Consider the following 72,089-nt stretch of genomic DNA (forward strand, 5'->3'; position numbering starts at 1 on the left):
ATTCTTCACTTGAGAAGCAACTCTGTGAACCCTGCTGCTTTCATTCCCACTCCTGGCCATCTCTGGCTTTCTCCTGATATGCAGTGCTGTAACGCACACACTGTTACACAGTGCCCTGCTTTCTTGCTGTCTGACTGAGGAACCAACTCATATGCAAAGGATTTTGAAGAATACGAGTGAAAAAATTTCTTTAAATAACCATGGCTTAGATCAGGAGCGGCAAACAAATGAGATTCGGGCTTTCCTGAGAGCTCAGTGGTGATGGGCTTACACTTTCTGTCCTGCATTCCCTTAGTTTCCAGTCATAAGTCTTCCAGCCACTGGAAAGCGACCAACTGTCTTCCCACTTCGCTATGGCCATAAGCAATGACAGACTTGGCTTGTCTGGCACCGCTCTGCTGAGCCTTATCTGGATGCCACTGCAGCTCCTGATGGAGAAAGCACCATCCCACCTAATTCTTTGTACGTGGGCTGTAAATACTTGATGTGTTTTGTATGAGTGAAGTGTCATGGAGGCTGTGACTTCCCTACTATTGCTTCTGGCAGTCTCACACCAATTGTTCATAACTCACTTTGGCAAGCTGGCAGCTTCTAGCACCTGAAAGCTGAAAATAGGAAAGGGCATTTGCAGGGTGGTGATACGATGTGTGCTTGGCTTTAAAAAGGATCACAAACTTAAAGCAGTGGAGAGCAAAAAGGCATACCAATATCACCATGGATATGTGACATTAAACAAACCACTTGTCATGATACACAGCTGACTACTTGCCAAATGGAACAGGATCTTCTTATTATTCACTGTTTTGTCCTGCTAAACCTGCACACCAACGTGAAGAAAAAACTCCAGAAAGATACTGTCACTTTTCTGACCAATCCTGGCTGTATTGGAGATCCTTGTTCAGAGACAATTCCCACATCCATCTACTCACGTGCATTTGAAGGCCAAAAGGTGAAATCATGGTGGGCACCGTACATAACTGCTGCAAGAATGGGAGCTCCAGGATAAGGTAAATTCCTTGAAGTAACTCACACTTTTAAAGCTTCCTGTCCTCCCGGCACTCTGATTTCACCCCTTTTGTCCATCACAGCTGGGATGTCAGCCAGGTATTTTCCTGGTATCCCATGTGTGTCCAACCACTGCCACCTGCCCACATGGCTTTGCCAAAGGATTGCACAGAGACACTCAGCCATCACAGCTCAGTGCATCCAGGAGCCCAGCTCTGCCTCCATCTCAAGGAGTTACAAGGCAGAGATAACTAACCATCCTTTAGGTTTCATAAGCCTAAGCCACTGCAGTCAAATAAGAACCTGGCCCACTCAAAAGGGGACAAGACGCTGCCACATGGAGAGCCTCTCGAGCATCTCATTTGCCTACCTGTGCCTCCCCCGGGAGACCCTCTTGCGCTGTGGTGTATCCTTGCAAAGCACGTGGAGGTACAGAAACCACATCTCAGCCTACATGATGGCCGTTTTGACCTCATATTCACAATTCCCTGTGCCAGGGAGAGTGTCCTGCCCATCACTGTCCTCTCTGTGTGCCCGTAGACGGCTCCAAGAAGAAAAACAAACACGGAAGCAGAAAGCCAGGCAAAGGCACTGAAGGAAAGTGGGCCACCATCCAGCACTTCCCTGTGGCATGCCTTCCCCAGCCCCTCAGCTCTTCCCTGCTACTTCAGCATGGCTGCCCTTCAGAGAGGAGCTGGTGGATCTGGAGCAGAAGGCAGGAGCGCCGGCCTCGGGGGTGGAGGGGCGGCTTGGATACGCGTGGCCCTCGCCGGGGCTGTGCAGCAGGCAGGGCTCTGCCGGGCAAAGGGAGCGACAGGGGACGTGCCCGGCCAGGGCTATAGCCCGTGCAAAGCATGTGCCCACCCGCAGCCCGCATATTCTGTTTCTCTTTGCCATTCCAATGAAAACAATCGTAAATAACTGTAATAAACCCCACCACACCGGCCAAGGGCAAGAGTGGGTGGGCACTCGCCCTGCACAGCCCGGATGGCAGCGGGGAAAAAACCCAGGAGATTAGAGGGACGTGGGAAGTGGGGAGCGTGCCGGTATCCCCACATCCACCTCCCGCACGGCGCCCGTGTTTGTGGAAAAAGGTGGATTTCGGATCTCGCCTCCGGGAGAGGGGCCGGCCCCAAGGACGCCCACGCGGGTTCTGGGGCCTCACGCCGGCGGATGCGGGCACCTGCACCGCGGCGGCGCCGGAGGGACGGACCTCGCCCTGCCCGGGCAGCGCTGCCGGAGCGCTCAGCCCCACGCGTGTCGGCGGCCGCCGCGCTGCAGCGACACGAGCGGACGGGGCGCGAAGGGGCAGCGGCGATGCCCGGGAGCGGGGCCGGACGGGGCCGCGGGCGGCGGGAGAGCGGCGGCGGGGTGCGCGGGGTGCCGCTCCTGGCGCCCCGCCGCGGAGCCCCGCTTTGTTCCCGGGGGAGGCGCTGAGCGCGGGGTGCGCGGGTGCCTTCCCGAGCCGCCTGTCCCCTTCCCGCGTGTCTCCGAACACGCGTGTGCCCCGCTGCCTGCGCGCGCGCGCAGGGTGCTGGGGGTTTTAGGGTTTTTTTTCCCTTTTCTTCCCCCCCTTTTCCCTCCTCCCCCACCCCCCCCCCCGCCCCGCTTGCTCCAGGTTTTACTTCTGGTTGCCTGTAAGGGTTTTGCTCCTCCCTTCTGAAATCCTATATTAGCCGCGGCCAAAGCCGTGTAAGGAACACAGCTCATTGTTGGCAAGTGCCGATGCGCCTCGCGGTGGGGCGAGAACCAGCTCCGGGGCTGCGGCAGCGATCGCGGCGCCGGTCACGTCAGCGCCGGGGAGAGGGAGCCGGAGAAGCCCTCTCTATGCTGGGTGACTCTCGCTGACTGATTCCACCGCCACCTTTGAAGGAGAAGAAGAAAGAAGCCGGGAGGTGAGTGCGGCGGTTCTCGTGGCTGGTGCCGGGTGTCCCTTTTGTGTGCAACAGGAAAAACGTGACTGTATAAACACGCGAGGAAAGGTGTTTCTCAGCTGCCTGGCTTCACGTCCTTATCTGTGCATTACCGTATTTTCACCAAAATAATTGGGACTTAATTCCAAAAGTTGCTGACAGCGGCTAGGTAGGACTTGCCAATTCTTTGCCTGTTCCTCGCAAGTTAGCGAGAGTGCCGTGGGAATCCGCTGCTTTCGCGGGCGAAGCCGGGGGGCTTGGGCGGCTCCGGAGCGTGCAGGGAGGCGGCGGCGGTGGCCGAATGCGACGCTCCCCGCCGATAGGTATGCGCGATTTGGAGTGGGAAGGCGTGCTGCCCGCCGGATTAGCGAAGGGGAACGGGATTTTTCTTCAGCGGGCTCCCCTTTTTATTTTCCCTTTTGTACTCCATGGTGGAGCCACTGTAGATTTTGGGGAGATTTGTTTTTTAATTCTCTCCACCGGGAAGGAGAGAGAACTGCAGGACCAGCGAAGTAATTTCTGCCATGGCCAGGCATATGCAGCTGGTCCGGGAGAGGGCGGCTGGATGTCCGAGGAGGGTGTATTTTCCTAATGTATTCACACGCTAACTTTCCAGGTGAGCCATGGCAGACCACATGATGGCCATGAACCACGGGCGATTCCCCGACGGATCCGGCGGGCTCCACCACCACCCTGCGCATCGGATGGGCATGGGGCAGTTTCCCACCCCCCATCACCACCACCAGCAGCAGCAGCCGCCGCAGCAGCACGCCTTCAGCGCCCTGATGGGCGATCATATACATTACGGAGCTGGGAGTATGAACGCGAGCAGCGGGGTGAGGCACGCCATGGGGCCGGGCAGCGTGAGCGGAGGGCACCCGGCCGGCAGCATGCCGCCCCCCGCCCGCTTCAGCGGCTCCCAGTTCATGGCCCCCCCCGTCGCCAGCCCCGGAGGGCAGCTGAGCGCCAGCATGCAGCTCCAGAAGCTGAACAACCAGTACTTCAGCCACCACCCCTACCCCCACAGCCACTACATGCCGGACTTGCACCCCGGTAGCCACCAGCTGAACGGCGGCAGCCAGCAGCATTTCAGGGACTGCAACCCCAAGCACGGCGGCGGCGGCAGCGGCTTGCCGCCCGCCGTCCCCCACGTCCCCGCGGCAATGCTGCCGCCCAATGTCATAGACACGGACTTCATCGACGAGGAGGTCCTCATGTCCTTAGTCATCGAAATGGGGCTGGATCGCATCAAGGAGCTTCCCGAGCTGTGGTTGGGACAGAACGAGTTTGACTTCATGACAGACTTCGTTTGCAAACAGCAGCCCAGCAGGGTGAGCTGCTGATTCATTTAAAACAAACAAAGGACTTCTATCGGTGCGAATGAAAACATTCCCCTAGACACGGTGTCTCACTTTTCAGGGCTTGAAAAGGTGAGAATCTGGAAAGCAGAGTCAACTATGCGCTTGTATAATTTTTTTTTTTTTTTAATCGCTGCCACTTTTTTTTTTTTTTTTTTTTTTTTGTAGCTTTGTCACTCACCTCCCTTCCTGTAGTAATAATATCTAGCGAACTCTGCCTTTTTAAGTTGGTTGCCCCCCCTCCCGACCTCCCTCTCTTAATTTCCACGCAGTAACGTGCCCATAATTCCCACAGTACCGGACTGTTAGATATTAATCTTGGCAAATTGCTTAATCTTGTGGATTTTGTAAACTATGATTTCCAGTGACTTGAACTGCATTCAAATTCTGAGTGAACAGGGAAAAAAAATTGCATTAGTTGGTTGCATGAACTTTGAAGGGCAGATACTACTGCACAAAAGCTGCCATCTTGCTTAATTTTTAACTATGCATTGCAGTGCAGACTAATTTTGGTTTTTTTCTAAATACGCTAAACTGGAAGCTTAACAGATGTGGGCCAAACCTTTCCAGATCAGGAAAAGTAATACTGTTACTTAAAAAGTCTGCTACCCATTCCCCCTCCCCCATATGTACAGACAATAATATGGTGTGGATGGAATGTTGACTAGTGGCAAACATTTCACAGATTTTTTTTTTTTTTTTAATTTTGTTTCTGTCTTCAGCGTTTTGACACTGTGCTAATATAGTTTATTCAGTACATGAAAAGATACTACTGTGTTGAAAGCTTTTCAGGAAATTTTGACAGTATTTTTGTACAAAACATTTTTTTGAGAAAATATTGTTAATTTATTCTATTTTAATTTGCCAATGTCAATAAAAAGTTAAGAAATGCTTTAGTTTTTCTAGAAGTCATTTACCAGTATTTTTCTTCAAAATTCTTCCCCACTGTCCCTGGTAAGTAGAACATAACATCTATCTGTACAACCGTGTTGGTGTGCAAAAAGACATTCCAAGGTAGAAAGTACACTACACCTATATATATGTCATGGTGAACTCTGTAGGTGAGCGGGATTTGAACATACTTACAGCATAAAGCCTCATGCATTACATTGTAATATGCCTGTCAGTGTGGTTTTCTGAGAAATAAAGTTGCCAAGGGTGCAACTTTTTTTGTGACTTGCCAACATACTTGCTTTAAATGTAGTTGTCCAGAGTTATGATGCATAAAGTATTTATTATATTTATCTATTAAACTTGTAATTTTATAAATCTGCTTTCATTTATATAGTAGACTTTGTTCTTTTGTATATTCATTATCTCACCTGGAAGAGCTGTGTAAAAAAGTGGGAAGGGAGGGGTGGTGGGTGTCACCCTCTGCCTCTCTCTCACCTCCCAGGGTGACACAGGAGATTGCTGCATCAGTCCAGATCTGCGTGATGCTGGAACCAGTTTCATTGCATTTCCAGTGACTTAGGAGAAGGGGAATATATCACTGAAGTATTCCACAGTGGGACATCTCTGACGCCTCTCTCCCAGAAACTGCTGCCAACTGAAGCCACTGACACAAATCCATACAGGTCTACTTCAAATATTTTGGAGAAAAATGCCCATTATTTAAAGGCAGCTGTTGCTGCCTTCTGCCCTGACTTGGCCTTTGGCAAAGCTCCTGCACAAGTTATTAGTTTGGTGAGGGTTGTGGGATCAGGACCCTAATAATACATGTAATCCTGTTTAGCCATGCCTCCCAAGTTTGACAGAGGGGCAGTACCACTGAGCTTTCTTTTTGCTTGCTTCTTAATCCATGTCTCCTGAATTAGGAAGAAAAACAGCATGGTGGATGTAGTTAAATTTTAAACCTGGTCACGTAAACAGGAGGATATCACCACACAATGGGAGTGTAAATAGCAGTGTTTTGAATCAAGCTGGGAAATTAAACTGATTACTATTTCTAAGATTGCCCCAGCTGGTGAGAAAAGTGATACTTGTCCTTCTTTGCCTTACAGACATGAAGCAACTAACACAGTTATGAATGTAAAAAAAAAAAAAAAAAAAAAAAAAAGTATTAGCAAAGGTACAAAGAAGAAAGTGTATGCTTCTGGGAAAAACTGAGATGACAAAATGCACTCTGCAGGCAGTGACAGTCCATTCCTAGAAAACTCAATACCAAGAATTTAAAAAAAGCAGCCTTCTCTTTTCAGCCAGTGATTGCTAACGTTTTGTGACAGTAAATTTTACATCAAATGACAGTAAATCACAACTTACCAACTCACCAATAACGTAAAAGAGCGTTTAGAAGAATACAGCTGTAGTTTTAAGAGCCATTGCCCAATTTGCTACTATATAAATCCTTTTTCCATTTTAAGGCTGTTTGATCTGCGCACGTTTCATTGCCCTCTTCTGCGGGAATTAGGGAGGGTGATTTTTCTGATTCTAATCAACTTCTTGTAAAACAGACTATCAAATTATGTGCATACCAAATTGCATAGATGTTTAAAGCCTCGATGATCTTCTAAAACCAAAGGGAATACTCTCACTTTAATGATAGGCACTTTTGCTTCATAAAGTTGGTTAAACAACAGATTCTTCACAGTTGAGACATCACTACTTAAGTCTGTCAACATTAAATCCTTCCATGCAAGCTTTTCCAAGAGTAGGCAGTTCCATGGGCACACTGGCAGAGTCTATTTGCGTACAACTTCATGTAAAACTAAGAGCTGCTGCCTCTGAGGAACAGCAGCTACTGAAAGCACTGGCTTCGGGCAAGGCATCGCCAAGGGGTTTTATGAGTTCTTAAAAGTAGACCCTGGGGAAATTTGCCAAACAATCATATTGTCTGCCTTGTCCCTTAATTCCTAATGAAGAGCCAGATCCCAGTGGATAGCGCAAGTGTGTATTTTTTTTATTCATTATATCATCTACTGAGCAATATTGGGGGCCTGACCCTCATCTTGCCGACATGAACCCCTTGGCAATGGGCCCACTGGCTCCCATGGCTGAGGCAGTAACAGGCTTTCAAGTAAGATTCTCTCTGTCCTCCACACTGCTTCGAAATAGACTGAAGTGATTTATTATTGGAACCCAGCGATTAGCGAAGGCTGCACAGTGACCCAGTTCTCCAGCTCCTCACGAAGGACACTGCCGTCTCGCGTCCCACTAAGTTGCTGTCAGTACAGGAAACTTGACCTCTGTACTTTGGCTGTTTTTCAAGAACTTCCAACATGGTACATGAGATCTGCTCCTCTTTAAGCCACGGCCATAAATAGACGCGCCGCTTTACTTGGAAGGGAGATCAGCCCTAAGCCGGCCCGCCACGCAACGCGCGCTCGGTGGGAAATCAGGCACCGACTAACGCCGTCCTCGTCCTTGTTCCCCGGGAGCCAGGAATTCCCGGGTGGGCGCTGGGCTGGAGGCCGCCGGAGGGGCACCTCTCCGCCCGCCGAGGGGCTGGGGCCGTGCCCGCCGAGGGGCTGGGGCCGTGCCCGCCGAGGGGCCGGGGCCGTGCCCGCCGAGGGGCTCGGGCTGTGCCCGCCGAGGGGCTCGGGCTGTGCCGAGGGGCTGTGCCCGCCGAGGCTGGGGCTGTGCCCGCCGGGCCCGCGGCAGCCCCGGCCCGGCCCCTCAGCCACCTGCGCGGGGCGGCCGCGGCGCCAGCGCGCCCCCCGGCGGCGGCCGCGCGCTCTGCCGGCGGCCCGCTGAGGGGGCTGTGCGGGGCCGGGAGCCTCCGTGCTCGCCGCGCCAGGGGCTGTGCGGGCCGGGGGACCGCAGCCAGGCGTGCCGGGCCACAACAGGGGCACGGCTCTCAGCCAGGGCAGCCGGCCCAGTGCTCGTCACTGCCTTGCCCCAGGGACCCCCGGGAGAGCCGTGGAGGGAGAGCCGTGCCCGCCGACGGCGACCCTCCCCAGCGCCCGGCCCGAGGAGGGTGCGGGCCCTCCCGACATTTCTCGGCACGGGTTTAGAAAAGAAGCACACAAACCTGGTGAAAACACGCCTGTTGGTCTCAGGTTTTATTACTATTAAAAAAAAAAAAAAAAAAAAAAAAAAAGTAAAAAGAAAAGTTATATAAACAAGGATTATCCCCTGCTTATCTCGTCTTGCTAGGGGGATTGGAAAATTCCAACATCTGGATTTGCGGAGTTCCTTTCATTTGTTTCATTTTTTAGTCACTCCTCTTTTTTTTTTTTTTTTTTCCCCCCAGGGAGATGTTTTCCACACTCGGTTGGATATAAAGCCCTGTGGATTGCTGGTGTTCAGCCAAAGACTTGTGTTTGTGGAGCCCCAAAGAAGTAGTTCATCAGGGCATAGGTGACTTCTGCATCATCTGGTTATAGGAGTCAGCCTATTCCTACCTTGTTCCTGCCCTCTTCCTCCTGTGCTCTGTCTCCCACTTCCTCCTGACTGTGTGGCACCAGGGCTTAACGTGTGAGCTGGTACCCAAGGGGGCAATATACCCTTGTATCAGAAACCCCAGCAAATCATGGGTCACAAGCATTGAGCAGAGGGAAATTAAATCATAAAAGTCAGTTCTTTTCCCTGACCCTACAGCTGTCCTTTTTGAAGCTTTCATTTCTTAAAAAATACTTAGGTTTACTGCAGACAGGAATAAGACGTGCTAATGCAGTGGATCTGGGCTACACACACCGACCTTAACCTGATCTATTTCTGTATCATCACTCATAGGGATAGCAGTGTGAACAAGGACTAGGTAACATTGACAGGAGCTGTTTAAATGATAAGACAAAGTATTTTTTAAATAGTCTGGCAGATATATTTGTCAGATAACAGTGCATGTGCAATAAGACTCAGATGAGGAATCAGAGGAATTTGGAACCCAAGGCAGCAGCATTTTCTCAGGATTTCATGTATTCTCAGTGCATCATTTTGTCAGTAAAGAGGAGGTGTTTTACATAGTTTATGAAAATTTATTTACACATTTCAATATGGTGTCACTATTGTGCTCACGCGCAAGATAAAGCTGAGTCTCAGTAACTGCAACAATAAAGAGATACATCAAATGACTGAACAGATGAGCTGCTGTTACGGTAGGTTCTCTGTTATTCTCTTTGCTTCATTTTAGAAAAAAATTTGCAACACCCGGGTTTTAATAGAGTTGGTTCAGTCCCTTTCCATCTGCTGTGCCTTTCCCCTTCTTAAAAAATTACAGAGGATCAATCTGATCACAGGCCTGAAACAGATTTTGAAAGACTTATTTACCATATTAAAACCAAGCAAAACATTTTCCACCTTATTGGGTTTCATGAAATGCTAACCACTTTTCACACCTTTTTCTTCCACTGGGCCATTTTGTTATCTCTATTGGAGTGTTCATTTGGCAGCATTTGACCTATTTTATAAGCAATAGAGTAAAATAAAAGAAACTTTCAGAATTGTCAAGTTCCTAAAACTGTGGCTGAAGTTATTAGTGTGAGTACAAATAGCAGTGTATTTTTTGAGCTCAAAAGCTAATTATTCAGCAGATGCTCATTGCAATAAGATGCTGAGAGCAGTTTTGACTAAGAGCTTCCTAAGAATTGCCCTGTGAGTTTTCTGCTGCAGCCTGCTTTGCTAGCACTAGTGCACTGTGCTGGAGAGGGAGACATTTCTGAAAGTGTATAAAATGTCTTATCTGCTGCTATTCAAACACAGGTGACACAGAGTATTTCAGATTTCACTCTCTCTCTCTCTGTCAGGATACGTATTTAAAGACTCAATACTCAAAATCTTTTCTATTTACTTCAAGTTACATTATTTGGTCTAATAAGTGATATTATCTCTGTCTACAAACCTCATACAGTTATATGCCCTCCATCAACTTTATATGAAGTAGAGTGTGTATTTGACAGCAGAAATGAATTCTTAGAATTTCCCAATGCTGGGGAAAGACACCAAGCTTCTGTACACATCTGCTTTGTACAGAAACTATATAGTTATATTTTAAGTTCCTAAAGGATTATAAGAGTTATATAGTTATATTTTGGGATGCTTATCAGCAGGCTGCACTAAGACTAGTGTGTGATGCAACAAGGAGATGAAGGGCAAGGTTCAAATACGGGTGTGGGGATGAATACGAAGTTTTTCTTAGTAGCAGGCAGAAAAAAAATAGTGACCATCACAGAGAAAGTTTTAGGGGAAAGGTCTGAAGTTCAGTAAATTCTTAACCTGATAGGCACTACAAATGGGTGCCTGTCAGTGGAGTGGTCAGGACAGGTTGGTTTTGCTCATCATGTCTGATATGGCACAACACAGTATGCTAGGGAAGTGGAGAATTCAAGAAAACATGAGGTGCTGAGGTTTTGAGGTGTTAACCTTCTTCACAGACCATTATTTTTATTCAGAAAAATCTGAATTTTCTTAGGTGAATGTGAGCAAAGCTGCTGCTGGATGGAGCCAGCAAAGCCTGCAGTTTTGAGCACCAGCTTCTCTGCTCTTGAGGATGGACACAGGATGTATGTCCCTGCTCCTGGACTGCAAGAAGGGAGCAGTCCCATTTCCATTAGTTGTCACACTGGAAGCCACTGTAGCCAAAACATGGGCTTGAAGCCTGTGCTCAGTGCTGCTTCTGAAAACCACCTACTCTCTTCTTAAATCCCTTGTGATATGCTGTCTCAGCTTTATCTGGTGGGACTCTTTCAGTGGCCAGGAAGCACCACAGGCCTTGTGCTTCCTCATGTCCTCACTCCGGTTTAACCAGGGCAAATGTAACCATTGGAAGTATTGGGGCAGCAGTGTGTTTGCTTTGGGATGCGCGGTCAGCCAGTGCGGTGCATTACTGCAGCTGTGCCCTGGGATGGTAGGGGAGGGTGACAACTGGTGTGTCACAAGTCACCTTGTGACTTTGCCCTATAAGGAGAAGAGCAGCCTCTGACAGGCATCTTGCCCTGCTCCTGCCTCCACAGAGAGGGACCTACTGCAGGGCAGCCCCATCCCATCACCCCACTTCTCGGTCTCCGTCTGAGCTGTTATCTTTTGAGACCTAGCCTGACATTTTAATTAAGCACTTTACATGAAAGATGCCAATGCACAGATAATCACACAGATTTTTACGAGGAGCTGTTTAAATTGTTGATACTTACTTGGAGGTGCTTAGTTTCAATTCAGTTGCTGTATTGAAGCAGAGCAGTAGTTTTTTAGCACGACAGACAAAGCCTCGCTGTCAGAGTGCTGCGGAGAGGCTGCAGTACTGGGAGCTTGTAGCTAGGTGTAGCTGAAGCCCTGCCTTTCTTATTGATTAAGGTATTTAAAAGAGCAGCCTTTTAATTTGATTTATTGTATACATTTTAACTGAATGAACGTAGTCAGAATGAATAGTGATGGATGCTTATGGAGTAGAGCCTTTACCTGATGCAGGAATTGCTTCTTGGCAGTTCCACAATGCCTTCACAAAAATTAGATTAATACACACAGCAACTCTACTAGACTGATTCCTTTGGCCTAAACCTCTTATTCCAGGGGTCTTTTTGATATTGTTTGTTTCACACGTAAATTTTACAACAATGAAGTCCTTTATTAGAGGACTGCGTTGTTTTCTCCCAAGCTCTCATACCAAGATCTGTGTTTAAAGGGCAGGATTGGCTCCACAGGAATCAGTGAAGCAGAGCACATCTAAATTGCAAAGCTGAGCTCTCAGTATTTTGGCCTAAGAAAGGAAAGGAGACTACTTTTTTTCCTTGCCTATCTTTCAGATCTCTCTAGCTCTTACTGTACATAACAGCTTTGCCCTGACTGGCATTCTCATAACTGTGATTGAAGATAAGGCAAAGTTCAAGGAGGTACATTCTGTTCTCCCTCTTTTGGTTGGTTTGTTTAGGGGTTTTTTTGGTGCGTTTTTTTTTGTTTGTTTGTGGCTAATTTTGGTTTTGGGCTTTTTGGTTTTTATGGTTAGCTTTCAAAAGACAGTGGTCTTGAAGTGTAAAGATTGACAGGACTTAACTTTATTATTCACCTATGATTTTTTTTTTTTTTCCAGATATGCTTTATAACCAAAATCTAGATCAGTGATCTTTGGGTCTGGTTCTGACCTAGGTAACTGCTTGGTCAGTGAAGTCCAAGTCAAAAATCAAGGCTGACTGATGGCTTATCCAGTATAGCCATAGCTGTGAGATCTTTTTGGGAGTGCAGGCAGTACTCTGTGCCAAAACTGCATAACATATTCTGAGTCTAATGTGGTTACTTGAGCTCCCCTGAAGCCACCCCACCAGAATCACTGGGCCTAAATAATGTTCAGAACACGTTATTCCTTTTAGGAGGACTATACATTATATATATATATATATATATATATATATATATATATATATATATATAGCTTGGTTATGTTGTATCACAGTGGCGTAAGTTAGTCTTGGGTCTTTTAAGTTCTTCTTGAGAGTCTAGAGTGATGTTGCTGGAGACGCTACTGGATCAAGTTAAAGTATTGCATGAGCACAGCACTGCAGATGCAGACATGAACCATCCTCTCTAACTCCAACACCTCCTGTAACAGTGGTAATTTCAGATTGGATTACACCAGACTTCACAATCAATATGATGACTGAGAGTCTATCTGATGTTGTCATTAACTTAATTCAAATATAGTGTCACACATTTGAGTATAAGCTTACAGTGGTGTTGGGTCAAGAAGGGGTTAGGGTGTGTTCTGATCAATATTTTGCTTTGGCATTGACTTATTGGGGCTTATTACTGTTAAAATCATTCTGATAAAGAGTGATTGTGACCTTCTGATTACCTTTTTTCCTTAGCCTAAAGTGAAATAATTTGAAAATGTCTTCTTTCTTAGTTTTGTGGGGTTTGTATCATCCTAGTAGCAGGTGGCCTTTAACTACTGAGAGGGAAAGGAAAGTAGATGAAAATAGTATTGACTAACATTTTCCTAATTTTTTTTCCTCTCCCACAAAAATGAGTAGCTCCAAAGTGCTTGTAAGTGGCTTTGGTCAGCCTCTTTCATTGTGAGAAAATTGCATGCTGCTTTTTAAGGAAGCTTAAATACATTCATGCATTGCTTTCATGTATGTCACATCTTCAGGATATAGACATACTTGTTTTCTGGTTGTTCTGCTAAAATAGTAAAGACATAGCTGTATATAATATTTAACATTCAAATAAATTCGCACTGCCAGTAAAGCATCCATTGTTATCAGGGACATTTTGTATTTTCCTTTAGAAAGGCAAGTTGCCAGCTTACACCTGCTTGTGCCAAGAGTTACCGGATTCATGACTCCTCAGGGTTTGTTGCCTGAGATGGGTGATCATGCTGAAATGCTGAATGACTTTCTTCTTCCACTTTGTTGATAAAGGTTAGATGGAGGATTGATGAACTGTGGGTATCCTTGCCATCTGACAGTCTATGAAGGAACTGGGTCTTGGAACAGGACTTTGAAACTGATAGAGTCTTACAAGGACTAGCCAGTCAAACATTAATTGGTGACATTAAAGGAAAGAAAATACAGAGAAAACCAGACTTAAAAGAACTGTATTTTCTCCTTGCTTGCTGTTGGCTGGCACACAGGAGGTTTCTGGGGGCCTTACTGACTGGTGTGCCCTCCAAAAGCTTTTCCTCTTTGTGACTGGCAAGTAAGTGAGAAACTATAGGACTAAAGACTGGTTGGTTTGGGGTTTTTTTCCTATTTTGTGGCTCCTAAAGTAGTCCACAGTGTTATGAATTGTGACTGTCCTTCTTGCCTGCTCTGCTAGCTGATCTCCTAGAGAGAAAAGATTATGGCACAGAAGCCAGCACAGAGAAGCCTGGAGGTGCAACTAGACAATAGGAGCCTGCTACACCAGGAAAGCACAATCATGTAAGAGAATGGTGGCTCTGAGTGACTTCTTGTCTGTCTTACAAAACAGGGAAGACAGATTAGAGACCAAATGATGGGGGATGGGGGGGGGGAGGAAAACAAACTAAGAAAAGGTAATATTTATTGGTTATTAGACTAATGATAGAATAATGATATTACAGTACTGTGATTTTATTTGCATTTTCCTGTGTGGGTTGTCATAGTCACAACCTCTGAAATTTCCCTGAGATCTCACAGGTTTTCTGAATTTAATGAAAATCAGAATTACATATTTCCTTGGTAATGTGGACTATAGATCCTTTGTACAGGAATGGATTAGATTGGTTAACATTTAGACCCTCCAGTCCTATATTTACTTAACTTAGCCCTCCTTTGTTAAAAGCACTGTGGGTTTTAGCCCACGTTTGCTCAAGCTGACTGGACAGGTCACATGAATTGGTCAACCCATGTAAACCCTTTGCAGAAAGTGAAGGCACATAAAGCACACAAAGACACAGAACATTTTTGTGAGGTGGACTTCCCTTTCACTTTTAAGTATGCAACTCTGGTACTCCTGTGTTAAGCAAGCATGCCACAATTAAAGTAGGAAAGAATCTGAGCACATCTTGTTCCCATCTGCATGACCTTGGGCAGGTCCTTATTTATTGTGCATTAACAGGTAACACTTTATGTCTCAGTTTACTCTTTCAAATAATGAGTACAGTGTGCTTTTTGCAGTTCACTGCTGCTTGATGTTGAAGTTACTTAATAGGTTATATTATGATCTTGCATACAAGCTACTTACTACACAACTGGAAAACACCGGAAGCCGCAGAAGCAAACAGTAACTAGTGATGTATCTTGCAATGCAATAGGAACACAGATAGTATTACAGATTGCCTGATGATGAGTTTCCAAGTGAACTGGAATTGTTCTCTCTGATTCTGAAGTGGAGGGGATAAATAGTTAATTTTCTTCCCTTAGTTCAGCATTTCCTCATACTCTAAATAGTTTGAGAGTCTCAAATTACATAACTGCTCTGAGGCTATTGAAAAGCAATGAGATCTGACCCATCCTGTCCTTTAGAATGCTGTTAGAGGAAAACATTCTTTAAATTCATAATGATAGAGTTTTGGAGCACATCTGAAGATACCTAAAACTAAATATTATGTATGTATCTGTCTGAAGACTCCTATTCAAGTCCAGGATTTAAATTAGAGACCAAATTGCCTTTCTCAATAAATGTGACTTGCATAGGCTTTTTATGTACACAGAATGAAGATTTGCTATATTTTAACAAGTTGGGGACATTGATGCCACTTCTTGTATTTGTCTTTCAGCTTAGTAAAACATGATGCTCACTCTCACCTGATCTTTTCTTTATTCATCTTTTCATCTCTTGGGTTGTCTTTTCATCTTTATTAATTTGATCCCACAAATGTTATGTTTAAGAAGGTGCTTCTGCATAGCTAGAAAACCCTGATAAAAAGTCCAGTTGATAACCATTTCCCAGTTCTGTTCTGCCAATGCCAATAAGCCTCTTGCATCCTTTTGTGTTTTCCACATAGTGATTGTCCTTCCATGCATGCCTTAAAATAGGTCATTGGTGTTTACATCAGCAGCAGTTTTAGACATCACAGAGTAGTGCTGCCAGTTCTGCTGATCACAGGATCATTCCATTTGAACTAACAGTTCATTGTCCACCCTGTCATTATCTATAAAATAAGACCCTCCTTAGGACTTATTTCACCATCACCATCTCTTATTTTTCCACTTCTTTCTACAGATCTTTATCTTTCACCACAAATGTTTCCCTGATTTCCAAGCGTCATTTATCTCAATCTGTGTAATTTTCATTGTGTCAGCCCCTAATCTTTCTCCAGTATTCCTAGACAGGTTAGTCATAATCTCAGTGTTGTTCAGCTCCCTGCCCCCCTCAGCTTCCTTATGATTATCAGCAGAATTTGGACCTTTCCAGAGAAAGATGCTTGGCTCTAATTATGAGATGCTTTCCTGCCCATGTACAGCCCATACAGCTGAGAGATTCAAGCCTTCAATTTCTAATTTGCTTTATTCTCTCTGCTGCTCACAAGCAGGTGCTGCTTGGGAAATCAATGACAGCTCCACACACAAAGCAGCTGCAGGACTGAGCCTTTAATGAGTCTTTTCCATTTCTAATTTTTATAAGCCAGTTCTAGCAGCAATCTAAAATAAATGATACATATTGATAATGAAATTGATGCAAGTGAACACTGCTGGCAAATGGAAGGATTTAGAAAAGAAAAGACAAGTACCTTTTACAAAGTAATTCAGTCTGCATTATCATGACAGAATAGATAATTTCTTCTCTATAACTCACCCTTGACCGACATAGCACTGGCATTTAAAAGACTTCCCAATTATATTTGATATGTGATTTACGGCATGATCACATCTGAATTGGGCTCAGAGATTTCCCCTGGCAGGTTCAGAAAATGTCTGGTGTTGATGGTTGGTCTTGGCCCAACTCTGTTACCACCATGTGTTGATAGAAGATCATTTCAAGCTATAGGAGTATCATTTTAAAATGAAATTATGTGACAAAAAAATAGATTGTTTCAGCATTCAGTACCTTTATGAAATTTCATGCTAGATTTGTTTTGCTTATAATGGTGTAAATCAGCAGTAACTTCACTGCAGTACCAGAATAACTAGAAACAGCTAATACTGCTCTTTCCTTCCCAATAAATTACCTTTATATATTGGAGAAGAGTTATTTTCAAACTGCTGATATGCATTCAGGTGTGACTGCATGCCTCACCTGAGGGTTTTCTTTACCTTTTGTGTGATTTTTCAAGTGGAGCTATTCTCAACTCTGCCAAATTCTCCAAGTAGCACATAGCATAATGTATTTATGTAGAGTCTGTCTCTTGGGCAAGCTGAAGCGGTGGAAATTGCCCGAAGAAAATTGAAACCCTGATAATTGATTTTGCTAGCTCTTAAAGTTTCAAAAGACTTGAATCTTGCCAAGAATAAATCAAAAACTGTTCAGTAGCAGACCATGGGGATTCCCTCCAGATTCTTAGAGTGGTTTCCTCGCTACAATGCAGAAATTATATTCTTAGTGATGTAGATTAAGAATTAAATTATTTGCTTAAAATAGTTAAGTCTGTTGCCAACTGGGGTTTTCTGTGTCAGCTAATTTGGCTGCATTATTAAATGCCATTGGTAGCCAGGATCTTTGAGCTCTGAAGAAAAAACGTGCAAACATTAGGTATATGACAAACCCTTCAGGCCATAAAATCTTATTAGAAGGCAAATCACAACCTTCCAACCCTTTTGAGATTGATGTGGAGCTAGGAAATCTGTAGAAAATTGATACAGTGTGGAATGCAAATATATTACTCCCCCTCCCCTCCTTTTTTCCCATCAACACATGACTAAACAGGAGAGAAATGATTCCCAAGACACCACCATGGAAAATGCCCTATTGGTCCTGATGTTTACAAAGTTTATATCAAAGTAAATTAAACCCAGTGGAGATTTGTGTTGACAAACTTTTCATTGGAAAATCATAGGACTCTCCCGACACTGGTTTAGTTGTAGGTGCCAATGGCAGAAGAAGACTGCCAGATTCAGCAGCTTTCTGACTACTAGACCACTCTTCGTGTCACTATTCTTCTGTGCCTCAAGACCCATTATGAGGGCTCTTTCTAAATTCAAACTATATGTTTTAAGTTTATAGGCATTTCTAAATTCTTCACCAACACTATACTTTCATTATATATTTTACATATCTGCTTATTACTGTATATTGTCATGTTATATGTGTATTTATATTATTATGTAATGACATAAGTATATTATGGTCATATTTAAGCAGATTAGATCAATGTTATTTCATAGGATCACAGAATCACAGAATCATAGAATGGATCAGGTCAGAAGGGACCATCTAGTTCCAACCTCCCTGCCACAGGCAGGGACACCTTACACTAGACTAGATTGCTGAAAACCTCATCTAGACTAGCCTTGAACACTTCCAGGAGTGGGACATTTACAACTTCTCTGGGCAGCCTGTCCCAGTGCCTCACCAACCTCACAGTGAAGAATTTCTTCCTCATACCTTATCTAAATCTACCATCTCTGAGTTTGAAGCGATTTGCCCTTATCCTATCACTATCTGTCCATGTAAAAAGACACTCTTTCTCATTTTTATAAGCTCCCTTTATGTACTGGAAGGTTGCTGTAAGGTTTCCTTAGATGTTCCCTTCTCCAAGCAAAACAACCCCAACTCTCTCAGTATTTTTTCATAAGAGAGGTCCTCGCACATTTTTGTGGCTCTGCTCTAGATTGCTCCAACAGGCCCACACCTTTTTTGTGCTGACCTGGGCAAGTGGGGTCTTTTGATGGCAGAATAGAGGAGGAGAATCACCTTCCTTGACCTGCTGGCCATGCTACTTTTGATGCAGCCCCAGATGTGTTTGGCCTTCCAATGATGTTTATTATATAATTGACTGAAACAGTTGTATTTCAGCAAGTGGTTCTGTCCCTGCAAACTAATCTGAAAAACCTGTATCTGTCAAAGAAGAAACCAAAAACTGTTCAGGAGGAAAGCCATGAAAAATTCATTCAGATTCTCAGAGAAAATCCTGCACAAAAATAAAAAAAATATACTCTCTGATATATATGATACATATCTGGCACTGAATAAGAGACCATGGCAGTCCACTGAAGTCTGCATCTGTGTATGTGACAGGACTGGAAATGTTAGTCTCCAATTTTTCTTCTGCTGCTGGCAAGCAGCGTCTCATGGAGCAGAGCAGCTACAAGTTGCAGAGGGGTGTAGACAACCCTTTCCTTGCCAGTACAGAGGGCAAGAGCACCTCTGCAGCCTCTTTGCCTTCTGTCAGAAGACTGGCCTAAAAGACAAATCAGTCTGTATGGTGTCCAGGGGATATTAGGGCTTCTGCAGAAACTATGTGTTCATTTAGGTGGAAGAAGAACTAAGGCTTGTCATTGCTTGTGGTGAAAAAAGAAACTCTTAAAACCTTTTCAAGTGGTTTTAACCAACACAGTGTTGCCTTCAGAGTTGGCATTTTTAAAGTCCTTGAGCATTTGAGAGAGAGAGTCTAAACAGGAACCATCAGTCTTTCACCTAAACTATCCCATGGGACACAGAAAGAACCCACAAAAGTCCCAAAAGCAACATTAGTGCTGGAGGGAGGGAGGAGAGCAGGGAGCATCAGCAGGTGAGGGCTGAATGTTGCAGGTGTGGAAAATGGCCCAGGCAAAGAAGGGAAAAGGTATGTCAGAGGAAGATAGGAAGGAAACCCAAAAGCTTCAATAGCACTGACTTAATGATGAATTTGTCCTTCCATTTGGTAAGAATGAACACAATTAATATTATATAGAGCAAATGACAAATACAGTTAGAAATTTTTTTCCTCCCCTGGGAAGTCTATCCTTCAATAGATTTATGCTGATGATGATTATGTTTAATCCAGAAATAGATAGTTTGTTTGTGATATTCCTATGACCTCTGTGGAAATGCCATTGTGCAAGAAAAGAGAGCGTAGGGTTATTGATATGCAATCCAGCTCATAGCTGAACACACCTGTAAAATAAACTCAGCTTTGTTCCTGCAAATTCTCAAGGAGTCATCTAGCTTTAATGTGAGAAAGGTACATTTCTCCTCTTTCTCGTGTATTAGGGAATGATTTCTTTCTCTTCCCCAAAACAGGGACATGAAATGCCTAAGACATTGCAAGAGTTGAAACCTCAGACACTGTGCAGGCTTCTCAGAAAGCATTTTCAGTCCACTCTCTCCTGAGCTGGCCAGATGTAACCATCCCAGCATGCAGAGTCCAAGTGCCAGTCAGTTGGTTGTCCTCAGCATGTAAATTTCCTGCATGGCAGTTTCAGCACACTTCTTTAAATTCCTCTGAGTTTCCCTTTCAGTTCCTAAGACAGTTATTTCAATTGACAGCCCAAAATCCAGCAGATCCCTTTTACTCTTCTGAAACTACACCCACATACTCCCCACAAACTTAGTGATACTGATTTTATCTGTGCCTTTCTATTTCCCGACTCTACCACAGACTATTTTATTTACTTACATGTTTAGGAACAACTCAGAATATGTAGCTTTGTACTGCTTGTAGCTGATTTTTATGATGACCCCGACTAATTTCCTGTTATCTGTACACTCTGATGTCTCAGGGACATGACCAAGTTCCCAGTGCCCAGTGAATCCCGTCGTGTCATTTGAGCTGTGATAAGGGTTCCCGTGCATGCAGTCAGACTGTTGCAAAAATGAGCTTTAACCCTAGTGAAAGAGAGCAAAGCTGAGCCTGTCTTGCCTTGTGTTTGCCAAGGAGTGAGAATATGCCAGAATAAGTTTCTGCAGCTCAGCTGTTACTTAGCTCCTTGGTAGCTCAGTTGTGCATTTTGATCTCAAAGCTGATTTTATTTCAAAAGAAAAATGAACGGGGACTGGAACAGGAGAATTCTTCAGTCAAATCAGAAGGAGCACAAAGAGCCCATACAAACACTCTTATCTTTACTGGTATTCTGATCTCTTACACTGTCCTGTCACAAACATCCCCAGAGTTTTATCTTCTCTCAAAACACATCCAGCCAGTTTCCAACCCTCTCCAAAAGATTTTCTACAGAAGCACCTGACCTTGCAAGCTCATTCTTTTTCATTACCCCTAAATCAGTAACTTCTGTAGGAATACTATCAAGCCATCTCACCAGTGTCTGAAGAGAATTGAAAGAACTGATTTTCCCTGAGACCACAATGCCCATGAATCCCCTGATTACAGGAGCTGCCTTTTCCAGGTAGAGAAATAAAACTAATGAGAAACCACCTCAAGTGTGAAGTTTTTGCCCCACCATCTCCACAAATATAGCAAGACCTCTCCAGTCCTCTTTAATCCTCTCCAGTAAAAGTCTGAGATGCTAACACATAGCTATTTCTGAGATGGTACTTCTTGATACTGAGCTGCCCAGTACCGCTTTCTCTGACATCCCTTGTAAAAGAGGCACAAAGCATTTTTGGTTCTTCTGTTGCCATGGATCAGATTGAAGGCTTACTCCAAATCATTATAGTATACATTTGTTTTGCCACCTTTTGTTCTGAGCCTCTTTGTTTTTCGCTGGAGACCAAGTCCTGTTTCTCTTCTCATAGCCCTGGCTGCCACTTCCAGTACCAGCCTATAATTTCTCCATTGTTTGCATATCTGTGCATTAAACTGACCTACATCTCCTTCTAGGGAGTGGGTAGCAGATGGTACTTAGGCGATATGGCATCTCAAGATGGTGCTTGAGTGGCTTGTGGGTCACAGAAGTGGGAAATGCTGGTTGCTGCATAAGCAGCCTGCAGATGAGCTCCCTGGGGAGTGCTGTGCTTGTTTGTATCAACAACTTTGGGCCAACATGAGCCAGCATGGTCATATGCAGAAAGTAGGTCAGGCAGGTTATCTTGGCTGCAATATTTGTTTGGGAGCTGCTGGGATCAGGGGGGCAGCTACGCCACTCACCTCTTAGCATTGGTGTCTTAATGGAAAAGTTGGTTAATTCAACAGAGGAGCACCTTGGCTGCTGGCCCTGGGGCACTTGTCCTGTGAGGAGAGGTTGGATGTTCAGCCTGGAACAGGGACAGCTTTGGAGGAGATGATCAAGAAGATAGAGACCGGGTCTTTATAGGAGTGTAAAGCGGAAAGACAAGGGGCAATAGGCACAAGCTGGAACAAGGGAAGTTAAGGCTAGGTAGAAAGAGAAACTTTTTCAGTGCCATGATAGTCAAGCCAGATAACAGGCTTCCCAGGGATGTCATGCAGTCTCTATCCATGGAGGTTTTAAAGACTAATTTAAAGCCCTGAGAGACCTAGTCTGAGTTCACAGCTGAGCTTCCTTCAAGCAGGAGTTTGAATTAAAGACATCCTGTGGTCTCTTCCAGCCAGTGAGACTATGATTAAGAATCAGTCTGTTTTTAACAAATGCCAGGCTACAAAGGGCAGTCACAGCTGGGAGTTCACATTATGGAAATCCATCCCAGTCTTTGTGGTAGACACAGAAAATTTCAACCACGTTCGACCAATCCATAGTCAATAGAGACAAATTTCACACAGCACAACGCCTCAAGTCATTGAGGGAGTAAGACTTAAATTCGAAGGGTAGCAGCTGTGTAAGTATCCTTCCTTTATTTTCTCTTTCTGAGGGCCCAAGTCTCTAATCTCTCGTGCTATCTCTGTCAGAGTAGGGAATAGCCAACATAGCTGGCTCATGCTGCCAGCCAGCAGGCAGCTTCCCCTGCGCCTATCAGAGACGCTCCCTGCACAGTGCGCACTCAGTCCCTGCACTGTTTGCTCCTCCTGTGTCATTCTGTCCTTCCCTCCTCACTTGGTCTTCCCGTCCCTCTTCCCTCAGAGGCAGGATTACAGAACCAGTGGCCTGTTGCTGGCGTGCCCTTGTCTGAGCTTTCTGCCCAACTTTTTTTTCCTCTGCTCAGCTCTTCTCTTTGCTCGGGTAAGTCTGATGAATAGCTTTGTTGCTGTGACTGCTTGGTGACATGGCACAAGGGCTTTATGTAAGCACTTCCCTTTGGGAGTGTCAACCCGCATTTTCTAGGAACAGCCCTAGGAAAGTCTGGGCACCATGTGACATCTGAGGAAGACAGGGAGGTATCCAAGGTTGTTGGTGGAAGTGGAAGTAAGAAATTCTTCTCTTAAGAGTGATCAGAGAAATTTAAGATTACTTCAGTAGCGCTTGTGTTGAATTGAGACTGGGGGCCATGGGTGGTCTGCTATAACAGTCAGTAGTCAAGATTCAGGTGCCACATGAGAGGTGAGGCAGGAGGCTTCAGAAAGCCTCCAAGTCTGGTTCTGAGGGTGCCTGTATGGAAAACTGCCACGAAACCTCCGAAGTTTTGTTCAGTTTTGTATTAGAAAATTGTGCTAAATCATAAAGCTATTCAAATGCAGTAGGTAGCTGATACAGCTGGTTTTACCTCTGCTTTCTAACACACAGGGCAGTGTCTATTTAGACTGTAAGAAGACACTTGTATTTTTCTGGAGGGTGATTGGAGCTACAGTAGTAGGGGCAGTTCCAGAGTTTGATGTTTGCTGCTCTGAGGTGTCACTGCAGACCAATCTGGTGTTATATAAAGAAAAAAAATCAGATTTTATCAGCGTGTGTTGGCTGGTGTAAAGTTTTGTTTTAGAGAAATGTGTGTGTATGTGAACTTTGAGCATAAAGTGCTAAATACCATCACCCATTTTAGAAGAGCTTTAAATAGCTCCTGGCTGCAGAGCAGGTGCCATGTGTCCTTCTGCTGAGTACATGGGGATGCAAAAGCTAAATATAGACCAGTCTGTAAACCCTCTAGAAGTTCAAGCTGCAAGAAGGAAATCAGGAAGCAAACTCCTTGAGAAGGAAAGAGAAGCACACTGTTTGTAAAAGATAAACAAAACTCTGTGACAGTCTTCAAGACAGCCTGCAAGACAAGCTAAGAAGAAGACATTTAACTTGTGTTTTGGTCATGCCAGGAGGGTGCCTGGGCAGCAGTGTCAGCTCCCAGCAGTACAAGAGGTGGGCTGGCACACCCCAGCACAGGAACAGTTTTCCCAGCAGCAGTGGGATGGCTATTGCAACTCTGCTAAATTAATCATTGCACCTTACCTACTGACCTTTTAATTTGGAAGTACTGGCTGTTTTCAAAGCACAGTGAAGGCAAATTGTGCTGTAAATGGGAAATATTAAGGGATAGAGTTGCAGAAAAGCAAACTCAGCATGTAACCAGACTGATCTGAGGCACACACCTTTTGCTGTTGCCTCTGGGTGAAACTGTGGCTATGCTGTGTGTTCAACTATGCTGAAAGCTCTATTTCTGTCCTGAGTTATCCCAAGTTCTTAACAGAGGAAGAAGGAGAATGGAGAAGAGTCTTTCTCACAGTGGGGAGGCAGCAGCACCTTCTGGCTCTTTGGGGGTGTTTCTCACTGAAGGAGAGGAGGACCACAGTGACTGTTTGTAGGCAGCAACCACAAGTGTCAAGTTTCCATCCAAAACACCAGGGCCAAGAAAGGTGCTGATCTCACAGCTGTGGAACAGGTCCAGGGTTTGAGAATGCAGGAGGAAAAGAGTAAACAAGATGCAATGCTCAGACTTAGTCAGACTGGTCAGTCCTGCCTCTTGCCATAAAACAGGATAAGGCTGTGTTGGAAATTCAGGTGCCTGGAGGCAACAGTAATGGTAGTAGGAGTTACAAAACTGAAGAGGTGGCTAATCTAAAATTGAGCAAGTCTAAAAAACCAAGGAATTCTTCTTCTGGACTCAGTCATCTAATTTTTAGGCATTACTCTGTTTAAGATAAAGTATAATGTGAACACTTCGGGTCTTGCTAAAATTGTCACCGAAAGACTTTTATGGCCTGGTAAGGAAGAATTCCTTACAGGAAGGAATCCTGTACATCATGGTTAAGCAGGCTGGAGTACATGGGAGAACTGGGGCCAACTGCAGTAGAAACTCCCAGTATCAAAGGCTGTAAGCAGGCAACTCTCCGATGCTGTGGCTCCCTCAACATAAACTGCAGCACTGTGGAAGCTGTTGTGCAAAACAAGAGACAGAAGTCTTCACAGGCATTGTATTTGTGCTGGAAAGCAGTTATTCAGACCTCTGGTTTAGCCTGAGGAAGAACAAAATAAAACATTAGGATATTTATTTGTGTGTGTAAATACAACCCCCAGTATAACCCAGCAGGAGGGCAACTTTCAGTTAGAAGTTCATTGCTGTGTATTCCTGGGGTTCCTGCCTGCTCACCATTCTGGGCTGGTGGATGGAAACTCAGCAGATGTGAATTGCCATGGTTTCAGACTGATTATAACTAATCCCTTTCTAGCCAGGAATGTATGTTAGGGAAGATTTCCTGCAAGCCAGCTTGTAAACATCTTGTGTCCTTGATTCTAATTATCCAGTTTCTCTTTCATTCACCCATGTTTTTCTCTTGTTACTGAGACACATGCACAGAGCAATTCCCACTGTGGATTTAAAGCCTATAGTATTTGGCGACATGCTTTGTGATGCACATAAGAGGAAACCTTTACCCAGACAGTGCTATCATATGAGTGATGAAGTTGGGAGGCAGCCAAGGGAGAGAGTCGGGGTACAGAGAGAACATCGACTTGAGCCTTCTTAGAGATGGGGAGATAGTCGAAAAAGAAATTAATATTTGGAAATGGAGCATTTTGCAGTCCTGCTCTTCCTCTGTGATGAACATATTATAAAAATAGCTATTTTAAACTGGGATATACTTTCTGAGAGTTTTATTCTGCCTAAACAAGAGCTGGTAGTCCTGGGTTTTCTAGCTGATTTATTGCCAACTGCCAATTAGCTCAAATTAATGATTCCAACAGTAAACACTAGCCTGAACATGTCAGAGATAAACACATATTTTGTGGAATGCCTAGCTTAGCTTTTACAATACTCTTACTGACCTTGAATTAGTTGGCAGTCAATTAACTCTAGTTCAAAAAGATCACAAACAGAACGCTAACATTTGTGCTTCTGGAATTATTTACTTAAATTACACATATAAGATCTAATTTTTCAATGTAAATTAAACTCGATATGACATCAAATCATATTGATATAATTTTACAATCATTTTGTGGTGATACAATGACTTTGCCACAAAGAGCAAGAGAAGAATGGGATGCAATTCTGGGACAGATCTGTGAGACCAGGTCCAGATGCATTCCTGAGCCATTACTGCTGGCAAGTTGTATCTGTGGGTTGGACAGCAGGGACATGGATTTATAGCTAACAGTTTTTAAGTGCTTCCTGAGCCCACTCAAAGCTTTCAATTATTTGCTTGAGAGATGATAACTGATTTGACTATCTTATCTGCAAGCCTGGTCATATAGCTAGAAAATCAAATCTTGAAAAATGTTGCCTTAGTGATGGCCATCACTGCACTTCCAAACATCACTTTGACTGGGGGGAGTTTAAGAACACTGAGTCATTTATTACAGTAAATGACATCTCTCTTCTCATATAAAGCCTTTGGTCATGTTAGTTTATAATTTTGAAAGCTGTAGAAATTGAGACACTGTAGAAAATATATGTTACAGTCTGTTTGAACAAGGAACAAAATGCTTCCCAGTTAGCTCCATGTTTTCAACATCTTTCAAAAAATAAGAAAGCAACCACTTCACATGCTGGAAAGAACCAACAAAACAAGTTTTTTCTCCTCTTCCTTCCCCACCAGCACCATTGTAAATCATATTACTAAGGAGAGGAACAAAAATCAGTCCAGAAAAGAGAGAGAAAGGATTCATGGCTGGAGAGAGTACAGAGTCTGCAGTCAAGGAGCGGTGGGGGTTAGTTGCAGATCGAGGTCCAGCTGTGTACCCCACACCTCTGCACTACTTCATGAGGGCAACACAGGTGCCAGCAGCCTCTTCCTCTGAGAGGGCAGGGGCCTTCACTACTCTGAGTATTCCTGGCACCCAGGATGCTCTTGCTGACAACCTCATTACCAGGTCCTGGGAAAGCCAGAGCAGGGACACAGACATGATGGGGTCTCTGTATTTGCCTGGCTGAGTGCAGCTGCTCAAAAACACGAGAAAACAAAAGCTTTGCTTTGCGAAATGGGAATAAATTAGCTGAAATTCGCCCCACAAAACACCATGGACTATCAAACCATGTTATGTGTGGTTGAGTTTCTTTCACTGTGATTTATTCTGTAGTTTGTACTTTGTCAAGGAAGCTGTCAGCAGCATGCAGGAAGTACAAGAGAAGGGTGGTTTAGAGCTGTTTATCTTATTCCTTGCTGTTATTTTGATGGTACAAAACCACATCTCTTGTAGATCAAGCACCATGCTGGGCTTTCCAAGGGCGCAGTGCAATTTTCAGTGCACCAGTTTCACTTAAAATATTTTTCCTGATTATTGACTTAAGGTGTGCCAACAGGAGACAAACAGGAAATTAAACTAATGCAGCTCTGAAGTGAAGCTGCCCATATCGGTAGCCAGTGTTGCAGGTAAACAGATCAAGGAAAGAAAACATGTGGCAAATATTTTAGTCAAGGAGGAAAATAGTATAAGTGACTGGGGTATCATTTCATGTGTCATTGCTGGCAGCAAGAATAAGAGGTTTTCATTTTTAGGTGTTAGATTTGGGTAGGCTTTTCTCTTGGGAAGTATATAATTCGCTTTTCTCCTTGCAGGCAAATCACCTTGGTTATTTATGTAAGTGTGACATATTTGTCAAACCAGAGCCAATGGACAAGCTGCCATCCCAAATTTCACACAAAATCACTCACATGCTGGCCAAGCTTTGGGAACAGCTTGATGGCTAATTCTTTATATGGCTAATTCTATGCCTTTAAATTAACCCTTCATTTGTATTTCCTTGGTTAGGTGCTGCACCAAGCATGGAGAATGACCAGGCTTCCACCACACCTGGGCAGGACATCCAGGGGCAGAGTGGGGATAAACCTGCCCCTGGCCTGCCATCCCCTGCTCCAGCCTCCACGGAGCAGCCAAGTTCCTGGCCCGATGCAGCCACGTGTGACATCTCAGAGGAGCTGAGCCGGCAACTGGAGGACATCATTAAAACCTATGGGTCTGCCACGAGCCTGACGGAGAAGGAAAACATTGCTTCAGGAGCCGAAAGGCCTGAGAAGGGAGAGCCAGGCAGCTTGGAGGATGCAGAGTATGAAGATGGAAATGAGGAGAGTGAGAAAGAGAAGCTGTCTCCTGGGGATGCTTCCAAAGCGAAGGAGCCCAGCGGTAACAAGGAGCAGAAGCTGGAGAAGAAAATCCTGAAGGGACTAGGCAAGTATTTACATACTCACACAGCCCTTCTGCAAACACAAGTAAGAACTCCCTAGCCCTTTGCCCTGTACCATATTAAGCTTCTAGTATGGATGATAGGGACCTCCAGCTACCACTGAAGATTACAGTGACCATTACAACTTTTCTATATCTGGTAATTATTTTTGGCACTACCTAACATGTAGGCTATATCAGATATTAGTTCTTTAAAAAAAAAGTTGTAGCACACAACACTGATGCACTACTGGGCCACCCATGTTGGTTAGCCAAAGCAGTCAGTCCAATGACACACTGCACAAAGCCACTTAGATGAAGGAAAACCTAGCCTCTTGTGTTTACCTTAGTGAATGTTTTCTTCTCCTCTCTGCTCAGGTATGACTACTCACTGGTCACAACAGCAATGATGGTACTACTATGTGGCATGGGGACCTGCAGAATAAATTCACTGTCATGCCCAGGTTATTTTTCAGTTAGTAAACCCCTGGAGTCATCATATAATAAATATGAAATAAGCCAATACATTTGTTCTCTAACACCTCAGCCCTGGCAGAGCTGTCAGCTGAGCTAGAAAAAAGTCTCAGCAGGTTTTTGTATACATGTACTTTCTGCTGGACAGCCACTAGAGAGCAATGTAGTTACATTCCAATCTAATATAGATGTAAATTATTTCCCTTCCTACATTTAACTCCAGCCAATCTTCAAGTCTCTTCTTTGCATGAGAGAACCCAAAACCAAATGCAGACTAAGCCTGTAAAGAAATCACTACAGGACATTATTACAGACAAGGGACTAAGGATAGGAGACAGCATGGATTTTTTTTTTCCTCAAAAATTCTTTGAATGTCCAGAAGAAAATTCCTCAGTTTCTACTGCCTTGGCTTTGGTGCTGTTATTGGTACCTCAGCAAGCTCAGTGAAAACCCTACCAACACACAGTTCTCCATCTGCCCTTGTGACAGTTCATGCCAGGATTTGATTTTAGCTCACTTCCACTTATTTATGCTGATGCTATAGAGAGAATGTAGTGTGAAATAAAGAATTTTCTCCAGAGACAGTACTCCTAGATTGCACTAGGCTTGAAGTAGAAAACTTCCAGCCCAAAGCAGAAAGCAAATTTTGTCTCACAGCCTCAGGGAAGAGGAGCATTTGGAAAAGCATGTCCAAACCCCTGGGACCATAAGCAATCTTATCTCCAGGGATGTCAGGGATACTTTGTATTTGGTGAACAAGCAGTGTTCAAGCTCCAGCTCATACCTGGGGCTGAAATGTAAACCAAGTGGTATCAGAGGAGAAGCAATACCTAAATGGCTGTGCAATAATTTAGCTCTGCACACTCAGGGCGTTATTAGAGTACCTCTGCTGTACAAGCTTTCTTCACCAAGTCAGGTAACTGATTTACATGAGTATCACATAGCCCAGACCTGGCTGGCAGCACCTACCACTCTCTGATTGTTTACTTCTACACCATAGTCTCTACAGCTGACTTAATATTTCTGATGTGTTGTGTGAGTTGATCTGCAAAGGAGCTGAGTACACCACAGATTTGATCCACTTTCACTTGCAAAGAGATCTGTTCCTAAGCCTTCAGGGTCCAGGACCCTTCTGTCCAGTTTCAGTCAAATGTGCCATGTGTCTGACCTAATCATGTTGCAAAAACATTGAATGAAAATCCGATTACACAGGACAAAACCATTTCACAGACAATGCTTTTGTTAGAAAAAAGCACATTACTGAGATCTGAAATGGGGAAAGTCCTAGCATGTTTGTTCTTATGGGGCAAAGAAAAACCCAGAAATTTATAGCAAAAATTATTACTTTCCTTCCAAAATGCCTCATTTCACCCTGTGTTTTTACAGATCTATGCATCAAACAAGCAATTCTGTAACTGTACATCAATTACAAACTACCTCTACCATCAAATCTCTGCTTTCTCTTTTTCTAAGGAAAAGAAGCCACCCTACTGATGCAAAGCTTGAATAAGCTGAATACTCCTGAAGAGAAGCTGGACCTGTTGTTTAAGAAGTATGCTGAGCTGGTGAGCACAGTGTTGGGTCTTTTCTGTACAAACTGCCTATACAAGAAGATATAAAAAATACATGACATGCAGCATGATCAAACGTCACATACCAGTAGTATCTGTCCTGATAAGTGAATCCCAATACAGTTGTCACAGTCAGATAATTATGGGTAAAAAAGAGAAAAAAGCTAAAAAGTGAGGAAAATAAGTTTTGGACTACAAAGCAGATGAGGCAAAATATTTGTACTTAAAGGTAAATCTACCAAACTGACCTACACTGGAGACTGGTGTCTAGGCTTCTGCTTTCACCTCCTGTGTGAAATTTTGCATGCTTCTGTTGTGGTTCTTCCTTTAAACTATGTACTGGTGATTTCATCAAAATTAAAATAATACATATTTAGTATAAAACTCAGGTCTTAGCATAAAACTTACTATATTAGGAAGCAGATAATAGACAGCTGAGATTAATAGTAAGAGAAGTCACAGCACAATGAAATGAAGAGTCAAAGCCACCATAATGTCACCCCCTGTAACAATGCCACCTACCTTTCTGTTCTTTCCACAGTTAAGATAGGTTATTTTCAGATGAAGGGATTTTTTTCTGTGTAGTCAAAGGACTGTATGACCATAAGCTGTGGAAATCTTACAAATGACAAGGCTGCAGCATTTTACGCTTTGTGGAGTGCAGAAAAATGTGCGAAGCAGAACATTGACTTTGTAATTGGTTTTATGCACAGATGTGTCCATGTCTCATCATAATGTGAAGTGAAATTTAGCTTTCCCTTTTTTCATGTAAAATCCTCTGATTTCATAAATTTGGCTCAGGCTGTTCATAGTTTATATCGTGCTTAAAGGGACTTCATGCTCATGGATTAACTGAAATAGGTCTTCTTCCTCCATAAAATCTTCTTCTTTGAAGTACTCTCCACTGCATTCAAATGGCATTGCAGCACTGTATAAGACAGAGGCCATACTGCCAGTAGCCCATGCAGGAGAAAGGTGCTAAAACAAAAATACTGAACGCTTGCTTCTGACATACTGTGAAATGTTGCTAAAAACAAATCCTTCAATAAAACAACAAAAAACTTGTTGGAGACAGCCTTGCTCTGCTCACTGGGAGTGGCTGAGGGGCACATGGTGATTAATGGCTTGTCAGCAGCTGGCTGTAGCTGTGACCTCTCTCCCTGCTCCCTCTTGTCCACCCCTATCACACACTTTGGATTGTGTCTTGCTTTTGCTGAGTTGTTTTCCAGCCTGATCAGCTCCCTGGTCTGGTGAGCCATGTGGTGACACAAACACTCGTTGCAGTGCAGCTCAGGGGAAGGTGTAGCCATGTGATGGAGCTGGGTGCCGGCAGTGGCTTCCCCTGCTTCGAGTAGTGTTGGGGCTGGCTGTAGCTGAAGAGGCCACCCAGCAATGTTGTTTCCCTGCCAGCCCATGCCCTGGCCCAGTCTGCACGACTGTGGGTACAGAGTGGGCTGGAGCCTGGGCTGGGGAAGGCAGAAGCCGCGCCAGCGGGATGGGGAAGCAGGACGGCATGGCCATTTGGGCATAAGTTCTGCCACGCTGCTCACCAACAGGGAACACTTCACTCACTAAATCCGGTGTGCTGGGTCAGTAAAGCAGATTGTGGCTCACGACAGCTTTTGCTTACCAACAGCTGTTGCAGAATTGTTTATAACTGGATTGTTTTCAGAGGTCCTGGGAGTCTTACAAGAGCTGGGTGCAAAAACAGTATGCTAATAAGTAAATGTGAACTCTGTCATTATCTGTCTGCAGTGACATCAAGATAAAACTTTATTTTCCTAAACTAACTGTTTATTTCTCTAGGTCAGGTTTCAAAAATCAGAATTCTTTCTATTTGCAGTTAATTTTAGCTTCTATTTCATTAATTATTCTTTAAAAATTATCACTGGGGACCCTTTTGGCATTCCTATTTACCAGTGAATTGCCTTTTTATTGCAAAAGTAACACCATGTCTTAGATATTCCTGAGAACTTTGAGATATAAGTTTCTAGTGCAAGTAATAGTAATGATGGGGAAAAAAAGGCAAAAAATGCTTGGAAGACTTCTCATATAGTGATTAAGGCCGGCTTTATTCTGAGCCCCCTATCTCAGGCACAGTTTGAGTGAATCGTGAAATTTGGATAAATCATTATCTACTAAGCAAAGGCTGTGCATGCAAAATGTGAAACAAAAAGAACACTTTTTATTTTTTTCAGTGGAGAGGGGAAGGGGACAAAAAACAAGATTATGAAGGAAAAAGATCTCAGCCTTAATTACAGAAAAGAAATTTCTTTTCCTACAATACTAGAAAAAAATATTTCAGTTAGTGCAGCTAAATTAAATGCAAAAGTCCATATTGTGATCTACAGGAGCAAAAATAGATGATGCACATGTTAACAATTGGACATAAACTGTAAATACACTCCAAGCTGGTGAGACCACTGTTTTGTGGTACACTTAGCTGTGATTTGATTAATAATAGGAGTTTTCTACTAGAAGCATAAATTACTGAGCATCTGCAGAAAACAGATGAAAATGTAAAATATGATGCTTGTTTGAGCTGCACATCATTCCCCAGTGCTCACAGACTTTCCCAGTCATACTGGGGTTAATTAGTACAAGTGGTACCATATTATTATATAATGTAGTCGTAACAGCAACTGTTATTATTAAGGCTTGCGTGTTTAAGCTCATGTGCTACTGATTTTCAATCAGAAAACATCTGGTCTTCCGAAACACCTTGCAATGGTATACCTATAATACAGTGAGGAGGGTTATTGTGTGTTGGAATGGGAGATTAAATCATTAAAAGCTTCAGAGCTGAAAGGCTTCTTTGACCTGACTGTTGGTGTGTTAATTTACAGTACAGGAATTTTTTTCCAAACATCCAGTGATAGACACATCAAAAGAAATGACCAGATTGTGCAGGGATTACTATTAGAAATTTTGTTGCTGGTCGTCTTTGCCCCCTCCAAGTACACCCTGCTCCCTACCAGCCTTCCAGGGAAGGCAGGAGCCATGCTCCCACAGAATAGTAGGCACCCAAGGGAACATCAGGGACTGTCCTTGTTTCCTCCAAGAATTATAGGGAGACAAAGAGCCCAAAAGAGGTTTGATTCACCATGACCCACTCCCATTTATGACATGACCTCCAGAAGCACAACTGACAGATGCTCTCAAGTGGTCCCAGGAGCCAGAGGAGCCTGGCAAGAGGAGGTGCCACATGTCATTTTGGAAAAATTTTCTCTGAAGAGAATTCTCTTGCATCAACAATAAAGCCCCCACATGAACAGCACTCCTGGTCTTCAGCACCACTTCTGTTGTTTTTTCCAGGAGGTTCCTGGGTATTTAAGAAACTGCTTCTTTTTCAGGAAACTGTAAAATAGAATAGGCAACTACTGTATTACCTCATGATCTGGAGAAATCTCACCACATAAAACACTACTGACTGTTCCAGTTCCATATGTTGAAACAAAAATAAAAATCTCACGGATCTCCTTCAAAGAAATTCAAACCAAAGAAGGAGGAACTAAAATAGTGTGACAAGAATGTTAAAAATTTTGTTCACCCATCCACAGTACAGCACACTTGGGACAGTTGCAGCAAGCAGGTTTGGGAATCTCTGGGTTCCTCTCTCCTCTCACATTAGTGCTGGTAAATACAAAAGATTTCCTGAGAGGTTAAAAAAGTGTGAAGTCTTTCCCCAAACCAAAAGAGCTCATTTTCTTTTCTACCCCTCTGTGTTTCATTTTAATCAATATTTCCCTGTTTTAATCCCCGTTTTGCCCAGCTTGAAGAACATCGTGCCGAGCAGAAAAAGCTGAAGTATCTACAGAAGAGACAGGCCCAGATCACCAAGGAGAAGGACCAGCTGCAGAGTGAGCACAGCCGAGCCATCCTCGCCCGCAGCAAGCTCGAGAGCCTGTGCCGAGAGCTCCAGAGGCACAACAAGAACCTCAAGGTGAGTGGGAGCCTTATCACAGTACCCAGCAGTGGGGGGAAAGATGATGTGGACACCTTCTCATCTCCCTCTAGTACTAAATCAAATGGACTTTTGCATCTGCACATGCAATATATAACAGCTATATATACTCTCTAATCTTGAAGTCCTTTTACACCAAGACCCCTTTATTCCTCATTTAGAAATATCCCAGCACTTTTGGACATGGGGTTTGCCCACACAAGCTCTGAGCCCTCCTTGCATTATTAGGGAGCTCAGTGCAGAGAAGACCAGCAGTGCAAACAGACCAGGTCCCTCAGAGTGCAGATGCAAATGCACGTGCATGGGCAGACCCACAGGAACACCAGCTTTGCTCCAGTGGACTCAGAGGAGGCTGGTGGGTGTTTTCCTATAATTTGAGCACTTGGACTTTTACAAGTCATTTGTGAGGGTCAGTCAATCAAGACATTTGCCTCAAGACACAAATGTCAAGACAGGAAGAATGGTAACATTATTTGTGGAAGTTGTTTGGATTATGAGGATCAGTTAAAAGAGAAAATTTACAGGAGTGTCAAAAGGCTGGGATCCATATATCATGTCTGCCAATTTCTTGGTGCATCACACCATTTAAATGTGAAAATTATAATATGATTATGCTCCTTGAAAAAATGTATGTTCAAGAAGAATATTTCTGTTGTGATCATCCTTTTTTTTTTCTGAGTGCATGGTAATGATGGTGTTGATATTAGTATACAAAAGGCCTCTGCTTTGATCTATTCAAACCCTTTCTTTAATGTGGATATAGTTATGTATAGAATTACACACAGGAATTGTCAGCAACAAGAATTCCATCTGATATAACCTCTATTACTGGTAATGCATTTTCATTCATTTCCACCAGCTCAGGAGGCCTTCAGGGTCTTGCTCTGACTTTCATTGTGTGCTGTTAAGAATACAGCTGGGACAGGGAATAGTCACACTTAAACTCAAACTGTGCCCTAGTAGAAGGATAAAAGCAGTTTCATAGATAGGGAAGCTAGAAGCAAATCTCTCTGTGTACTCACTTATAGCTGTGCAGAACTGGTAGTGAATATTAAATTTGTGCCTGTCATTTGTATTAGACCTGAGCTATTCCTCAGTTTTGATCCACAGTGATTTACCAGGCCATCTGTGGGTAAAATCTTTCAAAAGAAATACAAGCCAGTTTTTAAGTGAATTAAGGATACAGTGTACTGTGCTTTGCATAGCCTTAACTGATATTCCTAAGCAAATCATATCAGTGGGACAAATCAGTGAAGACTGGGCCATTTAGAAAAACTAACCTATTTGGAAAACATATTTGGAAAAAATGCTGTTGAATTTCTCCACAGTTTTCCAGCTACTTTATGCTTATTAATCTTATTACTAGAAAGCAAGATTTTTTTCCATTCTCTTTATATATAAATACTTCCTTACACATTTCATCTTTACAATTAGGAAAATCTCTTTCCAACATCTTTTTACCTGTTGGACTGCTTTACTTTGTGACTAGGTTCTCCAAATAAACCTACAAATTTCAGACTCTGTTCTTATTTTTATCCTATCTCTTTAGCAGGTGAGCCAGGGAAGATATCTGAGGTGATCTGGTATTAGGAAGAAGTGTTCAAATTTTCATCACTTCTTTCTAAGAATTTGGAGACCTTTTAATGAACCCAGAATACTATTTTTCCTCTGGTTCCCATGCTATCAGTGTAGAAAAAAACCCAAAATTAGATAAGACAGTAAGACAAAGTACAGTTGCAGAATGCATGAGAAAGAAAGTAATAAACAAAGGCATTCATTATCTTTATCTAGTTTTCTATCTCTTATAATTCTAGCATAGTTCTTGAATTATTTGCCTTTATGCTTTAGCTCCTGGAAATATGTGAATACCCAGAAACTCATGTTTGTTTATTTATTTAAATGAGTGTAATTTTCTTTCATTTATGATGGTACTGAGAAGGCCCAAAACCAGAAAATCCATCAAATGTTATTTTTAAAATCTTATGCTTAAATATTTTTATTTTGGTTTTGGCAGGATAGAGATTCATAATTTTTTAGTGCTTGGGATTAGCAGTTTTGATTAAGTTTCAAAATGTGAAAAATAGAAGCTAGAGATTGTTGGAGATTGTGTCATTTCAATAGCAAAGGAGAAACCTGGCCTGCCCAGATCAGAAACCCCCTCTGACTTACCATGTGGTACATTATATGCACATCACGTCATGCAAATGTCATCTTCACTCATCTGGTGTGTGGAATTCCCATTAACTGCAGATCCGTGCAGCCAAGTGGTGATGAATATGTAATGCAGAGCTGCATTGATATTCCACAGGGCAGCTCAGAGAAGAAAAATTTCTGGTTAGTATTGGATACCAGCCTCAAATTCTCACTTATGTACAGTCCAGATATTCTGGTTATTTCCTTGCAGTTACCCAGATGTTTAATTCTCCCTCCAAGAAAAGCAGAATAAAGGTTCGTGAAATAGCAGAATGTGCTCCCAGTGCGATAGAGAGCAGCTCTGCTAAGAGCAACAGCAGCTCATTTCTCTGCATGGGGTTCATGTTCTGCCAATTATCTGACAGTTTGGTAGCTACTTAGCATCTTGTAGTGACATGAGCATCTCAGGTCCCTTGTCCTTCCTGCCACCAGGCATTAAGCAATGACTTTCATACAAATGTCACAAAAGTCAACAGCTTCAGTTGTGGGCTCAGCTCCAAGCTGGCTCAGACCGTGGTGCTTGGGAATGAAGAGCACAGTTCATTGAAAAAAGGATTCCTCGCTCATATCATCTTAGCTCATATGGCTTCAGCAGACAAATAGTCTTCTGGAACTGCCCCAGAGGCACGAGAAAAATTTCAGTATCAATCACACTCTTCTGTTCGCAAATGATCACACATTCCTGTGCTAAATCCCAAACTGCAAAATATCCTGTCTTAATTTTAGCAAGGTTTTACTCATTGCATTCTTACGTTCTTGGCAGCAAAACATGAGAGCAAAAGCAATATTGCACTAGGACAAGAACATATGTTTGAAAGGGTAAATATGGAGTGCAAAGGTTTACAAAGGGCAGAGAAAAGAGAACAATAGTTTATGGCTGGCCTCTGCTCAGCGCTGTAGCCACACCATTGTCCTTCTCCTTCCCCTCACCGCCACCCACCCTTAATCTGTGACTGGGATCTCCAGGATTTAACAAATGAGGGTCTTCGAGGAGCTCCCTAGGACACATACAAGCCCCCATCCCCAAGCAAATATCCTTCTCAAGTATATTTTTCTCCAAAGCAGAACAGATACAGAGAAATCCTGCATCCAGCAAACAAATGTTTGCTGGCTCAGTGTCTTTAACCACGAATCTTTATATTGTCTCTGTGCTCTGTATTGTATCATTTATCTACCTCAGAAGAGCAGGAAATAAGATCTTCTGAGTAACACATATGCAGAGGATTGGGTTTTTTACATTTGCATGATTGGTAGTCTCAGGATGTCTCATTTCACCTTGTAGCAGAACTGTTTGGTGTGACATCCTTTTTTGTGACATATCCACCTTTTTTGTTTTATATTTACATGGACCTATTCCTCTGGAGAGCTTTAAATCATGGCAGTGACATTCTATAATGCTACCTGCATTATAACAATAAAATGTTTTTGAGGAAGGATGTTTTGAAGCCATAGAAAGAGGACTTCAGACATGCAAGTTCAGTTTCTCACTCTTAACTTCTGGAAGTAAAGCACCTGGTCACTCTTCTGCCTGCTCAAGGCTGCGCCTATGTAATGGAGAACTAAGAGGCATGAGGAGTTTTTTAAACATTATAGATAAAGATATTAGAGATTTCTTTATCTTTAAAGGTGTTAGGGATAAAATGGAATTCTGACTTAATCAAAACTTCCTAGGAATTCAAGTAAAATTTGGAAAATGTTTCAAATAAAAAGGATGACATTATTTGCAAATGTGCCCTTTCAAAAGAAAATTAAATCTTTCCTTTTGGGAATGTTAAAGTGGTAGATTTAAAACACCTTCTGAGCAGCATTTTTAACTCTACTTTGGAAGAGCATTCTTCTGCTAATAAGATTTAAAGAAAAAAATACCTACAAACAGTTCAATTGCTGGTCAAGCAAAATGTTTTAAAATCATTCACATCAACTGAGAAAAAAAAATAATTGGAGAGCTTCTCTTTCATCTTGCTGCAAATTTTCTGTGTGTCCAATTTCCACACCAGGTGCTGAACCAGGACACAACCCCTAAGTCATTTTCCAAGTTCCACATGAAATTCTTCCTTCCTCTTAGGAGGGAGAGTCCTTCTGGGTGCACACTTTGTATTAATCTGTTTATGAGTCCACACACAGGCACTTGTGTGAACTGCAGAGCACAGCAGGGCTGGAGCAATGGCTCCATTGCTTTCCTCCCATCATCCAAGGCATTGTCATCCCTATTGCTCCCCGGACAGCAAAAGGACAAACATGCCCTACCTTGAACAGCATCTGTCCTAGATCAGGCTCGTGTTGTGCATGCTAAGCAGATATTGGGTCATTTGGTATTCACCTTACTCCATGAGCAGGGCCTGAATCAACACCTGCTATGTCACATTCACGATACAAATTATGCCTTATTAGAGTCAACTAAGGCTTTATTCAAGTATATTTATATAAAATATCCATATGCAGTGTTACCAGAGATTTTTATGCAAATTACTATGCTAGTTGAAACCTTATTAGAGTATGCCATTTGCATGCTGTGGAGTGAGTTTTTAACATGGTCCTGGCGTGATTTGTAACTACAGCAGATATGGTCCTAGCCATTCTATATCAGGATTACATTCCCCAGAAGGGCAGACTGCCCTGGAAGAAAATGAGAAAGGAATAAAAATACTCTGTATATCTGGATCCAAAGCAATTAATCCATCCAGATTCTTTCTGCGTTGTCTTTTATATAAACAAATCTAAAACAAAACTTCAGTAATTGGGAAAAAAATTAAATCTTAATGCTAGCTTTGGTTCTGTAGGAAACAACTTACAAGCTTGAATTCACTAGCTAGTAAATTAGTGTAAATGCTCATGTCAGTTATAAAGTTAGGGAAGGAAAATTGAGGAATTAGAAGGGATTCTTCAGCAAGTGATGGATTTCTCTCAAAAATATGAATCCCAAAGGCCATGAATTTATATGAAGATTCCTTGTTAAAATGAGGCATTGTGAAGGGTGATTTTTTAATTCAGTCAAAGAGAATTTTGATAAAAGGGCTTTTGACTGCTTCCACTAAATATCTTCTTCCGTAGCAAAAGTCGTGATGCATTATCACGAATCAAGACATGCATGTATGTCCTCTCCTTCAGGCTTGCTTTGACCTGAAGCTCTGCTCCACATCCATCTTTATAAATGCAAATTCTTTGTTCCCTAATTTTTTCAAGGCCACTGTGTAATTTGCTCTGTAAATTTAGAATCACGCCTAATGCTGGAGCAGATGAAAGCAAGAAAATCTCCAAAGACGAATGCAAACATGTATAATCCTTCAAAGGGAAGCCTTATGCTGCTCTGAAACAGTATTTTTCTGGAACTGCTTATTATGCCTCTCACTTACTGTGTTCTCTCCCATTTAACAATAGGAGGAAACAATCCAGCGGGCACGGGAGGAAGATGAGAAGAGGAAAGAAATAACCAACCACTTCCAGGGCACACTGAGTGAAATCCAGGCTCAGATCGAGCAGCAAAGTGAGAGGAACATGAAGCTCTGCCAGGAGAACACAGAGCTGGCAGAGAAGCTGAAGAGCATCATTGACCAGTACGAGCTGCGGGAAGAGGTGAGCGGTGCCCTGGCTGCTGGCTGGGACGGGCAGCACACCCGGCTGTCCCAGGGGAAGCGGGAAGCACTGCCAGCAGCCTGGCCATCATTCGGGTGCCTCACAGGGGTAACAAGGGTAGCCCCCACCGTGCTGTGCCCTGCCAGCAGCGCTGTGCCTGCAGCAAGTCCTCTGGTCTCTGCGGGTATGGAATTGTGCGGGACTGTGCCACTGCCCGTGGCAGCCACGGCAGCCTTGCTGCTGCGGGGAGAGGGCTGAGGTACCCAAGGAGCGAGACGTGCCAGCTGTCTGCTAAGCTGCCCCAACCCCACACAGCTCCCCTAAATCCCTGCGGACCTCCCCCAGCATCCCTCTCCTCCTTCCCAGTGAGTAAATCCCAGCTCCCATTTCTTTAGACAGCCTGTTCTGCAGGTGACAACAAACAGAAGCAGGTTGCTGAGAAGGGCTCTGATGTAAACTATTTGACCCTTTCCCAAAAGCAGAAAATCAGAATGATAGTAGACAGATGGAAAATTATTCTTTCTGTAAATACTGGAATTGACCAGAAAATTTTGACACCAGAAAAAAATCCTACAGTAAAATCCCAAACTACCTTTTTTTTATTATTTTATAACAAACATCAACAAATATCACAATGGGTCTTTTTATAGTTTCTAAATACATTTACTGTGAGCCTCAGTGCAATCAGACAACATTATCATACTGAATTAAACATAAGTTATCTGTCTTTCCAATCTGGAATGACTGATACAATACCTGCTTTTCCAAATCTGTTGAATCATGTATGAAGTCCTATACTGAATGAAGAAAATGTACACTCCTCTCTTGTGGTGTCTATGAGAAGAAAATGTAAACCAGAGGGACACACTCAGAATAAATGCTCCTGTGATTTTTATCTAAGTGAATTAAGAGTGAAGAAGGCTATCAGCAACATTCATCTCCTAAAAGTCACCATGGAGGCAGATATTTTACAGGCTAGAGGAGGCCTCTGGTTTGTTTGGTCTTATCTCCAGGTCCCCATTCATGTCCTGTCACCCTGACCCTCTGTTGTGCAGGTGTGGCCAGACCAAAGGGGTTGTACTGGGCTTGTATTTACACAGAGGATGTTGTGGGCTGTGCACACGCTCCCAAGTACTGCAGGTGCAATGTGTCTACACCATCACCCACACTGTGGCTTAGATCCACTGGCCATTTAACAGCTAAAAAGAATGTGTGTCCACAGCATATTTATTACTGATGAGCAATTATTGGACCTTCAGTCATACTAAATTATACTGATGACTTCATATGAAGACCACAGAACTGGCAAAGATGCTAGGGACGTTTTTTTTTTTTTTCTTATAAATCAAAATTGATAACGTACACCACTTTCCCTTCCCATGCTAATTCTGGCACAGTTTGTTCTTACCAGAGCTGTAATTTTTTAGTAATTGCAATAGGTTGAGTGTCTTCTTGTTTTGCAATGATTTTCTCTTTTAAGTGTTCCAGTAAATAGCTGTACATGTACGAGCATGAAGGTCTATGTAGATAATTAAACCTGCACATTCAGCAGATTTTTTTTTTCACAGCACCTTGATAAAATATTTAAGCATAGAGAACTTCAGCAGAAACTGGTGGATGCCAAGTTGGAACAGTCTCAGGAAATGATGAAGGAAGCCGAGGAGCGACATCAGAAAGAAAAGGAATATGTACCTATCTTTCTAATTTGTCTGTCTTTTATCCAGCTTTAGGCCAAAACAAGCCCTGCATGCTATTTTACTAATATGCTCAGGTCCAGTCTGGGGTACAGTAGCATAGAAGTTTTTATAGCTGCCATCAAAGCTCAGTGCAAAAGAACAGCCTCTGAGAGGCTGCTTTCCATGGCATTTACAGTTTTAGAAGCACACTGTGGGTTAGAGCCCAAGCTCCTTCAGCTAACTCACTGTTTCTGTGCAGTTGGTCCATCGTGATGTTGGGTCAGGTGATGCCATTAGTTTTCAATTGTCTCTGGTATTTGATCCTCCATCTCCCCACACAGTAAATGCACACATCTAAACCATCAGAGAGGAGACCAAGTATGTGGGATTGAAGTGAAATGGCTGAAGGCTGCTCTTCTCCCAGGTTCCAAGGCTCCCCAGGCATCCTGCCATGGATCCACTTTTGCCAGTAGAGGAATCCACAGAAGCTGCTTGCTCTTACAAAGCCTCCTCTTCTCTGTTTCTCTCCCTATACGGGTGTGCCAGTGCCTCTTTCAGGCAGGCAGGGTCTTGGTCCATTTAGCAGCTTTGTCTGCTCGTTCTCCCTCTCTGGAGAAGGGGACATCTCTAGCAGGGGGACAGGGAAAAGCAGGTCCAGGAGGGATGTCCTCTGCAGACGCAGCTGGGATGGGAGGAGGACACTCCTCCAATCTGTAGTCTCACACATTTTGTGACTCAATCAGACTAAAATTAATTTTCTCAGACTGCCAAGTATTTTCACAACAACCCTCACATCTACAAAGGATCAGAGTTCAATGCAGGCACATGGTTCCTCTTCTCAGTGGAGGCAGCAGCTCTCAGAGGGAGTCACAAGCTCTCATGAACTGGAAGAAACCTTTAGTTTTCACCAATCCTCCAGCTAACTCAGGAGCAGCATGAGAGATTTTTATAAAGAGAGGACATTTATCCCTTCCCCATATTTGGAAAGAGATATATTAGCACAAGCATGGCTCTAACCTATTTCTTAAAATACTCAAAATAGATGAAAATATGGGGCTCTAAGACTTGTGGTTAGAGCACAAGCAAAACACAGCATACACCTCTTACCAAAAACAGCCCATAAGAGCACCTATCCTCTTTCTCTGCACTGATCTTGCAGATGGAACACACACACCTGCTTGGCTTTACTCCCAGCTAAAGAGTGAGAGCGAAAAAGAGCTGGGGTTTCTCTGTGCAGATCTGCTTATCATTGCATGACAGTTTGTAGTCCAGCTGATTTATTCCCTTTCACTCTGAAACCTACATAAAGCCAAACCCCAAAATTTCATTCATGACCATTGATTCCTGGCAGATTTAAACTCCAGAAAACTCCAGATGTCCAAGAAATCACTTACAATGGTAAAGCAAATATGGACTTGCTTTACTGATGTCACTGGGAGTTCTGGTAATGAGTACCAGATTTCAAATACTGAGGGGAAAAAAGCACTGAAAACAGAAGATACAGCCTTGTGTCAGTGACCTTTAGTGCTACACCTCTCAGAATATGAGTTTTGGGGCTGCTTGTCACCTGTGACTGTCCCTGTTTTAGTTAAAATTTCTTTGTGTGTATTATCCAGAACTGGTATGCACAGTTTTGGTATTTTCATTTCTTTTAGAGCACTGAAAGTCATCACTATTTGCAATTGGGAGTGGAAGATTTTCTTTTGGGCTTTGCTCTGTGTGTGAAATAACAGGTTTGAAAACAAGTTACAAACCCTTTACGCAGTGGGTGTATAATGGTATGCACCGTGCACAAAGAATATTTTTCCCATTGTCCAAGTGAATCCTGTCCTTGAGGTAGGCTGGCGATGTATGGCTATCACCTCCAAGCAAGGTAGATTTAGCTGCAGAAATTGAGGCCAAAAGCCATGCAATGAGTCAAGGCATTATTAAGCATGTCATGATTCATCACAGGTAGCCCAGCACCCAGAAAGCTGGCCTACACTTGGCTCCCACCTTCATCCTATTGATGTGCTCTTAGTCCCACCCACCCAGCTATTGTGCTAGTGTCTGTGGGAGTAATGTATATACATGTATGTATGAAATCAAGGTGCTTTTGATGGAGTTCTCTCACTTGGCTGTAACTCTCTCCAGCTCAGTAATGAGCAAAGTTAGAACAGCTTTCAGAACCTTTTTCTCCATAGAATTTTCCCATCCCCGTGCATGACCTTTGCTGCAGGATTTTGCAGGTGTTCTTAAATGAAAATGACTGTATTCCTTTATCTATTTGATTACTCTTTGAAGGCTCACTTTGATGTTTTCCCATGCATTTCTTCCATGTGGGAATTTTTGCCCCTATGCAAAACTTCTTTACCTCAGACCATGGGGTGTCCCCACTTGCAGAGCCTGTACACCTCAAAAGGAAGTAATCTCATTGCTTGCACAGTTCACTCTACACATGCATCAAAGAATGCAATTCCCTATTGAAGCAGAAATAGTTCATAACGTGTGGCTTCCACAAAGGGACAACTTGACCTAAGGATGCAGTTTTACCACCATCCCACAACTGGTCAGTGCTACTCGTACACCCTCTCCCCCATACCAAACATTTTTAGCACTTGTAATACAAACTTTGATGTGCAATTAATTGCAGTTTAAAGCATCTGTGGCATTCAAGTATATGACTGCAAGGTATTGGTCAGATTTCTACATAATTGGAATTTACAGAGTCTGATAGCAAAAAGAGAAGCTTAATTTTCATTAAGTCAACCCCTGTTACTGTCTAGGCCTCCAGCAGCTATCATAGCTCTAATAATAGAGTGTAGCATCACCACCCTTCACTCAAGTGCTGCTCTGTAAACACCACATGCAATATTTATTCATTTCTTGATACTTCAGCCTCCTTGTTACCACTTCATCATCTATTAATAAATGTATCAGTTCTGATTCGTTTTCTCCCAGCTTGGTGTTTGCAGATGACCTCAGGCTGCATAAGAATGTGTGCTAATTTGAGCAAGCCTCTCTCTGTGGCTTACTTCCATTACAGAAGAGTTTATTAACTCTCGGATTTTTATTGACTGCAGAAGTTATGTGGGTCAATAAGAGAGAGGGATTTCATTAAGAGGCAAAAGAAGCAACTTTTTTTGCCTTCTCTGTCCATCTGTTGTGCTGTGGCTGAAAACATGGTGCAGGAGGTGGGACCTTTTCATTATTCCCGTCGCTCTGGGTATGGAGGTAACCCTAGTTGAGATTAAAGCAATACAGATGAAAGTCCAGTTCTTAGAAGTAATGACTGGCCTAGGGACTGGGTAGCTCTGAAGGCTTTCAAAGCACTTTTGATTAAATCATTCAAACCCTATAAATTCTAAAAAACGCTCTAAAAAAGTAGGTATCAAAGAAAGGTGAAACTAAAATCCAGATTTCATCTAAACTTTTAAAAAATCGGATTTGTTTTGCACATGTAAAGCATACCCTCTTCTAAGAAAATAAATGCACAAACTGATGCTCATTTAACCCATAACAACTCTCTTTAGCAGCAATGGCACAACTTATTTGAAGCTTTAATCAACGAGATCTGAATTCAAGAACTTGATTTATCTCCATGAAATCAAACATCAAATTAAACCCTCAAAATAAATATTAAGAGGAACACATAAAACAAGTACAACATGGCATATCTTCATAATTGAGCTGTAAAACATTATTGTCTAGGAAACTTTAGATGACAAAAATTCAGTGGGTCCAAATCAAAAGGCCAAATTGATGGAAGAAATATTTTTCTAGAGTTAATGTATATATATGTTTATATATCCAGCAAGTCTAATTCAGATAGTTTCTGTGCCACAAACAGCTGGAGGCAGTCAGCATTTTAGGGTTCATCCTCAGCTCTTTTACCAGGCAGTGTTTGCATAGTTTACATGTGTTATTTCCAAGAAAATGGTTAGAATAAAAGTTTTTACTGGGGATCAAATACATTTTCTGCATGTGCTTCTACTCGCCTTTCACTTCCAAGTACAAGATCCACTGACGTACACCATCCTTTTAATTTTCAATATATTTTCAGAGCCCAGCTGTGCTATTTTAAATACAATTTACAGTACAATTTAAGTACAATTTAATCCAACAGAGCAAAATCCTGTGGTAAAATAACTTCTTTATTCTCATTTTTCAAGCTATCATTAGCTTTCTTTTTCTAAAATATATTTCGCCTACTAATAAAACACTTTATAAATGTTTGGTAGATGGCAGGGACATTTCTTAAACACTCTGGTAAATGTTTCCTGCTTTCAGATTAAACCAATTTTTAAAATATTACTGTGTACTTTGGTAGTGCTGACTCAGAACTGTAGCTAGGAAAGGTCTCTGCACATCTCATTCCTACAATTAATTCAGCCTTGACCAATCCTCCACCTGTTTTATCTGCAGCCTGCACACCAGAATGTGGGTTTAGCAAACACCTTGGAGTAGGGAAGCACACCTTCCCAGGAGATGCCAGGAAAGAAACTGCAGTCAAGCTCCTCCTGGGCTGCCTACCTAACCTGAGATATTTATCCTCCTGGGCTGGAACTGGGTGCAATTGTCAGTGCAAACAGAGCCTAACAGGCAGCAGTAAATGTATGACATTTACTATGCACTGGCTTTCTGAAAATTCACAGGGTTTTTTGTGCAGGTCTGACTGTAACCATGCCCACATGCTAACTCATGGTCATTAATGCGAAAGGAAGTTTGCCATTTACTGGAGAGCAGGAATTTGGCTGGAGCTGTGCTGAAATGAATGTGCCAGAAAGTATCATAACCATTCTCTAGAAGCCTGGTGAAGATGTGGTTAAATACCACGCTTTTTATAGCCCCCTGTACTGTGCACTTAATTCCAAGTAGGTTTTGAAGTCCTATTCAAATATGCCTTTGGAACGCAAATAGCCTGTCCCATGTCTCGGGATAACACTAAGTAGTCTGCCTTACCTAACTGCTCTGGCTGTATTCACCTGAAATTTAGATCACTCCTTATCACAGCAACATGAGTAGCTGGAGGATGAGAATTTCCAACTGATAATCTAGGGACCTAACAATTTTCTCTCTGTTGCCCAAAACACAGCTCCTGAACCAAGCTGCAGAATGGAAGCTCCAGGCCAAAATGTTAAAGGAGCAAGAGACTGTCCTACAGGCACAGGTGACGTAGGAGAGGTGATTGCATGGTGTGCCTTTGTTTGCCTGTTTTTAACCCATGAGGCACATCCCAGGTAAAGTATCCAAACTACTTTCTGTGTATTCCTTCTAGTCTCATTCTACATCCCAAGACTATTGCAAAGGAAGCAGGTTATTTTCAAGCCAACTGTAAAGTAATGCCCATACTGCAAATCATACTCTGACATGTGGGTTGTTTAGTCTAGAGAAGGCCCTTTTGCAAATTTCTGGTATTTAAAAGAGTTTTACAAAGATGGAGAGAGATTTTTTTGCCAAGGCATGTGACAGGACAAAGGGTAACAGTTTTAGAGTGAAAGAGGAGGGATTTCTTTTATATATGAGGAAGAAATGCTTTGCTGTGGGGATGGTGAGACACTGGAAAAGGTTGCCCAGGGAAGTTGTGGATGCCCCATCCCTGGTAGTGTTCAAGACCAGCTGGATGGGGTTTGAAGCAATCTGGTCAGTGGAAACTGTCCCTGCCTAAGGCAGGACGATTGGACTACATGATCTTTAAAGGTCCTTTCCAACACTAATCATTCTACAGTGCTGATTTATGAGTGTTCACAGTGCTCAACCACAGAACCACGTGTGTGCCTTGATTATTAACCATAACTACCCTTCAGGCAGGTTTCTAATACAGCAAAGCACTGAAGCACATACATATCAGGAAACAAGTTTACCAAACTGGACCTGCCATGCCCATATACTTTTCTGGACTGGGGTGCAAAGGCAGCATTTTCATCAACTTTAGCAGGAATTCTGTCTACTAAGGGCTTATAGAGAGGGGGTCTCTAGGACTTCAGCGCTTAACTGTAATTTGAAACTTTCAATAAAATAAAATTAATCACCAAAATTACATGAGTAGTCAAGCCAGAGTGAAAGTCAGTAAAACCAAGAAATAGGCAGAATATACTACACTTCGGGGGCAATGCAATTATCACCTTGCATAGTCAAGTGAGATCTTGAATCAATGAGTGAGAATACTAGATGACATCAAAAAGAGAGAGTATCAGTAGATTTTTCTAGATTTAACAAACAATTATGTAGATTCTTTGACCTGTGTGTGAGAAAGATTCCCCTCAAACAGAACCTTGAGGGGAGGTGATGTCAGTCTGTCAGCTCCTCTTGCAGCTGCCAATCTCACCCATCAGGAAGCACCCTCCTAGCCCTTGCTCAGAGTTAATCACACAGGCAAGTCGTCCCAGCTTTTTCCTTGCAGATGGTCTAATTGCTACCTGTTGAGCCATCAAGAAATGCCAGTGTTAAATTGATAACCTGGAAACATGCAAAGAGAGGTTTAGTTTTTCACGGGGTTTTTCAGAGGCTGAGATAAGCCAGTATCACACTGAAGAATATCATACAAACTGCTGCTGACAATAGTTTGACAGGTTCTGTAATCAAACCTCAAAGGCCTCCAGCTGAGTCTGTCGCGACTGCAAACCTGTTCCAAATTTTCTCAGAGTGGTTTTAATTAAACTTTTATGTTCAACCAGAGGAAAAAAAATTACGCAGGCAGACCTCTATAGCCAGTCTAATAAAGCCAGAGGTACTGCTAAAAACTAGAACATTTGAAACAGAAAAGGTGTTTTTAGGAAACACCAGTCAAGCAAATCTGCAAAGGCATTGAGAATATATGTGGCCCTTGCAGACTTGTGCAGACAAAAAATTAGGTGATTCACTTCCTGAAATGAAACATGTTGCTCAAGTGTGAGAGCTCTGTCACTTACATACCAGCTTTCATTTAGAATTACTGGGAGTAATAATATTATTATTTTTTAAAAAAAATTTTTGTTATTTCCAGTATGGTAGCACCAAAGGACCTCCCTCATGGACCAGATGTTATCATGCAAGCTGTTATGCAAGTGTAGAACAGAAAGATCATAAAGAGATCCTTGATGCAAACAACACAAAGCAATAAATAGATATTATGCCCCATCCCTGGAAGTGTTTTGGACAGGTTGCATGAGACTTTGAACAACCTGGTCTAGTAGAAGGTGTCCCTGCCCATGGCAGGGATGGTCTTTGGGGTTCCTTCTAACACAAGTCTTTCACGATTCTGTGATTAACAGAGGAACAGCTACATGGAAATTTATGAGAAGCTGTTGGGTCAGTGAGATAAGGAGAAGCCATAATATAATCTTCACAGTGAGATATCATTCTGTTTCAGAGGAGGTGATGAACACCCACTTCTTCCTTGAGCTAGAAGGAACTGGGGACATCATGTTCATGCCAGCTTGTCTCTGTGCCAGAGACAGCCAAATCCAGCATTCCAAATGGTTACAGGGACCTTGCACCAGCTGAGGAGGTACACCCAAACTGTGGTGGTGCTTCCCAGGATGCTGCATGCTCTCCCCAGGCATGATGCTTAGGCAGACTGTTTTAGCTTCATGCATTGAAACAAAATCAAAAGACAGAAGCTGCCCAGGACCTTTAATTTTTGGTAACCAGCACAGTGCAACCACTAAGCCATGGCAACCAGGAAGAACATAACAAGGCCAAAGGGGTGTCCCCATTGTAGCACCCTCCCTGCATGGCAGTGCTGAGGAGCCCCCACTTCCCAAGGCTTTGCACTCACAGCACTGCTGCCTCCACCCTCTCTGCCCACACAGTCCTGCTGGATGCAGCAAGGAGGTCCTTGTCTCCCTGACCTTGGAGCACAAGCGCATGCTTCTAGTGAGTGATATCTCTCACAGCCTATTCCCAGCCACTCTGGAAACATTCATTTATTATTCAGTTTAAATTGGCAGAAGCTATTCTTAGTGCTATGGTGCTGCTTAGGGCCCCAGCTGAGGTCAGAGCTTGCCCTGTTCAAACGTGAAATGTTTTTAACCTAATTAAACAATACACAAAAATTGGAAGGGAAAGCAGAGACAGAATTGAGGTGAGCTTTTTCAAAACAGGTCTGGGCTAGGAGCCTCAGTTCTCTGACTCCCACCCCTGTTCTGTCACCTGGCTTTGGAATGCTCAGGCATTTCTCCTTAGAGCTCTAACATCTCTTCCAAATGTCAACATTCCACTGATACACTTGGTATCAGTGTCCCACCTAGGCTGTGGAACTTGGGCTGCTAAAAAAACCCCTCCGAGTTTTTGTTTGTGCTTAGGTCACAGCTCTGGCTACAGCCTTGTATAGATACAGACATGCAAGCTTCATGTCAGCTAGCTCTGACGTTGGCATTACGGAGTGCTCTGTACAGGATAACCTCCCGTGACTTCAGCCAGCTCCATGGGAGAGGGCTGGAGCCTGTACCCTCCTCTCAGCCTCCGAGCCCCTCACAGCCCAGGTTACACTTGGCTGGAACCCTGCATCCATGGCAGTGGCAAAGGGCACCATAACAACTAGCTTGAACAAGCATGATTCATTATATAACCATACCTGATTTCAAAATCAGAATGAAACCCACCCCACTATTAGCAACATTTTCTAAATCGTCTTTTCCTCAGTAACTTCACAGCAGTATCAGGGGAGGGGGTGGGTTGGCTGGCACCACACTAAAGAAAAGTTCCTGGTTAATCCTTTATATCCAGCTCCCTGCTGGTGTGGAGAGAGAAGGCAACCAGCTTCCACCCACACACTGGAATACTGGAGGCTGCTCTCGACCCTCCCACTGCTCTGCACCCACCCTGCCTCTGCTACCACTTGTGACACCATCACTTTCCCTAAGAGATGCCGGGCTGGACAGATGAAATGTCTGATGACCTAAACATTGCTGGGGATGTTCTGGCACCAGATGGAATGGAACAAGCTGGAACTGGTCTTCTTTTCCAAAGGGAAAAAAACCAACAAACAAACAAACAACCAGAACCACCAAACAAACAAACAAAACAACAACAAAAACCAAACCACCCAGAAAAAGCCAAAACCAAGAAAATCTTACAGAAAAACTAACCTCAGATCTTTAGAACATTTCTTCCCCCAAAACCATCTGATGATTTTAGATACAAAAGAAATGTAATTATTACAAAAGACAGACATAGATAAGCTTTCACATGGCTGCCAGGTATAAATTGATAGCAAAATATGGAGCCCTGGTAGTCTGAAATGCTGGCACGTTGCAACAGAACTTGCTTCCGCTTTGCTTCACAGAGTGAAGTGAAACAGGCAGAAGAGGCTGGCTGGGGATGGCCTGCTCTGTCTTTGTTGGCCTTGCCTACAGCTGCAGTCCAAAACTGAGCTGACAAGGTGCCCTCTCAGCTTGCTCAAGCTGTGGTGCAGAGATGCATCTTGAAGGAATCCAGTGCACAATCATGGTGGTGTGAAAGTGAAGGGTGGGCTTTGTTTACTTGCCAGGTAACATAGAAAGTGAGCAGTGACACTCCTCTTCAACAGGGGAGTCCAGTGAAGCACATCAAACACTGCCTGTGCAGCTCTTGGCCATAGCCTGAGCCATCAGGTGGAAAGCTGGAAGAGAGGGGACTGTGGCTGTAGTGTGGTGTGGGGATGCCCCTCCTCCAGCTGACTTGGACATCAGAAGCCAGAAGCATCATACCCAGGTTCCAGCCTGCCTGGAGGAGTACTCCAAGTAATTCACAAGGCAGGTGAACAGCCAGGCAGTATTGACCTCCTCTGATAGGGCTGAAACCCCCAGGTTAAAGCTGGGGTTTGGTGACATCTGCATGGTGAAGCAAAGCTTAGAGCTCAGGCACAGCTCTGCTCATGCTGGCTCTCACCTTGAGTTAATCTCACTGAATGGGCCTGCACAGCATCAGTGGTTGGACCAGCTCAGGTTGGTCCTTGTCCATGGAGAGGGGCCAGGGATCAAACCAAGGGAAATGTTTTCAGAAGTCTTGATATTTTCTTCTGGACACACTGTAGAGGGATACCACAGCTGCAACATTCAGGAGAATAGGGAATCCATAACTCCTACGTCTTTTTAAATCACTTTTTTAAAATCACTTGCCAGGCTCTTTCTAGTCTTACTCTGTTTATCCTTCTGCAGTGGAGGAATCATAACTATTTGTAGCCATAAAAAGATGCTAGAGTTTCTGTACCCTGAGGTTTGTGCTCCATGGTCTCCTAGCAGAAGCTAATTTCCATGTCCAAATACAATAATTAGTTTATTATCTTCTACCAAAGTAGAAGTTCATCATCCTGGATGTTCTGAAATTACTGAGGGTTTGGTTTTGGTTTTTTTCTCTGTCTATGCAGATCACTCTCTACTCTGAAAGGTTTGAAGAATTTCAGAAAACATTGGCCAAAAGCAATGAAGTGTTTGCCACATTCAAACAGGAGATGGAAAAAGTGAGTAGGAGCTCATGCCTGAACTCTGTAATTGATGCTTTCCTTTTAGATTTTGATATTTCTCACTCTAATAATTCTACCTGAGATGGGACCATCTGCACATTTTGAAGAATAATTTCATCAGCATTCAAATAAGATTTAGGACACACTCAGCCACAACCAATAGCAGGTTAGATTTTAGCTCTGCAAGCTAAACAGCAGAAAGGAGAGTAGAAAGCTCTCAATTTCAGCTAAAACTGAAAACGCCTGACAGAAAAAATATTTTACCTAAAATTGAATGTGGTTGTTGGGTACCGATCCCTAAGACCAGAGGGGGAGTCTGGAGCCACATTTAGCAGACCATGTTTCCAGGAGTGCCCAGAACCTTCTGGGTGACTGTCACAGGTACAGAGAGTTTGACATAGGCTACACATCTTTCCACTGGAGTATGTAGGCAGAGCTGAAGCCCACAAACCCCTTTGCACCATGTGGAAACAGTCCAAGAGTCTCCTTGCAGCTGGGGTTCTTATTTCCTGCAATGAATGAGAGTTAAAAACCAAACACATCTACATATTGTATCTGCTTTCATAATAAACAATGTTCTGCTCTGCCACCAAGGCTCAAAATCTTCATGCCCTGATCCAGGCAGCATCTAATAATTTTTCACAGAGAATTCTGCCTGCAGAAAACCAACAGGAAAAATGGTGTTATTTAGCTAGTGGTGTGTTCTGGAGGTAGTACAGAGGGATGACTAGTCCAAGGGGAACTTTCCTGGCCTTGAGGGCTCAGAAGAGCCCATCTTTAACTTCCCAGCACTCTGATACTGTAGTCTGGTAAAGAGACAAACAGATTCCATTTCTTTGCTTTGTTTTTTTGTGGTAGTTTGTGTGCTGGAAGTTGGCTATAATCAACTGGTCCTACTCTGGGGACTACAGACTTGAGGCTGAAAGTGACATTGCAGCTACTTCAAATTAAATCCATCCCTTAACATAAATTATTACTTAGCACAGACACTACAGGTGGTAGCAGAGTTATGAGTAGGGCCAAAGATTTGAATAAAGGGGTTGCCCTAATTTCATCTTCAGCATGGATTTTCTGTTGTGATTCAGCTTTTCTTCCTGATACTATAGATGACAAAGAAAATGAAGAAGTTGGAAAAGGATACTGCTACATGGAAATCCAGGTTTGAGAACTGTAACAGAGCATTACTGGACATGATTGAGGAGGTGAGTCTTTCCCATCTCAAGATGCATCCTTTTCCTGACATAAAGTTTTAACTAGGAGATGAGATAACCTGAAAGTCCCAGAAGTCAGTGAAAAATTTCTTCCTGAATCTAAGGGTCTATCTTTCAAGCTACCTTGATAATTGGATGTCTTTAGAGAAAAAGACAATCCAAACTGATAGGGCTTTTAGATTGTGCCAGCATCCACTACATCCATGAGAAACTGAAGTATGTAATTCTGAATTTTAAGTGCTCTAAAAATGGGTGATTCTTAATGCTCTCCCATAGAAGCAAATTGGCATTAGTTCATGCTACTTTCTGCATAAGAGCATCCATCCAGAGAATTAATGTGTTCTAGCTAATGAACTTTAAAATCACGCCTTTCATTAACTTCCTCTGTAGTCAAACTCTAAGAGTCAAAAGCAAGTACTGTGTCTCACCATACTTTTAAATGTGCTGTCCCAGGGGCATTGCAAAGGAAGTTCATAAGCACATTGGAACTCATTCAAAGAAGATAAGAGGCTGCCTGAAGTTTCACCCGAAACATATGCTAACTTGGACCAGATCTTTCTGGTTAGCTTTGTAGCTCTAATAGAATAACTATTGCTATTTCTATTTTTATGGATTTCTGTATCTCTTGTTTCCTCACTGGGTGTAGAAAATGTTCCATTTCAGGATGCTCTCACAGAACCCAGAAGCAAGATAAACAAAAAATATAAAGCAGCTTGTTTTCCTCCAAATTCACACCCACACCAACCAAAAGTCCAAGTAAGCTTTCGGTTGTTTATCTGTATGGACATCCACTATGGTTTTCCATCTCTCCAGATCATCAGCAGGTATTACTGCAAATATATTTGAGTGAAATTGATCTGAATATGTATCCATAATGTTAATACACTGTAGATATAGGGATGAGTTTCCTTGTGAAGCTTTGATCCATAGTTATTGAGAAGTAGTTCGTGAAAGCCAGTCACCTGGCAGCATCCTCTGAGGGCTGCTTAGATCTCAAATAATTTCCTAATTGCCAGTTCCACTAATGAATTGCATGCACCCAAATTGAGCCTGTACCTTTGCCTGATGTCTTTGACTACAGAAAGCCATGAGGTCCAAGGAATATGAGTGCTTTGTGCTGAAAATCCAGAGACTAGAGAACCTTTGCCGTGCTCTGCAGGAAGAGAGGAATGAATTGTACAAAAAAATAAAGCAAGCCCAGTTCCCAGAAGAAGTGAATGGAAATGGCATCTTAGAAGAAGAAGAAGAAGATGATGAAGATGATACTGAAACGACACCTTGCTCCTCTGAGCAGGCGAGCGTTGAGCTGCATGAAAGCGACAAGAGGATGCTGAAGCAGCTGGCTGAAGCTTTCAGGGTGTCCCACAAGGCAGAGGAGTCCCCTCCAAGCAACAGCAGCAATCCAGAGACCTGTGACACTCAAACATGTAATGCTGTCCTGGTGCCAGAAGCCCCTACACCTCTCATTCCACATTCAGAGGGTGGGAATCACTGTGGGCAGCCCAGCATGAGCACACCAACACCTACGGAACACACCCCAGCACCCACTGAAAGTATGACAGTGCCCACTGAGAACGTGTCAAAGCCCACCAAAGACACACCCTCGCTTCCAGACAGGGTGCCAACACCCACAGAAAGTGTGCCAGTGCCTCCTGAGAGTGTGCTTGTACCCACTGGGAATATGCCAATACCCACTGAAAGCATGCCAGCAGGCCTCAAAAACGTGCCAACACCCACACAAAACACACCCATTTCCCTAGGGAATACCCCAGCACCCATTCAGTGTCCACCAAAAGCTGCAGAATGTGTGGATGACCCAGCAGATAGGTCAGTCCAGGGTCAGCCTGTGGAGCAAACGGGGGACACAGACATGGAAGCAGTGGATTGAAGACACTGTGTGTCCAGGCTTGTCTTCTGCAAACCAGAGTTCTGCTTTGTCCTCTAAATGGAGACCTTTTTTTTTTTTTTGGTTAAGAAACAAAAATTGGTTCCTAAAACACACTCATGTATTTGTATGCAAATGTAATGCACTTCTTTTTGCTACCACTATCCTGTAATAATGAGTCTGAAAATTTTGCAGTCCTCCATATGCTTGAAGTATAATATTTTCTTAATGACATGAAAATACAATGAAATCACAGGATCTTTTTTCCCAGGCATGAGTCATCTCATTCAGGGAATAATTTTAGTGTTGCACATCAATGTTTCAAAAACCATTGCAATTCTCATGCACATATTTAAAGACCCATAATTAATTCTATCTATTTATTTTGACATTGCATAAAAGATGGCCTACTTGGACTCACAGTGATTTTAATAAATGACGTGAAAGGAATCTGTAATTACAAAGTAAAATAGTGAAACCATAAATGTGGTCAGCCATATCCAAGGAGCAATGCAACAGCCAGAGGTGAATTTTTCGGCAAGGAAATAACCACTCAGCACTGTAGCCTCAACACCCACAAGCTTTCAGCCTTACCTTCCATTGGTCTTTTCTGCTCAGTGTTCTAGAGTAGGTTTTGTTTTCAACAGAACTACAGGGAAAGGGAAAAGATTTTTTTCTAGATTCACATAAAATAACTGAAAACAACAGCAATTTCCAAACTGATGGCAATTCCCAAGGTAGGGGTCAGAACTCTCTTTGTACATCCAACAGAAAACTGCTACCTTGTCACAGTCTTTGGAATCACAAGGCCCACAGCAGGGATCATGCCCATTTCCAGCTCACAAATGAGATTAGAAGTTCAGAAGTTGGTTGCAGATCCCAGTTTCTAGGTGAGGAGCAGAAAGCCGAGTGGAAGGTACCAGGATGTATTCCAGAAGAATACAGATGAATAATCCTGAGACCATGCTTCTGTATGGTGCTATCCCTCCTAGTTACAGCCACAGGAACCACAGCTTCCTCCTGGCACTGCTGCATGTGCTAATGCTCCCAGGAGAGGGATGATGACACTGGCCTGTCACCCCATTCTGGAAGCAGAGCACAAGTCAATAAGCCAGAAGCAAAGAGGAACCAGGAAAGCAGGATCCGTGTCACAGACACTTCCAGAGGCTGGCTACATTCTCATCCCCTTTCTTGTCTAACTGGCTCTTCTCATCTGCCTGCCAACAGCTGCTTAATAATGCAGCCACCTTGTCAGAAACTGGTTTACTCTGGTGCCAAGAACAGAGATGAAGAAGGAAGGAGGCAAGAGAGGGTACCTACCCAGACAGCTCTATAGTCTCAAGCAAGGAGAGTAAGCAGGCTTTTTCAAAGAAGGTTAAAACAATCCTGTGGGCACATTCCTTGTTTCTCATCTCCTTCCTCTGAATTCCACCCAGGCCTTTCAGAGTCTGAGCTGGATAGCTTAAGAATTGGAAAAGGGCAATTAAATAAGAGGTTTAGGGGTTGGAAAGGGGAATCTTACAATCAAAGAAACCCATGTTTATAGATAAATCCCAACAAGACCCTGAGGACAAAGCGATTCATTCAAGCCAAAGTTGAAATACAGGTGAACCAAGAGGAAAGATGTCATCTTTGACACACCGTGGGAAGCAGTGGCCACAGAGTCCTTCCAGCATCCCACCCTCCAAAAATGGGGTTTGACTTTCTGCTTACTGCCAACACGGTCCATACCTTGGTTAAATACGTCTGTGAACTGTTTGGTCCAGCCTTTTCCAGAGCTAACCCTTGGAGTATACAGAGCATTAACTGCAGAAGTGTGTTTGGAAATGGCCTGTAGCTATTGTGACTACAGTTTTCAAATGTGAATGCCTTATGTTAGATAACACGACCTGCAGGATTTATCTCATGTCTTTAATCATGTGAAAGTAGATAATTTGAGTCTTAGTTATCTTAAGCTTCTTTTATAAGCAGTGGAGAAGAAAAATCATCTTTTGAGGACAAGTTATCCCATGATAAGTCTGGCATCCAAGTCAGAAGGAATTACTTTCTCTCAGAAGATGATCTTTCTTTTCAGAGTCTAGATCCAGCCTAAGACAACTAATTTAAATTTAATATGTCTATTGTTACGTATCTAAATTAGACAACATGAATCCCATTAAATTTTCAGATTCAAAGCCCTAAGTGAATGGCCATCTCTGAAAACCAAGCCAGTTATGTGCCTGTGAAAACATTAATCCATTACAAATCTGTATCCTAAGATAAAAAGTTATACTCACCTGATACACCTTTTTTTTTTTTTTCTGTTGGCTTAAGTTGGTAGAATATAGTTTCCAATACAAGTTTTGTTTGTTATTTGGATGAATTTTATAATTAATGCAATTTATATACTTGTTAATGTTTTGGGGGTTTTGATTCTTGATCTTGTTTGATTCTGTTGCCATTTTAGTAACCTGCATGAAACCAACTTCTTTTTCTTTAAATACACCCTTCTTTTTCTTCAAATAAACTTCAGTAGTTGATGTTTTCTTATACATTCAAACATTCAATGCAATAACAATGGCCTTGCAACTTTAGGTTGATTCCATTTTGCATAATCATTATGGTAACAGCTTTAATTGTGTAATTGATGTCTCATACCTTCCAACTTCAGCAAGCAGAGAGACAAGGATCCTGCAGATAAAAATTTCCTACATAGTTATGATTTATTCTTACAGCATCATTCCTCATTAATAAATACACAGCCTTCTGGGAAAATTACTCCCACTCTATTCCACCTTCCTCATTTTTGCCCTTGAAATTCTAACACTGCACTCACATACTTGCAGCTCCTATTACTGTGAGTTTCTCTCATCTACCTGTTGCTTCTCTTCTTTAATACCATGCACCAACTGCATTTTATCCCAGCAGTTTCCTCCTCATTTTCTGTATGTATGCAGACATACAACATGGAAAGCACAGGAAAGTGACCTCCACAGCTTTTAGTTTCAGGATTTGGCTTCATGTGTTTACAAGAGTCAAGAATTGTAGGGAAAATTCTGGCTGATCCCAGGCTGCACAGAGCATTTAGAGTCGAACTGTGGAGATGGTTTATGTGCAATCTCATGGCCTGTAGAGCTGTGGAAAGCTGGAGTACCCTCAGTAGAAGTGGAAAATCTGTAAAATTTAACCAAGCATCTCTTCATCATCCACTGCATCAGACTGGAAGATTAAATCACCATCATCGATTTCTGTGTCTAAGCTACATTCTCTCATTCTTCTTCAATGTTAATTCCTGGCCTCCCTTGCTCTTCTCTTCCACTGGTACCCAATGTAAAACTGACTATGCATAGTATCCTTGTGAAAAGCCTTTGGGATGGCAATCTGCACGACAGCTCTGCTGCACTTGCCTCCAGGTGCCTATGCATTCAAGGCACAGAACCCCAAATTTCTGTGGGTTTCAACACTCATTTGTAGGCAGCAAGTGGCAGTGAGACCTGCCTCTCTGGTGTTCATTGTTATCATCATTAATCTACTAATCTGGCAGTCTCATCAGTACTGGTGTGTTCTGTGGTTGCCTCCTTCAGTCTTGCTTTTATTTCACACAGTTACTCTCTTACCATCAGGCACAGATTTGGGGGTGAGGAGAGGTGGTGATGGTAGCTATTTCTTCCTTACAAAGAAGCAATAGCTTTTTTAAAATCAGCATCTGTTGAGATTCATTTGGTTTCTGGAATTTCTGTTTTCTCAGTTTAGGTGGTCCAGGTGCCCTATGGCTGACACCAGAAAGCTTCAGCCTGCACACTGCCAGCTACTTCAGGTTCTGAAAAAAAAAGTTGCAAGCTGAACACACCTTCAGTGTCACAGCCAATCCCACACAGAAAAGAGCTTAAAAGTCCCAAGGGTCAAGTGCTGCTAGTCATCATGCTATCTCTTCCCATGTGTTTCCTACCAGTTTCAGAGAAATAAAAATAAAATGCCATCTCTGGCGGACACATGAGTTACAGCTTGTGCCCCCATTCAAGGCATCACTCCCACTCAGATGCTGTACCCGTTGCCCTCATCAGTGTGCATGGTTGCATTTGAATTGGGCCACTCAAACAATTCAGGTTAAAAATATACCACCACAATCACCAAGAAGAGCTAATTTTAACTGAGATCATTGCAGTGATCCCATTGAGGTTTTGTTCTGACAGTATCTAGGGAAACATGACCTCAGTTCTGGACACCATAACTGCTAATTGAACTCCACCCATCCTTTGCTCATAAAGGAATCCACACATTTGGATGTTAACTCTGGAGTATCATGCTGTTCTCAGAGTTAATGGTAGCCTTTCCATTGACTATTTTAACAGATATTACCTGGACTGAATACAGAATTTGGAAAGTTGTATTTTAAATCTCAGTGTGACCTCCAACACAAAAGATGAGGAAGATACAATATCCAACACACATCATAATGACCAGCTGCAGCCTTCGGAACTGTGTTACATCTTCTGCACACAAAGGAAGATCTCACAGTTCCACACAGACACCCTGTGATCTCACAAGAGAACAGGACAAGTACCAGGAGCAGGGTGATCACTCAAACTTCAAATATCACATCTCTGGTCCCAGTCACTGTGGTAGAGGCCAACTGGCAAAATAACTCAGCAATATGCATGTACTGAACTTCTCTTTCTTTTTCTTTTTCTCCCTTTCTCCTTTTTCCTCTTTTTTCTTTTTCCCTTTCTCTTTTTTCTTTTCTTATTACAAAATGTTTTTAATCAAAATTTATAGACCACAGCATCCCAGAACACAAGACTCTGCTTCTGTTACACTGGAGGCTGAATGTAATGTCAAAAAAAGAGGCATTTTTTTCACAGAAAGAAGAAAACCAGTGAAATCCATGTAATTTTTACTAGAAGCAGCCTCTATTTGTGGGTTGGTAATGCAGTGTTAGCTCCTGAAATCCAGGGTCACATTTGAATTACATCAGCTGGAGACAGTTTTGATTTTAAGTTTGTGCTTCTAGACCATCTAGACTGCCAGACCATTGCACAAACCCACATCTTTAACTGGTACTGTTCTGCACAGCTAGAGAGTCTGTTCAGAAAAGTCTTGATGACAGAAATAGCAGCTTGACACAGGGTTGGAAACAGATGAGAGATGTCTTAGCAGCAGATCTCTGCACCTGCGTTGGTCAAGCCATTTATCTCACCCTGTCATTTTCTGCATCATTAAATACATCCTTAACACTTTAGATGAAAATAACTGCAGTTTACAAGCATGGTTCACAACAGCATGGTACATTCAGCTGGCTCCTCAGAAGGGTGTCATGGTTTAGCCCAGCTGGCAATTCAATACCATGTAATCACCCCTTCAATACCCTCATCCCCACAGTGGGAAGGAGAGGAAAATCAGAAAAGGTAAAACCCATGGACTGAGATAAGAACAGTTTAACAACTGAAAGAGATTAAATACAACAACAACAACAATAATAATAATGACAATAGTGATGAAACAGGAGATAACAAAGAGAGGAATAAAACCCAAGAAAGATGAGTGATGCACAGTTCAGTTGCTCATCCACTGACTGATGCCCAGCCTGTCCCTGAGCAGCAATTAGCAGCTCCTGGCCAGCTCCCCACAGTGCATATACTGCACATTTCACTTTTTGGTGTGAAATAACCCTTTGTGTCAGCAGTCCTGGCAATGTTCCCTCCTGGAACTACTGACAGAGCATGGAAAACTGAGAATTCCTTGACTTAGAATAAGAACCACAGAGCAAAAACTAAAGCATCAGTGTATTATCAACATTATTTTCATACTGAATCCAAAACACAACACTGTACCAGCTTCTAGGAAGAAAATTAACCCTGCTGCAGACAAAGCTAGGACAAAGTAGATTGAACTTCTTCTGTAAAAGATCACAGTGACCTTGTGCATGCAGAACAGCAGCTGACAACCCACACAGGACTTCCACATCTTTAGTTTATTAATGTTTGCTATTATCTATTTCTATGTCCCTGTTACACACATAAAAATAAAGATTCTTAATGAAACACAGCTTTAAGCCACAATTACTGGTGAATTGACATATACCACACTGTCATCCTAATTACGTATTAATGTAACACACTGAATGATGTAGGTGGTTTTGTTGCAGACCTGAAGAGCTGTAGTAAGTGGTGTAAGCTTTTTAGTGGTCTAAGCATTTTAGTGGTGTAAGCTTTGCAACACCACAGCTGAAGGGACATTGCTGCTCTGCTTGGTGACCTTCTGCTCCAGAGAGGACCTGGGTTTCTTGCTGCACCCTAGAGAATCCCACAGGTACCAGTGGATAGCAGGGGGAGACATAGAATGCAGACACCAGGTGGTGGTGCACCTGGAACTCCTGCAAATTTTGCATTATGATCTCTGCTCCTGGGACCCTGTGTCTCACACAAATGAATGATCTTTCTGCCTCATATTGCAGCTTGTAAATGTGGGTAGTGAATGTGGTTGTGAATTATTTTGAGTGCTAGTAACATTTACTGCTCAATAAGATTAATTGCTTTCATCTAACTTAAGATGCCATTAAAAATTACAATAATGTAATATCTCATATTGATAGGGAACTTTAGAGATCACCTCCCCTTCCTAAGGGAAGCAGGACCAATTTTGAAGCTACATCAGGTTGCTCAGGCCCTGTCAGTTTTGAGATTTCCAAGGATAGAGACTGCATATCTCTGGATACTTGTTCCCATATTTGATTTTTCTTCATGGTGAATTTTTCTCCTTCTATCTAATCTTCCTTGGTGCAGCCCATGTCCTTGGCCTCTCTCCTTGCCATAATGCAACACTGGCTTCTCTATAGCCATCATTAGTTTAAGACTCCCTCTGAGCCTTCTCCAGGCTGGATAAAACCAGCCCTTGAGATGACATGGGACATTCTAATTTCATAACAAGAGAACCCACATACACATTTAACTGTACTAGTGCATTCCCTGCCTGTTCACATTGCTGCTATCCAACTAAAGCAGCCACCACTCCCCATTCATCCACCAGTCTTCCCAGTACCTCACCATTAACTCCATCACAGTGGAAACCCTTACCTATTTTTCCAGCATGGCAGCTCACGTGATCATTTTCTGACCCAACCCGGTGAAAATACCTCAGGCAGCTTTAGATTGTTTTGAAAGTGCTCGAGCAAACCAAATCGTTTTGAATTGGCTTTACTCAGGGGATGACTTTGTAGGCAGCTGTGCCAGATGAGCAGAGAAAAAACCGCTGGCCAACAGGTGGGATCATCCAGGTCCATTGTGAGTGAAAAATCCTCATCCCTCATTCATTTGGAGTGAGAAATCCTGCAGCTCCCACAGGATGTGTGGCACGGGAGCAGCTACTTGAGCACTAATTCCCATAGGCTCAAGTTCCTGTGCTTGATAGAGTTTTTCTCCTGAGGTTTTGTCAAAACTTTCTCAGTCCTCAGCAGAGCAGTAATTGTTAACAATAACATTTACACAGGTGTATGAACTTTCCACATGCACTGTTCCTGTTTGCCAAGCAAAATGTTACAAGGATTAAGAAGAAGAAAAATGCAGGAGCACAGGAACTTGGTTAAAGCACACCCATGCGTGCTATGCCCAGAGAAAGAAAAACAAGCAAAAGTCTTCTCTAATCTTTAAAGGTTAAGAAGCTTCAGTCAGTCTTGTTAAGACATTTTGTCTTGTCACACCAGCCTATTACTGAGAAGCTACTCAAGACTAGAGTAGAATAGCACAGAATAGAACAGTTCAGTTGGAAGGAATCAACAATGATCATCTAGTCTAATGATCATCTGCCTGACCACTTCAGGGATGACCAAAAATTGAAGCACTTTGTTAATGGCACTGTCCAAATGCCTCTTAGACCCTGACAGTCTTGTGTCATCAAGCAACCCTCTAGGAAGACTGTTCCAGTGTTGGACCACCCTCTTGCTAAAAAAAATGCTTTCTAATGCCCAGCCTGAACCTCCTCTGTCACATCTTTGAACCATTTCCATGTGTCCTATCACTGGATTCCAGTGAGATCAGCACCTTCCTCTCCATGTCCCCTCCTCAGGCAGCTAGAGAGAGCAACAAGGTCAAAATTCAGCCTCTTTTTCTCCAAACTAGACAAGCCCAAAGTCCTCCTCCACTCCTCACAGGACATGCTTTCCAGCCCTTCCACCAGCTCTGTTGCCCTCTTCTGGATGCTCTCAAGGACCTTCACATCCTCCTTAAATAGTGGGCCCCAGAACTGCTCACAATGCTCAAGATGAGGCAGGTGATGCCATGTTTGATGCATCCCAGGACACAGTTTTCCCTCTTGGCTGTCAGGGCACACACTGCTGGCCCACACTGAGCTGCTGCCCACCAACATCCCCAGATCCCTCTTGGCACAGATGTTCTCCAGTCTCTCCTCTCCCAATTTACACTTGTACCTGATGTTACTCTGTCCAAGGTGTAGAATCCTTGTTGAATTTCATCCCATGAATCATTGCCCAGTACTCTGATCTATCTATATCCCTCTGCAAGGCCTCTCCTCCCTTCAGAGTCATCAGCACCTCCCGGCTGAGTACTATCAGCAAACCTGCCAGTGGGGTATTCAACTGCTGCATCCAGATAATTTTAAGTACATTAAACATACCCTACAGGGCATCTCCCAGAAGTTCTCCAACCATCAAAGTCTGATGGTTGATAACCCTTTAGAAGTTTGTTGGATATGTATTTTTATTTTGAAAACTGCTGAAACAACTAACAGTCATGGCTGATGAACAATGTGACTGAGGACTTGTGAGACATCAGCTTGGTCCCAAAACCCAAAAAGAGGAGGGTTAAGTCAATATGACAAAGCTCTCACATGATCTGGGCTCTAGCACTACTTATTCCAGAACTCAAAGAAGCCAGTCTGAAATATCTTCCTTCCCCTGTGCCGCTGCAGTGTGCACCTGCAGCAGTCAGTACTGCAGAGGGAAGGAGCAACAGTACTGCAGAGGGAAGTCAGACTTCTTTTGGGGTCCTCGCTGCCACACTACAGGTTTCCAGAAGTGCAATACTGACATTTCTGGTACATTTTCAACTTGACACAGTCAAACCCATGTAAGTTCCCACATGCACGTTTATCGTGCCTTGGCATCTAACAAAACATTCAGAAGAAAATGAAACTCCACAGTCACACAGTATTTTTTCTGAAGATCATACACACTCAGTTTAAAACTCGGCTTAGTCTCTCTGGCTTGCCTCACAAAACGACATTTCCACTACTCAGCAGCTAAGCACGGAGGGGAAGAGAGGATTCAGCAGTAATCTGAGCTGGAAAGTCCAGCTGCTTTACATGTAGGTGTGTGTTTGTGCAGAGGTGGCAGCTGAGATATCATGGGACAAGGCGGCCTTGCTCTCAACCCAGGAGCACAGCAGGGCTGGGCCCTCCAGCGATCCTCTCCTGCCAGCACATTTTCACCAGAGGCCAGACATGAAGCACGTCAAAATCTACACAAATAACAGAACTCCAGTAAGGCCAAGACAACACTGCAGAGGAGAGTGCCAGCATGCAGACACCATCCTCAGCAAAAGCTGACTGCAACCCACAACTCCCCTCCCACGGTGTCCTTGCATTGGGCTGTGACCATTGCTATGGCTGGTAACTCCCACCAGCTCCAGTGACCATAATGACAAGACAGAGACAGAGGAAGCCCTTTGTATTTGACAATGATTTCTCATCATCTTAGCTTTATATTGCAAATAAACTAAATGAGTCATCAAACAGCTTGAGTGAAGCTTTCTTAGTCTTCACCAAGTGCTAATTCCACCTCTCCCCCAGTCTGTTGAGTCAGAACATTTCTCCCTCCAGCCCTGCTCTACTGTACACAAACCAGAGAGGAATGGCAGTGCTAATTCTCCAATCGCCTCTTTCACGCCTTCAGCCAACCATCCTCACCTTACCGTATGAGTCAGATTTCTGATTCTTTTCTTCCTGTGAAAGGGATTTAGTGGATAAACCCTTATTAATATTGTAATTCTTATTAAGAATTCCTTGCTAATGAGAGTTTTACCAAACACATGACTAGACTAATTTGTGCAGTGCTTGTTCTCAGCAATACCTGTACTCTGAAGTTCTGATGTCCATCAGTTATCCAAAGCATCAAGTACAAATCCTCTGGCATAAACAGGCACAACCCCATTTCCACAGACTTCAGGAAACAGAGGACAACTACACTGCCAAAATCCTGTCTTGGCTTCCCAGATCTGCTGCAAACTCCGCTGCATTTCTCACTTTCTCCAGCCACAAAGAGGCAGCTGCTGAAACCTACTTCTATTAGGATCTTCCCACAGGGCAGAAAGATGGGTGGGTAATCCTGCTCCACCTGCTGCAGAGCTGGGCTGCCCCCTCTGCACGAGCACTAGGCAGTCACACACACCACGGTAGTGAGTGACAGTGTGTTCCCACCAACCTTCCAGGGCATGACTAACAAAGCAAGGGCCCTCTCCAGATGTCTGCGTGGTGCAGGGCACTTGAGCAGGCTCAGGATGCTTTAGGTTCCCTGCATAACAGATCTCACATCACTGACACGTAGCAACAGGGGCAGCTAAGTGCTGCTGCTTTTTGCCTTGCTTTTCCACGACAGCCTTTTGTAGATAAATAGTTCTCAGAAGAAGGTGACAAGCATATCAGAGATGATGGAGGCAGAACACAGAAGGAAAACAATTCAGCTCAGTCTTATCCATGCTGGCTCTCTCCAAGGCTACCAACTTCCCACATCTTGTACCTGCAAGCAATAAGCTGCACAGAGCCAGGCCAGTGGGTCTGCAAGGAGCCAGGTCCATGATGCCCTTGGCTGTGAGCATTGCTTCAACTCCAGTATGGTGGGACAGCAGACATAAAGAAGTGGAACAGGGACTCTTCCAGCTAGAGGCAGAGGAAGTTAAATTTAATGAGGCATAAGCATTGCCACTTTTTAAGTGAGGAACTGCTTACAAAATCAACAGGAAGAATTGCTGTAAAACTTCTGACTGGAAATGGCCCTTACTCTGCACTTTTTACTCCAACCAACCTGGCTGCTGCACTGCCTGAAGCAATGGATTACACTTTGTGTGCTATTGTGCTCCCAGCCATTCAGTTTCCATGTTCCACTGGCTGTATGCTGAGGTCTGCAGCCTGATCCCATTTTGCCATCAACCTGGCAGCCAAATCTAGCCATGACTGCACCAATGGAGAGGCTGTCCAATGGCAAGGAAAGACTTCCACACAGTTCAATACATTCTTTGGCAGAAAACAGATTTAAAAGCAAGCTAAATTCAATTATTTGCATAACTGGAATATCCTTGTTAGAGGGATTGTAACCATAGCAATCACTTAAACAAAGCTTTAAAGAAAATACTCCCTTGTTATTAAAATATTGTTTCTAGATTCTGACTCAGTTTTCTAATTGTAGAGGCATCCGTGGACGGCAGGGACAAGGAACTCTGCAGACCTGAGATATTCTAGAAACATGTGGTTTTATTGCAAGGGTCGTGGGTAAAGAGAGCCTGCTTCCAGCCACCAGCCTCGGCTGAAGGGAAGCCCTTAAAGAGAGAGGGAGAGATGGGGGGGGGGGGGGGGGTATGAAGTAAGGGAGGTAAAAAAGCTATGAGGGGTAAGGGAGGTAAGAAGAGTGCCAGGGTCAGGGTGGTAGGAGAGAGGGAGGTAGAAGAAGCAGAGGGAGAGAGCGGGCAAGAGAAGGGGCAAAGAGGCAAGATGAAAAAAGAGCGAGAAGAGAGCAAGGACCTTGTTACAGTACATCGTATTTCCTTTTGTGTTGAATATTCTAATTTACAGAGACCAACTGGCGCAAAAAACCTACAAACTTTGCATGCAACCTATGAGAACTACTAAATTACCATATCATCCTATATTCTAAACTCTAAAGACTACTCTTCCTATCTACTTTTTCCTTGATGCCTTGGCAGGGTGGAGAAGGGATGTATTCTTGGGTCCGTTTGTTTTCTGTCCTTCAACCTATCTCCAGTTAATCACTATTTTCCTGACTGCCATGCCTACATCTCAAAGCTGGCCTTCATTTCTATTTCACTCACAGATTTTATATATCTAGTATTTCTTACCAATCATATCCATAAGCACTCCTTTCCCATCTTTCCCAACATTTAATCTTCCTCGTTTCTGATCTCTGAGGTGCTGTCTGCCTCCAGGTCTTATAAAACACACGGAAAAGATAGAGCTCAGCTCAGAGACACCAAAGTATCCTCAGCTAGTACTTGTGCCAATAGAATGATACTTCCTAAATATACAAATACAAAAGGATCAGGTTGTCATGCGGAGATTGGGAGGTTTGCAAACATTATACAAGTAATCAGCTAGCAAGGATGTTTCTCAGAACAAGTCTCAGGCAATTAAACTGAGCCTACATTAATCACATTGCAAACACAGAGTATTACTTCAGTTGGAGCCAGATTCATCTAAAAGATCATGCACTGAAAAATAAATAAATAAATAAATAAATAAAAAATTAGGGGGAAAATGCTTATGTATTTGGCAATTGGCAATATACATTAGGTTCCCTTGATATTATGGCTGGATTATCTTCTATCTCCATGGACTCCATTGCAGAGTTATGACTCTCGTATTAGTAAGAGTCATGCAGACATCACATAAAGGCAGCATTGATTTGTTATTCTGTAACTCTATCTGAATAACCAGGGAGAATTTATTTTGAAAAGAATCAGCCAGAGCCTTTTACCTTTTTCAGCTGCCTATTAAATGAGTATGTAGTCAGGAAAATGGGACACAGAAACCATGAGATGGATGTGATCTGCACACGTGTTTTTCTCACAAGAAAACAAGTACAGTGCATGTTTAACAAAAGGGAGTAGCTTCAGGGTTACATTATATAATGGAGCTGAATGCAAACTCTTGAATACACAGCACCTCGGGGAGGTACATTAGGAAAGGTACAAAAAGAAAAGTATTTTCTTCATGCGAGGAAGGAGAAAATTTCTTCTTCAAAGATGACTTGAGAGTCCCTCCTGGATGCCACCACAGTTGGTTTGGCTCTGAAAACAAGCCCATGCATTTTGGATCAGGTGGTTGTGGATTAAGGAGCTATACCAGCTGCTTTAGCTTCTCTCTCCATCCCATTGATGTCGGTTGAACATTACTGAACAAAAAGCAAACATGCATGAAGCTCAGTGACTAACAGATGTATTTAAGGCAAAAAAAAAAACAAAACAAAACAACAACAACAACAACAAAAAAAAAAAAAAAAAAAAAAAAAAAAAAAACCCACAACAAAAAACTCATGTATCAAGTCAATGACAAAGTACTGCAGCAGCAGCTGTTTTGGAAAGCAGGGTTTTTTTACATGCCCAGGTTCAGAATGAACAGAAATTGTTTCATATAATACTGTCAGAATAGAAATCAAATACAAATGTATCTGTGTGAAACCTGGGCATGTATTTTTAGGTGCACACACCCACACACATATGCAGCCTGAATAGTTCATTCCCCTCCTCTGACATAATCAGGAATGCCTTCAAGAAGAAAATGAGCCCAGGCATGTTCCTAACTCAATCTGCCTGTGCCACCCCTATTTTAACTACATACTGTATCATGTAATGGCTTGAAAAGCTTTTTATTTCCCTGACGTTTTCCTTCCTCTATATTGTCATAATGCTACTCAGTTTCTTTTAGCAACACAGTAACACAGATGATCAAACCTGAAATTCTGCAGTTTAGCATTCAGTACCAAAGACTCCAGTAATTATGCTAGAGGAACATTCTCTCCAAAATATTAGTTCTCCTGTCCTCTTTCCACATTGACTTAAGGCTTAAACCATGACCTAAGCATGACTTTCAGCAAAGTATCAATATGGAATCACTGCAGTCACTTGCCATTAGCTGATGGCAGCTTATTTACATTCCCATCCCATGAGCAGATACTCATATTTTAAGCAGCAGTTATCCAGAAGGCTTTTCATTAATACACACATTGTCAGTTTCAAGGTTATTCAGACCAGCCGCAGTATCTGCTTCCAAAATTAAACCTGCACAGCTACAGAGGGCTCTTTAGAGTTCCCAAATCTCCAAATCCCACCTTATGCCTCCTGAACTGTGGCACTCCTTCCTTCCCAGCAGTATTTGCTTTACCTTTTGTATGTCCAGATGGTCTTGATCACTTGCATCCTTCCAGAACTTCTCTATGGTAATATATAATGGCTGAAAAAATCATCCTATAAGCATATGGAGCAAAGTTTGCTAAAATGGATGATTTCATTATTAGTTAGACTGCTGAAAAACCTGAGATAGGAAGCAAAGATTTGCAGCTGTGTTTCAGAGACAAACTGTTCTGTCATAATGTGGGAAACCCTTTTGCCCTACGTGCTACCCTGTGTGTTCTTCCCTCCAGAAACTCTTCTGATATTTCATAGGCATCAGAGGGTGCTAACATACTCCACCAGGAGTGAAGGACTCAGCACTCTGTCCTCCATTCAGCCAACAGGCAGCAGCTGGCACAGCAGACCAGCATTCCTGAAACTGCTCCTGCAGGACTGACTGCGCTGCAGAAGGAGCACTTCTGACATCAGCAAAGTGAACAGGAGTTCAGTTTGGCAAGGCGACAGATCACACAGCTCCACCATCACCCCTGTAGGACAACAGTCTTCAGAGCAACAACAACAAAGCTTCATTTCAACTGACACCAGTTTTACTGTGCCCTTTAAACTTAAGGCAACTGGAATAATTCTATAAAGAGCAGGTGTAAGAAACTACTCCAGAGAATGGGGAAAGAAGAACTCACACCATTAGCTGTCTGGTATTTATTACTTTTTAATACAGAGAACTCACAACAAAATATTCTCTAACAACACACATAAATGATATCATAACCAATTGTTTTAATTTCATCAACATTCATTTGCTATGTACATATTCTTCCATCTGCAAAAGTGCAATCCAAGAATGTCTCCACAAGAAACCTTTATGGACAAGTATATTTTTGAGGGGTTTTCTCACCAGTGGCCTTACAACATGTTTGCCCTTGGTTACTTGGTACAGCAAAATGAGGACTACATGGGAGGGGGGGAAAAAAAGAAAAATATTGGGCTAGATGCCTCCCTCGTAGGAATATTCGTTATTTTTCCAATTAAACTCATTATGAATACACTGTTCATTACTGGAGGTGTTAATATAAATAGACTATAGGATAGTCTATGGTCTAGCTATAAAACTCTGTAGTTGTAATGACTCTGCAGCATTAGACAGAACAATTTCAAGCTGTTCACATTGGTAGAAGTCAAATTACACATCAGCATATAAAAGATGTCCATTTTGTTAGTATGGTTATTTTGTAGACATCTTACTGATGGATTAAATCAGTTTTACACATTCAAAATATGAAGTCTACCTAAATGCAAGCCTCTCCTATGGAAAGGAACGCTAACTACTGGAAAGAAAAGCATCTGCACATGCAACTCCTATTACTATCACAAGGAGTATCGTGCATTTAAGAGCAGAATGAACCTCCAAATCCAGAGGACTGCATTCTCATTTACAAAACGTATTTCAGGCAAATTTCATCTGACCATGGGCCAGCTTCAAAAGAACACACAGCATGAGAAAAATGAAAGGTAATGAAGACTAAACGAGCCAAATAAGCAAAGCAAGCAGCTCCCTAGGTAGGGAGGTCATTTCCCTTATGATGCATTTGTAAGCTCATAACTACTTCCAGTGCTTGTCAAGACAGAAAGCAGAGCAGAGCAACTGAGGTCTAGTTTAACCTCCAAAGCAGCCATTAGGTCCCAAAGAAGTTACATTTGCCCTTCTACTTTTGCAAAGCTCAGGAAAATGTCATGGCCAAAGGTGAGGGCTGACTGCTAGACTGGAATCTGCATGTTACAGAAAATCACGCATTTTGCAGTAACCCAAGAGCAGCTTTCAGTACCAACAAGAAGCAGGGAAAGCCTCTAAAATTAGGGATAATTAACTTTAGAGTGAGAAAGTTCTGAAGAATCTTTCTGTAGCTCAGCTGGTGCCACTGAGGATTATTTTTATTGTGCTATGTGTGCTGCTAGCTTCCAGTTGAGAAATGCATTTTACAAGAAAACAGGCATTTCCTTAAGCAGTAGGTAAGACTCACTTAAGAACAGAATTAAAAGGAAAAGGTGGCTAAGAACTAAACTGTTTTCTTAGGATAGATTTGTATGTAATTCCTCATCAGTGTTGACTCTAAATGTGCTTTTCCCTTCCCATTTTCTCAGTCTGTTTGATTCCTGGTATTGACTTGGATGTGTTATACAATCTCTCATACATTTGTTTTTAAAGCTGACCATATTTCCCTTATTGCAGGTCTACTCATTTTTGATTGTCACACATACAGGTCTAGAGAGGCATCCAAGAACTTAAAGGGCAGAATTATAAATTAAGCTACTCTAAGAGAAGCAAGCAAACAAGTATCTAGGACAACTCCAGATCCCACTTCTCCCCTGCCATGTGCATTGTACAATGACACCTCCTCTCACCACTGCACAAAAAAGTGGGCACACGATGCCATGCATCCTATGTGGGAATTGACACCCCAGACCCATGACGTGTGACTGGCACTCAAGACCCAACCTACAGTAAGAGATGTATGCTTTTATTGCTCTCCTTAATTGTTTAATTACAGGAGCTTTGTCTTTGCTGCATGATTTCAGGCTGCTGCGACAGCCGCTGTTTTCTGTCTGCTTCGGTTCTCATGGTACTGCCAGGCAACACAACCCCAACCTTGTTAGCCACCCTAACTCCAGCAGGTTGCTCAACACACCATGGAAGCTGAAAGGTTCTTCCTTCTGGGGGAGTTAATCCAAATTATAATTTGATTGCTCTTCACAAGGGAAGTCTACACTGCACAGCTAATTAGGTTTTATCTGCTAGAAGCCTTGTTCCTGCCAAGCATGCCCAGGCCAGGTCCTGCTCCTATGGACAACAGGTGCAGTGCTGGTCTCACTGCAGCTGGGCTTGGTGGCAGCCATGAAAGGACAGTGTCAGAAGTCTCTCAAAGTCTTTCCCACAATTCTCCTAGAAGAAGAAACAGGTTTTCCCAAAACTGTTGCAAACAGGGCACCTGCACAAAATGCCAAGAACATGCTGCAGACCCAAAACCAAGCCGAGGAACTGGCACAGAAGGAGAGGAGCCACCAGTGGTAAAGGCTACCGTAGCCTATTCACACAGCTGTTCAGCACTGGACCACACGAGCTGGGTGGCACCCAAGGACATCACCACTCAAATTGTGCCAACATTAAGTGCTCTCTTTGTGCAGCCTGGGTATTACTATAATGCTAAAAGGAGCTAA

At 43.0% G+C, this 72,089-nt stretch overlaps 3 protein-coding genes across 3 annotated transcripts in view; 2 read left to right on the plus strand and 1 right to left on the minus strand.

Moving 5' to 3' along the window:
• The first annotated feature begins 2,684 nt into the window (after positions 1-2,684).
• On the plus strand, positions 2,685-5,555 carry CITED2 (Cbp/p300 interacting transactivator with Glu/Asp rich carboxy-terminal domain 2). The gene is made up of 2 exons (XM_066315575.1): positions 2,685-2,900; positions 3,535-5,555. Exon 2 carries the CDS (start codon positions 3,542-3,544, stop codon positions 4,259-4,261), a length of 720 nt encoding a protein of 239 aa, XP_066171672.1. The 5' UTR covers positions 2,685-2,900; positions 3,535-3,541; the 3' UTR covers positions 4,262-5,555.
• Positions 5,556-22,386: 16,831 nt separating this feature from the next.
• TXLNB (taxilin beta) lies at positions 22,387-54,886 on the plus strand. Its single transcript, XM_066315596.1, has 10 exons — positions 22,387-22,554; positions 27,445-27,861; positions 29,803-29,894; positions 33,673-33,843; positions 39,436-39,630; positions 41,199-41,318; positions 46,381-46,455; positions 51,616-51,708; positions 52,818-52,913; positions 54,004-54,886. Exons 2-10 carry the CDS (start codon positions 27,459-27,461, stop codon positions 54,808-54,810), a joined length of 2,052 nt encoding a protein of 683 aa, XP_066171693.1. The 5' UTR covers positions 22,387-22,554; positions 27,445-27,458; the 3' UTR covers positions 54,811-54,886.
• A 14,674-nt stretch (positions 54,887-69,560) lies between these two features.
• Positions 69,561-72,089, minus strand: part of HECA (hdc homolog, cell cycle regulator) — a 25,715-nt gene continuing 23,186 nt past the window's right edge. Inside the window, exon 4 of the mRNA XM_066315576.1 lies at positions 69,561-72,089. This exon is cut by the window's right edge and continues 1,791 nt beyond it. The gene's annotated coding sequence lies outside the window, so the exon portion shown is untranslated.

The sequence above is a fragment of the Sylvia atricapilla genome, chromosome 3 (assembly GCF_009819655.1).
Source record: "Sylvia atricapilla isolate bSylAtr1 chromosome 3, bSylAtr1.pri, whole genome shotgun sequence".
Taxonomy (NCBI): Eukaryota; Metazoa; Chordata; class Aves; order Passeriformes; family Sylviidae; genus Sylvia; species Sylvia atricapilla.

Coding starts and splice junctions, on each gene's coding strand:
- CITED2 (XM_066315575.1), top strand. CDS start 3,542: ATGGCAGACCACATGATGGCCATGAACCACGGGCGATTCCCCGACGGA.
- TXLNB (XM_066315596.1), top strand. CDS start 27,459: ATGGAGAATGACCAGGCTTCCACCACACCTGGGCAGGACATCCAGGGG. Junction 33,844..39,435: donor GGCACAACAAGAACCTCAAG/GTGAGTGGGAGC, acceptor ATTTAACAATAG/GAGGAAACAATCCAGCGGGC. Junction 52,914..54,003: donor TACTGGACATGATTGAGGAG/GTGAGTCTTTCC, acceptor CTTTGACTACAG/AAAGCCATGAGGTCCAAGGA.